The sequence below is a fragment of the Pipra filicauda genome, unplaced genomic scaffold (assembly GCF_003945595.2).
Source record: "Pipra filicauda isolate LSUMZ 115617 unplaced genomic scaffold, ASM394559v2 scaffold705_size141694_pilon, whole genome shotgun sequence".
NCBI classification, from domain to species: domain Eukaryota; kingdom Metazoa; phylum Chordata; class Aves; order Passeriformes; family Pipridae; genus Pipra; species Pipra filicauda.
In genome coordinates, this window is record NW_024104871.1 from 46,004 (window position 1) to 114,914 (window position 68,911).

The following is a 68,911-nucleotide window of genomic DNA, read 5'->3' on the forward strand; positions in this document are numbered from 1 at the left end:
GTTTCTCACTGAGGCTGGGACTGATGTTACCTTTGTGTGAAGGGAAAGGTCATTACCCTTCGAGCCTGCGCAGTGGATTTTTTAGGTGAGACACAGTGTGCGCTGAACTGAGCCCACCCTTTAATCCTGAGGTTCATCTGCCGAGACCGAGCGAAGCTTGGACGGTGGCAGCGAGGTCCCCAGGACGCAGGTTTGTTTAGAGTGACCTTCTCTTAGATGGATGGCCTTACAGGGCTGACGAGCTCCATCTGTCCGGAGGGGTTCCCTGACCGGGAATCGAACCCGGGCCATGGCTGTGAGAGCGCCGCATCCTAACCACTAGACCACCAGGGGGCCCCCTTTGTGTGAAGGATGTGTGTTTGATTGATGTGTTGAGTAATCAGATGAAGGAGCTGTGGAAAGAGATTAACAGACTACACTGTGAGGCAGGAGGAACAGAAGAGGAACAGGAATAATGTAGAAATGGCCATCTGAACTACTCATGCTGGACGGCCTTTACAATTACTGGGGGGAAGAAGCACAACTGCTGTGCAATTCAACGTCCCAAAAAATCTAATCAGACTAAACATCTGAAACAATTCAATAAACTATTGCTCTAATTCAATTGCTCTAAAATTGCCTATTGCTCTCCACTGACTGTTTAAGAAGTCTAGGACGATTGTTTCAGTTGTCTAAATCTTGCATTTCTAAAGCTAGTTACATGACTCTTTTTCTCCTGAAATCCCATATTTTAATAATAATTGGAGTACTGATACTAGGAAGCAAGTCCATGAATACCCTTCTATCTCTTTACCTTACCGTAGGGTCTAAAAAAGTCTAAAAAAAGCACCAAAAAACCAAGTGTAAGGTCCACTGATATATGGAAACTGTGAGTTCCATTGATTTTCTTTAACAATTAAACCCCTAGAAGTCTAAGAGGTCTACAGTTTCAAACATATTTCTTCATAGGAGTAACATACATGATACATGTGATGACAAATCATGTCATTGTCCGGTGGAGGGCTTCAAAGACGATGAAGGGACCGGAGCATCTCTCTACGGCTGAGGGAGTTGGGTCTGGTCAACCTCAAGAAGACTGAGAGGGGATCTCATCAATGTATATAAGTATCTTCAGGGAGGGTGTCAGAGGATGGACCAGGCTCTGCTCAGTGGTACCCTGCAATAGGACAAGGAGTAACAGGCAGAAACTGATGCATTGAATCCACCTGAACGTGAATATTCCACCTGAAAATGAGGAAGAACTTCCTAGGATGCATATTAATAGAAATGTCCCTTCAGGCTATCAAGTCAAGCCTGGAGAAGGAGATCTCAAGCTTTATGGGTGTGGTTTGTCTTTATCTCATGATGTTTTGGGCACATAAACACTAATCATTTGGAATGTAATCTGACTTCAGATACAGACGTCTATTTGCAGGTGTGTACAAGCCCGCTGGATGTCTGAATTCCCAACAGAGTCAAAATGAATCAATCCATGAGTGGAACCTGGTGACCAAATCTACTGCAAAAGTGTATCTGTCATCTATAGTCCATAGTGACAGCTTAGACACCAACTTGAAGTGTAGATATTTGGATATTCTAATGACTAAATAAAAATGTTCAGTGTAATTTTACATGTCCAGATATTGCATTTGCTCTACAAATGCCATTCCAAAACAATATGAGCCTTTTATAATGATTGTAACTCCCAGAAATGTCATATCTAATCTATTAGGAATCCATGCTTATAATCACTTGATAGATATTGAACCATCATTCATAGACTATAAGTCCAAGATTAAATCAATTGTTCCTGAAGAACAGAATTTCTAAATTTATTTTAAAATCTCTATCTATCCAACCTTTAATGACTACCACTAAATCACTCCTATTTACCTTTGGTATAGTGAAAGTAAAGATACAATTAAAACAACAGTCCACCCTCTCCATTATAAAAAAAAATTAGACACTGAGAAATCTGTCTATAATTGCAAATATCACGCCCTTGGATGAACTGGAGAGCTAAAGCAGAATCTTTTTTAAGTGACCCAAGAGTATGGATGAAGAACTGCAAGTATCTCAAGGGGAACTTCAGCAGCTTCAAATACTTCATCACTTTTAAGATACTTCTATTTTTTTTTAAATTTTGCCTTTCATAAGCAATCTTCACAAAACATTCACAGAACAAAGGCTGAGGAGCACCAGATACACATCTCGAAAAAGGGTCACAAAATCATTTAAAGCCTGGATAGTAGAAGTGTATCCTTTAAAAGAAAGAAATCGCTGGTGAAGCAAGCTGGTGGATTTCTTAGTCTGTAGTAAGTTTTGCTTTCCATTCATCTCAGGACTTTTGGCAACACAGTAATGGAATATGTGGGGAAAAAAGAATCTGGTGCCTGCAAATGACCTCCAGCAGCTATGGGAGCAACTATGAGAGCTGTTTGGTGTTTTGGTGAGGCAACTAACTTGCCTTCTCTTCAAATATATGGAAGACAGCTTCCTTTCTTCTTGTTGTTATGAATTGTGTTCATTTGGCTTCTCTAATTTGTGGATTTTTGTATTCAGTGTGGAATTCATTTACCTTCACTAGGCATATTTGAACAGGACTCCAGGTTCAGTTTATGATAAGAATCCACTGCTTATAAAAAACACTGCCTGGGTACATTTTACATAGTTTAGAATTTCCTTGCTATCTTCTGATCATCACTGCAGAATGGTTTGGGTCTCCTATAGATCCTGAGTCATGTCTGAAAAATGCCTTTGATTACTTAAGGTATATGAGAAGAAATGGAAAGCTCATCCTTAAGCCAGTGAATCTCACCTCTATAGTCTCCAAATTCATAGTTGCAGAAGATCATTCATCTTCTGAAAGAGATACTTATGAAATGTAGAAATATTTCTTTCTGGAGGAAGTTATTTGCCTCCATTTCCAATGAAATATTAGATTTATTCTCCCAGACTTCAATGAGTGACCTTTATATCCTTAAATTAGGTCATGCAAATCCTACCTTTTCAGTCATGGAGTGCAAAGCTTTCTAGTTAATATATAATATATAATAATATGTCCTAATAACATATCATAATAGTCTATAATAGAAATATTACAGGCAAAAACCATATATGAAATAACGGGTTTTGATACAAATTCTATACAAAATAGTCTGCTCTTCATATATAAAAAGATTTAGCCAAGACTTGGTATAAAATATTTATAACAATGACTCTAAAATTAAAGAAAGGTCTTTGAGGCAGATATGCAATTTTGCACACCTTTTTTTTTCCGATAACAGTCTCAGAACTCATAACCAGTGCTCAGTAATTTCCTGGGCCCTGTATTATAACTTGAATTATATCTTCTTTTCCCAAAGAAATTTACTAAACATTTTTAGGAAATAAATGTAAATTGATGAAAATTTATTGTTCTTAGCTCTTTCAGTAAAATCAGGATCCTGAACATTACTCTTTTGTTCAAAAAGTCAGAAACAGGTAAAACACAATTTTCTGCAGATAGCAAGGAAAAGAAAAAGAAAAAAAGTTTATTTATTTAAGAATTTCTTTAGTATGTGGAAGAAGTTTCCTTTCAAAATCCTAACATAGCATCTAACACTCTTTCTTACAGTTCAGCATCTCCACTCTTTCTTTCCTCCCCAAAAGCTGAAGTGTTCTTGGGAATTATCTGGAAATTCCTTTTACTGAACAAGAATTTACAGTGAAAAATACCACTACAACCATCTGAAACAATGCAAATATTCTGTTGCATTTCCACACTAAATTAATATTTCTCCATTTTTTTCTCAGGGCTCTTTTCACCTCCTCATTCCTCAAACTATAAATAGTAGGATTCAATAAAGGAGTCACCACAGAATAAGAAAGCGAGAGGAATTTATCAACAGATGCAGAATAGGTGTATTTTGGCCGCAAATACATGGAGCTTGCTGTACCATAAAAAAGAATCACAACTAAAAGATGTGAGGAGCAAGTGGAAAATGCTTTCTGCTGGCTTTCAGCTGATGACATCAGAAGAATTGTGGAAATTATGCGACTATATGAATAAATGATCAACAAGAAGGGACACAAAATAGCAAAGACAGCCACTACAATGACTTGAATTTCACTTGGGAAAGTGTTACCACAAAGCAGGTCCAAGAGGGGTTGAATCTCACAGAAAAAGTGATTGATGGCAAAACCACAGAAGGGTAAGTTGAATGTTATGATGGTGTGTACCAAGCCTACAGCAGTTCCACAAACGTAAGTTCCAGCAACCAGACTTTTGCAGACTCTACTGTTCATGACAATAGTGTAATGCAAGGGGCAACATATTGCCACGTAACGGTCCAGTGACATGGCAGCCAAGAGAAAACATTCAGCAACTCCAAAGAAAAGGAAGAAAAACATTTGCGTTGCACATCTTGCCTTGGAGATACCTATTGTTCCCACCATCAGATTCTCAAGAATATTTGGTATTATGACTGACAAATAGCAGATATCCAAACAGGACAGCTGAGTGAGGAAGAAATACATGGGGGAATGAAGGGTGTTATCACCATTCATTGTCAAAGCTACCACTGTGTTAGCCATCAAGGTGAGAATATAAAGAGATAATAAAACTACAAAGAGCAAAGGATGCAAATGAGAGATTTCAGAAAAACCCAGGAGTCTGAATTCACTCACTTCACTGAAGTTCCCAAGAATCATCCCTCTTTGGTACCTAGTAGAACTATTCTCTCTTCGTTTTTGCACTCAGTAGTTGATGACGTAGTAAACAGACAGACAAATTGGCAATCCAAATACCACTGCCTGATTGAATAGGCAAAAGGATGAGTAGAATTTAGAAATTATCAAGATTTTGAAAAGGTCTTCTGAAGAGATTAAGTGGTCTTATGCAAATGTTTTTGTCTCTATTTTTGACTGAGGCTTCTTTTCATAGCACTGCCTTCAAAGTTTGCGTATTTACTAGTGTCTTCAATGCTCAGCTACAGTTTTTACCCTGCAGAACAAGGGGGAAAAAAAAAGCAAATATTTTTTATGGACTAATCGGTTCAAGTTCCAACAGCATCAGTAGCAACATTTGAATATAACAAAGATAATTTCTCTGTTATTTAAGTGATCTACTCTGGGGATGCATGTAAGGTCAATTGGTCCAAAGCATCTTGTGACCGTACTCATGGCTAGGCTATACAGCATGAAAAAAAGGGTTAAAGGTCCCTTACAAGAGACAGGTTTTGCATGCACAAGGATTTACTTGTGGCATACACAGCTTACGGCAGTCATGTATTCTGAAGTTACCTTGTGGGGAGCGTGGTGGAAAAGAGGAAGAAAAAAGTCCTAAATCATGAGGTCTCCAGAAAAACATTCTACTCTGAGCATTCTGCAGTGAATAAGGAGAGGTGTTTTTCCCCAGCACTATATCCTATATATATATATTTATAAAGTCCACTGAGACTTGCTAATGCTGATTACAGCAATAAAGCATAGTTGTTACTCACAGGTTGGTTACTAACTATGGTGTACGTATATTAGTTGATTCACAGACACTCTTTTTGGTCTCTCCAGTTTTAGATAATTTGGAATACACTTCTATATAAACCTAGATGTTCTCATGCAACATCAAGAGCTGTCTTTGACTTTGAAGCAATTACTATTACTCCATAATTATCACCAAATTAGTGAGACAGTAGTCACGTAAGCTTGTCATACTTATGCTTTCTCAACAAAATTTGAAGGTGAAACAGAGGTACAGTCCACATTCATATGGGACTGTAAATCCTGCTGAGATAGGAATGGAAGGCTGCAAGTTACAAGTGATCACAAATCACTTCAATAAAACTGTCAACTTTGTAAAGGTCTTGGCCAGAGTCAGTCATCTAGAGTACCTTTATAGCCTCTGGGGAGAGAGATCCTCTTAATCTTTACAGTATATCAGAATCAGGCGAAACAAACCATAGAAGTGCCTGTTTTTCTCCATTGACTATAAAAGATATTCAGACCCTCAAACCAAGAATGCAGACACAGAATTATCATCAACTTTGTCATCTAAACCTAGAGGACCTGCACCTTATGACAACTTTGTAGGTATCTGCAGGGAGATGATAAATTGCAAAGCAACATATGAAGGCCATGAGTGTACAAAAAGGCCTTAACGACCCTGCCCTATGGTCTCCAGCCATACTCTCTGTCCACAGACCCATGATCTTCATTTAAAATCACTTCAGCTTATATTGGCCCTGAGCAGGAGACCATTGTGTGTTTAGGAGTAGTGATGCATGTAGCAGTTCACCTGAAAAGGCCTAAGCTTTGCTGTGCTGAACATCCAGGATGACACTCAGGTCTGGGCTGTGCTCATCTCTTGGCCACAGGTTAAACTCAACAGCTCATGGTAAGCAGGCAGCTTCCACTCTTACTGGTGACACCACTACCTGCGTGACCTGGCCTGTGTCCAGAAGTGAAACAAGTTCTCATGAGAACAGCCTTTAAGAATAAAGTTGTTTCATTATGATGGAATTATATAATAGATTGAATGATCAAATGGGAGAGCTACCTCTATGGACAGGATCTATGCAGCACACCGTGGGAAAATTCATTCCCTTCTGCGTGAGAGCAGGGTTTCCAGGACTGTAAGGGACAAGATTTGTTCATTACTCATTTTGATTTTTATTATATCTTATTAAAAATTTTTTTTATTTAGCCATTTGTTGTGGTCTTATGATGTGGTTTCTTATTTAGATCCATTAGCAACCCTGCCTTGGCTATCTCAGCACAATGTCCCTTTAAATGCCAAAGAGACAATGTCCATCTTCCATAGTCAGAGGTAAAGCAGTGTGTACTTAGCCTGTTAACTGGCAGGATGTCATTTCAATCAGCCATTATCATTGAAACAGGCTCCAGTTAAACTTGGATCAGAGTAAATCTGCATCGAGATTTGACTGTCCCCAGGTCTGACTCTGACTCTGCTGTAGCTTTTCAGATAAATCGCATGATGGAGAACAGCTCCCCCTGTTCCTCCTGGCCCCTTCCCAGCCCCCTGATCAGAACAGGGCCCAGGTGATGAACTTAGATTTTTTTTAATAGATGTTGTGTATTTGAATGAGTACAGAAAAGTTCCACTCGTAATGTTCAGAAATTTTTGACCAAAGTTCAGCCAGTTAGAGAAATCTGGGGTTTATATTTGATTAAAAGTGGAATTACTGACGGATATCCACACTGACAGCGTCGACATCTCATTCAAACTGATCCTATTTCACCTGGCCTTAGAACTGTCTTTGTCCACTCTTGTCTTTAGTCATTGATTGTAGAGTGACCTCTGCATTACAATCATCTTCTGTAAGCAACAAAGTGATTTTTCAGGGAAGAACCACCTAATGTGATGTAGGTGTCTTCTGGACATAGTAAGTGACAACTACAAAGTGCTATATCTTTGTTTAATTAAACAGAAGCATAGCACGATTCACCTAAATAAAGACAGAAATATCCATAGAGGACAGAAATATCCAGAGAGGAAAATTTCTGAGAAATCTGAAGGATCTGTCTGAGTTGGCATGATGTGTTCTCTCAGGGGACACCTTTCCCATACCATTAATTAAAGAGTATAAAGCCAGAGTTAGACATGAGCAATGCATAAGTTCTTTCCTCCTGCAAAACCTTTAAAGCTTTTTTCCTGTGCTTAGTCTATGTGGTTTGTTTCCATACCAATTTTTTATCCCTTAATTTAGGTAGGATCAGGCCTAATGCCATGAATGGTAAAAAAAATAACAGATTAAAATAGATATGCAAGTGTTCCATAGGTTTTTCTTTAGTTTGTTCCAGGACCTAACAGGAAAAGCAGAGAGAGGGCTCTGTCACACCTAAACAATGAGAAAAAAATAACTGACTCCTACAATTGCTAACAGTCAATATCCAAAAGATTATTTTTCAGTGGGGACATAGACAGATAGAAATACTTAAGGTTTTGTGCTGGTTTAAGAGTTAACCAGCAGGGGAAATGAACTCAACTCAAAGGAGAGATTATAAGTCAGAATAACAATTTACTAAAATAATACAGTAAGTACAATCATACAAACAAACAATTGGTCTTAACCCACAAAACCCAAATGTATAACCCAGTACCCTGGGGCATGAACAACGTGGTGTTCCTTGGGCCCCGCTTGAGTCCAAAGTAAAGGGAGAGGGGAAGAACCTGCTGGTGGGAGAGCTGTTGCAGTCTGGTCAAAAGTGGTGATTGGAGTCCAGTATAGGGTGGTGGTCCAAGTCTGTTTGAGAGCGATGAGCCGCAGTCCTTCTCTGGATCCCACAGAGTGGTTCAAAATGTTCCAAGACTCCAAGATTATATATCCTGCAGTTCAGGCAGGAATGCTCAGCACTTCCCTCAGGGCGGGGAGTTCCACAAAGGGTGTGAGGACAGGAGCATCCTCCTATCTCACAGGCCTCTTAACACCTAGTTTATAGCCTGAGGAGTCAGGCTCTATGGGCAGAGGGTGTAAATGGTTCATTGATAACAGTTTCTGGGAAATGGCATGGAAGGCTATAGAATACACAGTTTTGGGTTACACCCATACCCTGATGAACTGGTCTCAGTTGTCCTAACTAGGACATTATCCACCCCTTATTCTATGCCATCCATGTCATGCCCAAATTAACCCCCTTTAAAAAAAAACTATATCCCTTTAAAACTATATACATCTATATATATATATATATATATACAATGAAACATTACAGACCATTCTCACTCAGAATTAGTTTCCCTTGTGGTACACAACGTGTCTCCCCATCTTTTTGCATTACCCACCAGGTGGAACCAGGTCCCTGAGCAAAAACAATCCCTCGGATGGGTTTACCTTTGCTTGAGGTGGGACTAATCCAAACAGTCTTCCCTAACATTCCTCTCATATGTACCACGGGGACCTTATCTCCATCTACAGTATGCAAAAGTTCTGATTGGGCAGGGCCAGCTCGATTGATGGAGCCTCGGGTGTTGACCAACCAGGTGGCCTTTGCTAAATGCATCTCCCAGTGTTTGAGAGTCTCTCCACACAGTGCCTTCAGGGTGGTTTTCAGCAGTCCGTTGCACCGCTCAACTTTTCCAGCAGCTAGTGCATGGTAGGGGATATGATACACCCACTCAATGCCGTGCTCTTTGGCCCAGGTGTCTACGAGGCCATTCTTGAAATGGGTCCCATTATCAGACTCAATTCTCTCTGGGGTGCCGTGTCGCCACAGGACTTGTTTTTCAAGGCCCAGGATGGTATTCCGGGCAGTGGCATGAGGCACGGGGTATGTCTCCAACCATCCAGTACTTCCTTCTACCATGGTCAGTACGTAGTGCTTGCCTTGGCGGGTTTTGGGGAGCATGATGTAGTCAACTTGCCAGGCTTCCCCATACCTGTACTTTGACCACCGTCCACCATACCATAGAGGCTTCACCCGCTTGGCCTGCTTGATGGCAGCACACGTCTCGCAGTCATGGATGACCTGTGAGACAATGTCCTTGGTTAAGTCCACCCCTCAGTCACGAGCCCATCTGTATGTTGCATCTCTCCCCTGGTGACCGGAGGCGTCATGGGCCCATCGAGCCAGAAATAATTCTCCTTTGTGCTGCCAATCCAGATCTACCTGAGAGACTTTAATCCTGGCGGCTCGGTCCGCCTGCTCGTTGTTACGATGCTCCTCATTAGCCCGTTTCTTGCCTACGTGAGCGTCTACGTGACAGACCTTCACACTCAGCTTCTCTACCCGGCCAGCGATGTCCTGCCACATCTCCGTCGCCCAGATGGGTTTCCCTTGGCGCTGCCAGTTGGCCTTTTTCCATCGCTCCAGCCATCCCCACAGAGCATTGGCCACCATCCATGAGTCAGTGTAGAGATAGAGTCTTGGCCACTTCTCTCGTTCAGCTATATCCAAAGCCAACTGAACGGCTTTAAGCTCTGCAAACTGACTCGACCCACCTTGTCCTTCAGTTGCTTCTGCAACTTGCCGTGTGGGACTCCATACAGCTGCCTTCCATTTTCGGTTTGTCCCTACAATGCGGCAGGAGCCATCCGTGAAGAGCACATATCGCCTTTCATCTGCTGGTAGCTTGTCATATGGTGGGGCCTCCTCAGCCCGTGTCACCTTCTCCTCCTCTTCTTCAGAGGATAGTCCGAAACTCTCACCTTTGGGCCAATTGGTGATAATTTCCAGAATCCCAGGGCGATTAGGGTTCCCTATCCGGGTTCGCTGCGTAATCAGAGCGATCCATTTACTCCACGTGGCATCGGTGGCGTGATGTGTGGAAGGAACTCTTCCCTTGAACATCCAGCCCAGCACTGGTAGTCGGGGTGCCAGGAGGAGCTGCGCTTCGGTGCCGATTACTTCTGAGGCAGCTCGAACTCCTTCATAGGCAGCCAGGATCTCTTTCTCAGTTGGTGTATAGCTGGCTTCAGATCCTTTGTATCCCCGACTCCAGAATCCCAGCGGTCGTCCTCGGGTCTCCCCAGGCACTTTCTGCCAGAGGCTCCAAGAAGGGCCATTCTCCCCGGCTGCGGTGTAGAGCACGTTCTTCACGTCCTGTCCTGTCCTTACTGGCCCAAGGGCTACCGCATGGGCAATCTCCTGTTTAATTTGTTCAAAGGCTTGTTGTTGTTCGGGGCCCCACTGGAAATCATTTTTCTTCCGTGTCACAAGGTAGAGAGGGCTTACAATCTGACTATACTCGGGGATATGCATCCTCCAAAAGCCCACAGCGCCTAAGAAAGCCTGTGTTTCCTTCTTGCTGGTTGGTGGGGACATGGCTGCTATTTTGTTAATCACCTCCATGGGAATTAGGCGGCGTCCATCTTGCCACTTCACTCCTAGGAACTGAATTTCCTGAGCAGGTCCCTTGACCTTACTCCGTTTAATGGCAAAACCGGCTCTTAGGAGAATCTGGATTATCTTCTCTCCTTTCTCGAAGACTTCGCCCGCCGTGTTTCCCCATACAATGATGTCGTCAATGTACTGTAGGTGCTCTGGAGCCTCACCCTTTTCCAGTGCAGTCTGGATCAGTCCATGGCAAATGCTGGGACTGTGTTTCCACCCCTGAGGCAGTCGATTCCAGGTGTACTGCACACCTCTCCAAGTGAAAGCAAATTGTGGCCTGCACTCAGCTGCCAAAGGAATGGAGAAAAAGGCATTGGCAATGTCAATGGTGGCATACCACTTGGCTTCCTTGGACTCCAGCTCGTACTGGAGCTCCAGCATGTCCGGCACAGCAGCACTCAGGGGTGGTGTGACTTCATTGAGTCCACGGTAATCCACCGTCAGCCTCCACTCTCCGCTGGACTTACGCACTGGCCATATAGGGCTATTAAAGGGTGAGCGAGTCTTGCTGACCACCCCCTGGGTCTCCAGTTCACGGATCATCTTATGTATAGGGGTCACAGAGTCTCGGTCGGTGCGGTATTGCCGACGGTGCACTGTTGCTGTGGCTATCGGTACCAATTGTTCTTCAACCTTCAGCAGTCCCACAGCAGAGGGGTCCTCTGAGAGACCAGGCAAGGTGTTCAACTGTCTAATTTCCTCCGTCTCCACAGCAGCTATGCCAAAAGCCCAACGAAGTCCTTTTGGGTCTTTGAAATACCCACTCCTCAGGTAATCTATGCCAAGGATGCACGGGGCCTCTGGGCCAGTCACGATGGGGTGTCTGTGCCATTCCTTCCCAGTCAGGTTCACTTCAGCTTCCAGTACAGTCAGCTGTTGGGATCCCCCTGTCACCCCAGAAATGGAGATGGATTCTGCCCCTACGTATCTTGATGGCATTAAAGTACATTGTGCGCCGGTGTCCACTAAGGCCTTATACCTTTGTGGCTCTGATGTACCAGGCCACCGAATCCGCACTGTCCAATAGACTCGATTGTCCCTTCCTCTACCTGGCTAGAGGCAGGGCACCCCTAGTCCTGGTCATGGTACTCATTGTGCTCTTCTTGTGGGTATGACCTGGAGGTCCCTTCAAGAGGATCAGACGTATCATCATTCCTGTACCGTCTGGAGTCTTGCCCACGAGAGACTGGAGCAGCGTTTACCCTTGAAGAGTTCCTTGTGGTACTTGTTCCTCTTTTCAGTTCACGTACCCGGGCTGCTAAGGAAGGGGTGGGTTTCCCATCCCACTTCCTCATATCTTCTCCGTGCTCACGGAGGTAAAACCATAGATCGCCACGTGGAGTGTACCTTCTCTCCTTAGCTGGGGGACGCTGGCTCCTAATAGCAGAGACTCTTGTTTGTCCTGGTGAGATATGGAAGATCCCTTCCTTAATTTCCTCTCTTAGCTTCTGGTGTCCCTCTTCAATTTTCTCTTCCAGGCTTCGGACGTGTTCAGCCAGTTTGGTTTCCACAGATGAGACGTGGGCTCGTAATGGGGCGGTGACAGTGTCTTCATACATCCTGAGTTTACTAACCAATGCTCCCACCTTGTCCTCTCCCTCCCTCCATTGCAGCGTTGCTAAGTAGCGGGAATACATTTCTGGCCCGAGTCGTGCAAACTTTAACCACATCTGGGAGGTGCACTGTACGCCATCTGGACTTTTAGGGAATCTTTCATTGTCTGAAAAGATTATCTCCAGTACAGCTAACTCCCTTAAGCACCGGATACCTTGTTCCATTGTGTTCCACTGTCCTTGCTGTACGTGGAGGTCCTCCTTGCAAAGGTATCTCTCCCTCACACTGCACAACAGTCGCCGCCAGAGGCTGAGAGTTTCCTGCCTCCTTCCAATCCCCTGATCAATGACTACATCTCGAGACAGGGACCCCAGCTGTCTGGCTTCACTCCCATCTAGGATTGTATCGTTAGCTGCGGCATCCCAGATTCGGAGCAGCCAGGTCAGAATGGACTCGTTCGCCTGTCGTGTGAACTCTCTCCGGAGCTCGCGTAGCTCACCCAGGGATAGGGACCGAGTGATTATTTCTGGCTCTGTCTCCTCCAGTGGATGTGAAGGTCCTGCCTCTTCGTCATCATTTGCTATACGGACTGATTTAGTCTTTGATTTCCTTTTCTGGACAGGGGCGACTGCTATTGGTTTTGGTTGTTCTTCTGGCTCCTCGATGGTTTGTGTGGACACGGTGCCGGTTGGTTTATTTCTTTCTCCCTCTGACTCAGCTGTAGTTTGGGTGGACGTGGTGCCTGCGGATTTGGTCCTTCTCTCCTCCCCCTGACAGTGCTGTACCATGTCAAGTAGTGTCCGATAGGCAGTGGCCAGGGCCCAGCAGGTTGCTGTGAGCTGGCCATCTCTGGAGCTGCCAGAGCATTTTTCCTTCACCAGTCTTATCATGCTAACAGGATCCTGCAGTTGTTCAGGGGTGAATTTCCAGATCATTGGAGGAGAAAACTTCTCCAAATACTGGCTGATGTCCTCCCACTTCCCGTGCCACTCAGCATTATCTGCTCCCAGGGCAGGTGTCCAGACAACCTCCCTAGAAGGCCCTGTTCTGACCCTAAACATGGTGTACACAGTACAGAGCAGACAGAGTAACACTAACAATAACATTATACTGTCCTTAACATCAAAAGGGAACTCAATATTTTCAAAAACTGTTGTAGCAGGTCTGAAGGGGAAGAAGAAGGTGAGAGGCTGGAAACAACCATCCCCCCCTGTTCCCCCAAAGGGCTGGGTACGATTTTTAATGAAGCCCCAGAGGTAGCAACCCAAACCAGGACAGGCAAACAGGACTGAATACACATTTACAATGAAACTCATTGCTTCTGATGTTAGAATGACATAAACATAATATACTAATAAAGCAATTTGGATCCCTCTCCCTGGTCTTAAAGAGAGCATCAAAACAGGCAAATAATACCCCATCTGTGGAAATATGAACAGGCTCAAATACAACATCCATGTGACTGCATCAAACAACATGGTGATCAGGGAGTTTCTATATCCAAATAGACAAATGTTTAAAGTGAAATTGTGATTCTGGCTTCTCTCTCTCTGCCCCACGTTGGGCGGCCAAAAATGTGCTGGTTTAAGAGTTAACCAGCAGGGGAAATGAACTCAACTCAAAGGAGAGATTATAAGTCAGAATAACAATTTACTAAAATAATACAGTAAGTACAATCATACAAACAAACAATTGGTCTTAACCCACAAAACCCAAATGTATAACCCAGTACCCTGGGGCATGAACAACGTGGTGTTCCTTGGGCCCCGCTTGAGTCCAAAGTAAAGGGAGAGGGGAAGAACCTGCTGGTGGGAGAGCTGTTGCAGTCTGGTCAAAAGTGGTGATTGGAGTCCAGTATAGGGTGGTGATCCAAGTCTGTTTGAGAGCGATGAGCCGCAGTCCTTCTCTGGATCCCACAGAGTGGTTCAAAATGTTCCAAGACTCCAAGATTATATATCCTGCAGTTCAGGCAGGAATGCTCAGCACTTCCCTCAGGGCGGGGAGTTCCACAAAGGGTGTGAGGACAGGAGCATCCTCCTATCTCACAGGCCTCTTAACACCTAGTTTATAGCCTGAGGAGTCAGGCTCTATGGGCAGAGGGTGTAAATGGTTCATTGATAACAGTTTCTGGGAAATGGCATGGAAGGCTATAGAATACACAGTTTTGGGTTACACCCATACCCTGATGAACTGGTCTCAGTTGTCCTAACTAGGACAGGTTTGTAGTGTGGCTTTTCCAAAAATATTAACCACAGCCTTCTCCTATTGGCAGGTGAGCTACTTTATTTTATTCATTCTTCTGTCTCTTCTTCCCCATCTTATTGTTCTCTGCCACTTACACAGGACTTGTCTTTAAGGGAGACTTATCTGCCTATGAAGTGAATGGTTTATTGGAATAGAAGATCAATTACAAGAAATGTTTAATTCTTGAAAAAAGCTGTTCCTCCTGAAGAATGTCTGGAACAAATGCAATTTTCTGGGGTGCAATCCACATTATTTAGTAGTTTTGTGTGGTACTGTGCAGAGTATACAGGATTATCTGTGTTCAGTAGGCAATTCTTTCCTGGAATGAACCCCACTCACAGAATGATAGCAAGAGGGACTCATTGCCAAGCACCCATTCTGTCAACAAATCAATAATTTCTGGGTTTTAATGACCAACCTTCTTTGCTTGGCAAAGGGTTTATAGTTGCAGATCTCTACTGGATAATGGGACAAAAGTCCACTTCAAAAAGTGGGGCAGTACAGTATAATCCTCATCCCAAAAGGCAGGAAGAGTGAAGTATTCTACTATCATAACAAAGAGGTATCTTCCTTTTTATTGACTAGAAGTGAAGGACATGCGGTTGGGAAAGCTGTTCTTATTTATTAAAAGCTGTGTGAAGGAAACCACCTTGCTTTTCTCCACTAAACAGTCCTTAGCACTAAAAATACCTAAACACAACACTTCCTTTTCTGGGATCTTGTCCTATTAGAAAGTAACATATATAAAGATTCAATTTACTATTTTGTATTTCTTTAGATTAACTAGAAAATGGACATGTAATGACTTCTGCAGTTAAAAGACACCTGAGGGACATGGACAGCAGTAATCACATTTTGGTGACCTATCTCCAATTGTTACCCTTCTCCAGCATTCCAGAGATTCAAGGCTCTCTCTTTTGCCTGTTACTGTTCATGTACCTCAGTACTTTGGTGGGAAACATCCTCATCATCACAATCACTATGGTAGATGCTACCCTTCACTCTCCCACGTATTTTTTTCCTTAAGAACTTTTCCTTCCTGGAGGTTAGCTATACCACATCCACCATCCCCAAGACGCTAGTGAACTTTCTCACAAAGAGGAAGAACATATCTTTTGGGGCTGTGCCACACAGATGTATGCTTTCTCCCTCCTTGGGATGACAGAATGCTGTTTGCTGGCTGCCATGGCCTACGACCGCTATGTGGCCATATGCCAGCCTCTGCACTACACGACCACGATGAGATGGAACACGTGCTTCTTGCTTTCAGCTGTGCCTTGGCTTACTGGGGTCTTGGTGGCCTTAGTGCAGACAACTTTCATCTTTACCCTTCCATACTGTGGTCCCAATGGGATCAATCACTTTTTCTGTGACCTGCTGCCTCTGCTTAAGTTGGCTTGCGTGACCACCTGCAAAAATGAAATCACCACCTACATAATAGCTGTCCTTTTCATCATAGTCCTCTTCTTATTCATAGTTGTGTCATATATCCAGATTCTCCACACCATCTTCAAGATACCATCAGTGAAGGGCAAGGGAAAAGCATTCTCTACCTGCTTTTCTCACCTAGTTGTGGTCACTCTGTTTTACGGACCTGGCATTGTGACCTACTTGAGACTCAAAGCTTCTTATTCAAGTAGCAGTAGCAAATTGTTTTCTCTTTCTTACACACTGTTGTCTCCAATGATGAACCCCTTGATTTACAGCTTGAGGAACAAAGAGGTGAAACAAGCCTTTTAAAAGAGCTGTAGTCAAAAATAGAAATATGTAATATGTTTATGAATTATATTAAGTGTAGTAGTAGCTTTGATATTGTGTGTACTGCTGGAAGGACAATATGATTTGCCAGCACTTACCCAAAAACTAATCTCTACCTTCCAGCTTTGAGTCAATCCTCCAGGTAATTCAGCCTTTAAAAAAAAAGGTTGTTTCTCTTCAGATTCTTTCTTATATCATTTTAAGATAGGTTTGGCATCCAGCTCACGTGAATCACCTGCTACTGTATCCTCTATGTCCTGTCCATCAATACAGAAATAGTTCTTTGCTTTGCAGATGTATTTACCTGTGATAAGATGAAATGCGCTATATTCTCTGAATATCGTGAAAACATTTCTGTGTAGCTTTTCTAAAAACACACTATGACGAGTGCAAGAAATTATCAGAGAAGGGGACAATGGACCTAATGAGAAGTACTACGCAAATATTTAAGACATTAATCTTCTGGTGAGTTCTGATGAAGAGATTTCCCAGATGAGCTCTTCAACTCTATTTTGTGAAGGAAGTTTATTTGAAAGTTTGAAGGGGTAAGGTTTCTCTTTGCTTCAAATACACAGTTTATCTGTTCTAAACCAGATTTCTGCCATAGAAAGAGGCGACCTATCACTTAGACATCTTCATTGCTGTATGTTTGTTTTTGAAGTCAAAACAATGAATTTATACCAACATATATATATCTTAGGCTTCTGAATTGAAAACAGAAAACAATGTCTCTTTTTGTGTAAAAAAAAAAGGTTGACTGTGGAATGACAGAAACTACTTGAGTGTCAAGGAAATGGATGGTCATAGGGAAGCTGATTTGAGACGTGAAATTTTTAAAAGTGAGGTTAAAACTTTAATTATTTTTCATTTTTTTTTTCTTCTGGTTTTACTATGTACTCACTTGGAGGATTCATGGGATCCTAGTTTACCTCTTCACTCTTCATTTTTCTTTGCTAAACTAAGACAGTGGATGTGGAATTAGTCATTCAAATGGGAGAAGCATGCAAGGGTGTTTTGCACCAGGAATTGCTAGTTCATTTTGATCCCAATAAGACAGACACAAAGGTTGTGTCAAGGATACAGATTTGTGTCAAGGATCATTTCAAGTAATTTAGTAGAGTTTACACCATAAAGAAGAGGATAATAAAGATAAAATTGCATCACTTCAGATTCTGGGAACCTGTACACTGGGACACTAGGAGGTATGGAAAAACACCTGAAGGACAATGCAGTCATCAGTCACAGCCAGCATGGAGTCATGCTTGTCAAATCTTCTGACCTTTTAGGACAGGGTAACCCACCTAGCTGACCAAGGGAAGCCAGCTGATGTAATCTTTTTGGATTTCACTAAAGCTTTTGATACTGTTTCTCACAGGATCTTTCCGGGCAAAATGTCCAGCCGACAGCTGGATAAACACATCATATGATAAGTAAGCAATTGGCTCATGGGTGAAGCACAGAGGGTAATAGTGAACGGGCTGACATCAGACTGGTGACCTACCCATAGTGGAGTTCCACAGGGCTCCATTTTAGGCCCAGTGCTGTTCAACACTGTCCTCGTTAGAACAGCTAGGACCAGTTCATCACTGTGTGGGTGTAACATCCACTGTGTATTCTACACCCTCCATGTAATTTCCCAGAAACTGTTAACAATAGACCATTTGCAGCAGCTGCCCAGAGCACACCTGACTCCTCAGGCTATAGTTATGGGTGATGTTAACTCCCCTCCAGGGAGTCATTAGCACCTCCACACCCAGCCGGAGGGGTCATGTCTGCTAACAGGCCACCAAGGATTCCAAAAATATCTCACCCATTGTGGAACTCCCCACCCCGGGGGAAGTACTGGGCATTCCTGCCTGAACTTGAGTGCATATAGTACTGGGGTCTTGGGACTTCTGGTACCATTCGTTGGATCCAAAGGAGGACCAGAACCTCGACCAGACTGCAACCACCACTCTCGACCGGACTGTGATCACCACTATCAGCCAGACTGCGGTCACCACCCTCGACCGGACTGTGACCAGCACTCTCACCAACAGGTTTTTCCCTCTCCTTTTACTTTGGACTCAGGGGGGCCCAACGAACACCGCTCCGTTCGTGCCCCAGGGTGCTGGGGGGTTTGTGGGTTAAAACCAATTGTTCATCTGTATAATTGTATTTATTGTATTATTTTTATTAAATTGTTATTCTGACATAATCTCTTTTGAGTTGAGTTCATTTCCCTTGCCAGTTTACCTTTAAACCAGCACAAACACCTTCATAAACTTGGATGCAGGACTGGAAGGGATACTAAGTAAGTTTGCAGATGATACAAAATTGGAAGGAGCTGTTGACTCCCTCGAAGGCAGAAAGGCCCTACAGAGAGATCTTGGCAAATTAGAGGGCTGGGACTTCACTTGAGGACTTCACAAACCGTATGATGTTTAACAGCAAGTGATCGATTCTGCAACAGGGATGGGGCAACCCAGGATGCACAGAGAGACCGGGGAATGAGAAAGCAGTGCTGCAGAAAGGGACCTGAGGGTCCTGGTTGATGGCAAGTTCAATACGAGCCAACAGTGCTCTGGCAGCCAGGAGGGCCAACCGTGTGTCCTGGGGGGCATCAGGCCAAGCATCACTGGCTGGTCCAGGGAGGGGATTGTCCCACTCTGCTCTGACCTGGGATGGCCTCACCTGCAGTATTGGGGCAGTTTTGGGCACCACAATAAAAAAAAGACATCAAGCCATTTGACAGCATCCAAAGGAGGGCAACGAGGATGGGGAAGGGCCTTGAGGGGAAGCCATGTGAGGAGCAGCTGAGGGCACTTGGTCTGTTCAGCTGGAGAAGAGGAGACTGAGGGGAGATGTCATTGCAGTTACAACTTCCTCGGAAGGGGAAGAGGAGGGCTAGACACTGATCTCTTCTCTGTGAGGACTAGTAACGGGAGCCTAGGGAATGGCCTGAAGCTGTGTCAGGGAAAGTTTAGATTGGATACCAGAAAGAGGTTCTTCACCCAGAGGGTGGTTGGATGCTGGAATAGGCTCCTCAGGGCAGTGGTCACAGCCCTAAGCCTGAGAGAGCTCAAGAAGCATTTAGATGATACTCTCAGACACATGGTCCAACTCTTCAGGATGGTCCTGTGCATGGCCAGGAGCTGGACTCAATCAATAATTCTTGTGGGTCCCTTCCAACTCAGCATATTCTGTGATTCTGTGATAAAATCTCCCTGACCCTTTTCCTTTCAAACCTGCAAAACACACCTTTCTCAGTCTTCCCTTGTGCATTTTGTGCACCAGCTCCTCACCATCTTTCTGGCCTTCCTCTGGACTCACTCAAGTATAGGAGTATCTTCTTTGTTCTAGGGAGCAGAAAAACAGGACACCATGCTTCAGATGAGATCTCAGAAGTATTGAATAAAAGGAAAGAATCCCTTCACTTGTCATGGTGGCATCACTGCTGCTAGCATGGTCCAGGATACAGCTGCCCTTTTCTGCAAAGGCATTTTGCTCATTCACTTTGTCCACTTGGATGCCCCCAGATGTTTTTCTGCAAAATTCTCTCCTAACCAGTGAGACCTTAGCCTGTTCCAGTGCTATTCTATTTGTGACTATCTTCATTACGCAACCTTAATGAGGAAAACACTCTTTTGGGTCTTGGTGGGGACAGCATGGGCTGTTGGATTCACAAATTCATCCAGGTTGTATTTGTTGTTCATCTTCCCTTCTGTGGCCCAAATGAACTCAACAATTTCTTTTGTGGTGTTACACAAGTGATTAAGTTAGAATGTACCAACACTTACATATTGGAGTTTATTATGTTTGTCAACAATGACCTAGTCATCTTTATATGTTTCATTTTTCTGCTGATTTGCTACAATGTCCTACTAATCTGTCTGAAAACACTCTCCAGAGGGGAGAGCAAAGCAGCAACTACCTGCGCTACCCACATCATTATTGTCTTTGTTATGCTTGTACTAGCTATATATACATTTACTGCTGGCCTTTCTACACGTTGCCTCTGGGCAAGGTAGTGGCTGTGTTCCACACCATGGTTTTTCCCCTTATCACCCCCATGATCTACACCCTGAGGAACAGGGAGATCTTCAGTGCCATGAAATGTTTGTTGGTGCACTACTTTCTGGAGAAAAGGAAACAGAAAGGAAATGCATTCATAAAGCACAGAATTACAGTATTCTTTTGTTTTGGAACAGTTTACAGGAGAGATTCATAGATTATCAATGGCCCAGAATAGTAGAGGTATTTCTTATAGATAAATATTGAATGTCATTGCCTTGCTTTGTCAGGTCTAAATATTACCAGTGCAGTGAGTATCATCAGATTTTTATAAATAAATAGACATAAATATCTGGGGTGTAAAATAAGTTACTGCAGTACAGTAGGTAGACAGCCTGTTTGTTCCTTTCTACTAGTGGATAACCAAATCAACATCAGAGCAAATAAGAACCAGGAAACATTTTTCTTCCAAGTACTGGGCATTAGTATAAAATGGGAAATCTAATTCTTGTCCCATGTAGTGAGAAAGTTAGGTTTGATTCTTCAGTAGAAATTTCCTTATAATAAACTTACTAACAATAAAGTAAGGACAGGCAGCAGATTTTAAAGATCTTTGAAAATCATATCTTGACTAATACCTGAATTGCATTCTTGGGACATGAGTGGAAAAGAGACAAGGAAAGGAAAATGGATCTACCTGAGGCCACAGTCCCATGGAGAGCTGTAGTGGTTTGAACCTTGTTCTCCCCAGAGGCTGAGAGAAGTGGTAGACCCCAAGGGGTGGAAACCCCTGGAAGTTTTGAAGTTCTGCCCAATGGGCGCTCCTGCAGAAATGTAAACATACCACAACCAGACCGGAAAAGAAGAGTTGTAGGTTTGGGTGGTAGGAGAGGTGGCCATGTTGTAGAGCCACGAGGAAGGGGCTCTGAGCCCCTTGGGGCCTCTGGCCCCCTCCCAGCCCTGGCTGGGGGGCTGCAGGGACCTGGAACAGCATAAAGCTGGGCTAGGCGCCTGTAGTATGCCGGGAGATGTTTTCTCCATGGGCACAGAGCAGCAGCCGACGCTGACCAGAGAAACAGTGGCAGAGAGCCAGAGATAAGACCTGAACTGAAGGAGCAGAGAAGCAACATGCAGCACCAGAGAAAAGACTCCTGGAAGGAGAGCCGAGGAAAGGAGAGCCAGCAACTGAGAGCTACAGAGTTCTTGGGGGTAAGACTGTACCACACTCCCCCAAAACTCCCTTGAGATCCCTCTTGGAGAAGAGGGACATGGACTCCTATTTTGGAGAGCAGTTTTAGACATGCAGCACCGGAGAGAGAGGAGCTGAGAAGCTCGGAGCGTCCCGCAGCTGGACCGGGACGGCCAGATGGAATGTGGGGGGGGCGACCTTGGCTTCCCCCCCTTGCACTGCTGCCACGGTGGCAGCCTGAGAGACAGGGCACAGAGGCCCTGCAAGGAGCTTGAATCTCCTGGAGATACCAGACCGTCACGAAGACCCCCCTGTGTCTTCGTGATATGACGTGGTGAAACGACCTTGTCTGGGGTTACGAAGACCACGGAAGACCCCTCGGTTGTGAGGCGATGGGGCCGAGAGTGGGGCTTGGATACCTCCCTCGTGGAGTGCTGGCAGAAAGCCAGCTATCAGCTGCTGCATGCATGAGAAGAAGAAACCTGCTGCCTCAGAAGATGCTGCTGTTTAAGGACTGAAAGGGATCTGTCCTTCTTTCCCTCCTGGACTTTTATTTGGAGGAGAGAAGAGATCTGATCCATTGTAAATACATATGTCATGGTAGAGATAGTTTGTGATCATGTGTATAATGTGATATGGTATTTATTTGTACAGTCATTGTAATATATTCCCTTTTCCCCACTTTGAGTCTAGTGTGTTTTGTCTGGAAAAACCCATCTCACATTAGGTTGAGATGTGGGAGGGGGAATGGAGCTAGGGAATTGGATGTTGGGGCTATCTCAAACCATGACAAGAGCTCAGCCCTGCACTTGGCCTCTAGAGCTGTTCCACAGCTCATGGGCACCCCCAGAGTGGCAGCAGAGCCTCTCTGCTCTCCATAGCAGGGCCTGCCCTGGACACAAAGGTGTAAGGCCAGGGATGGGGAGGCCCAGGATGAGGGACTATGGGGATCCTGTTTCTACAGTGAATGGGGCCTTCCATGAGGGCAGCACGCACCATAGCGGTGCCCGAGCTGAGCGCAGCACTGGGCTGCATCCGGACCTTCAGCCTGCCCAGGGAGTCCTGGAGCCCCATGATGGAATGTTGCCAGTAGAAGGCATAGCCCATTCTTGGGGAGCTTTGTCAGTGAACAATTATATTGAAGCAATTATATTAAAGCTAGCAAAACAATTATTAAGAGATTAGATCTTATTAGAGATCGATGTTACTCACTCCTACCAACAACCGTGGGCAAATCTATTTTGCTCAGCCTTGAGGAGTGACCTTGAGGGGCTTCCCCACTCAAAGGAAGGATCTACCTTAGGGAGGTATGCTAGAAGTCCTTGGTATGCAAAAGGGGGACTGGACTTTTATTGTATAAAGTGATTGACTATCAGTCATATACATCTTTAGATTATGTCTTTTCAGGCTTATTCAGTAATTTTACTTAACTTTCCTAATTAATTTTTTTAAGTACTCTTATTTTCCACCCTGTGATACCCCACTATAGCCAGCATTTAGTAAGGTTTTATCATAAGCTTCTATAGTGGGAATGCAGCTTGGGAAAATTACTGAAACTTTGAGTTTTGTTAAAAAAACTATAATCAACCTTGATATGCTTCAATGATCTCAGACCTGGGGAAGAGAGATATTGCTGAAATGGGACACAAGGAATGCAGAATTTATGTACCAAAAGGACATAAATTTTGCAGAACCCTGAGACAAAGAAGGAACTAACAAAGACAATTTGGCAATTGTACTGAAACCCTGTCTATCTGGGAGAAATAATGAAAGCACCTAAAACATGGACTAATAGCATGAGAAGCAAGAAATCAATAACTAAGATAGAATACTAATTAATGAACTGAATTATGCAATTTATAGCCCATGAACATTAATTTCTTTGTTTGATAAAATGTGTAAATTGTGAAAAGTTTTGAAGTTGCACACGCATCTTTAGAGGAGTGATCCCCCATGAAATAAAGTATTACCTGCTTCCTAGTACTAAAAATAGTATTTGAGAGTTTGATTTATCCTGCCTGACATTTTGGGCTCCAGTAGTGGGTCTGATAGTTTGGCCAAGCTGGTCTCAGCATTCTTCAACACTAAATCAGCAGACCCTCCTTGCTCACTCCTATCAGTGATCAGCAGACCATCCTTGCTCAAACCATCACTGACAAGTCATAAACAAGACACAGTTGGAGCTGCTATATCCCTGCTTAGGCAGAGCATCCAGCTCCAGCTGGCACAGCTCCCTGAGCAACACTTGACTGGCACCCTGTCACTTTACACTAGAAAAACCCTGTTCCCAGATTTTAATGGGAGGGACTTCTAACAGCTCCGTCTTGGACAGTGTGTGGGGATTCCTCCCTTGAGTGGGGACAGCCATCAAGGTTACTCCTTGAGCCTGAGAGAAAGCGATTTGCCCATGGCCCATGGCAGGGGTACCGTCAATCTCTACTTAATATTTGTTTTCTTAGCTTTAATATAATTGCTTCAACACTGCTTCCAAATACTGCACTATGTTTCTAGCTATAATTGTCTACAACGTGGAATAAATAATTCTGAGTACAGTATTTTAGTATTTATTATTTTAATATTTTAATAATATTTATTACACTATTACTAGCTATTGCTGAATATATATAACATGTAATAATGTATTAAAAAATATTACTTCTATGTATATTTCTATATTATATTTCTATATATATTTCTATATTTCTATATTTCTATATATACTTCTCTATATATATATATTCTATATTTCCATATATATTTCTATATTTCTAATAATATTTCTATATTATTATAACTATCATCTACTTAGCTAAATCATTCACTTAGGTCTGAGAAGGCGTGTCGAAAACAAGGATGCCTTCGCTAATAAACGCAGTGCTAGTCTTCCGTTCTGCTTGAGCCAGGGCCATAATCCAACGCCATCATTGCCAGAGTGCCCTGAATGCTTGTCTGACGTGAATCTCTGGGGCATGGAAACCCTCCTCTTCTTCTCTGAAGGGCGGTAGTCTGTGTACTGCACAAACTGGCTGTGGCAATCATAGCCCCGCCCTGTTGATCTTCTCTGCTCTCTCTGCCTCTGTGGGGTTTGCTCCCGAGCAGCCCGGAGCATGAGAGCCTGCTTGGAGCTGGCTTTGGAGGGCCCTGGAACTGCAGTATTCACTAAGACTTGGTCACAACGTGGAGGACTTGTTCTCTCCCTCTTTCTCTTCCGCAGTGAGCGGTCATAGTCTGTGTACTGCACAAACCGGCTGCGAAGGTTGTAAGTTCCCCGCACAGATCTGCTTGGCTCCCTCTGCCTCAGCAAGGTTTGCTCCTGAGCAGCCCTGGGAGCGGGAGCCCACCGGCAGATCCTCTTGGAAGGCCTGGCAGCTGTGCTATCCCTAGGACCACGGTCACGACTTGGAGGACCAGTTCTTCTCTCTGAAGAGTCATCATAGTCTGCGGTGTCCACAGACCAGCTGCGGAGATCCCTGCCCCACAGAGGGGATCTGCTCCGGGACCGCTCCCTGCCAGTGTACTTCATGCCCTGCAAAGAGAGCTGTGGAGAGTTCCTGCCCTTTTCTCCTGAAAGGATCAGAGCAGTGGGGAACCCCTACAAGTTCTGGGACAGGACAGTTTGGGGCCTCCAAAAGGCTCTTTTGGAGGGCTACTAAAACCAAAAGGCCAGAGGCGCACCAAAGGGATGGATCCAGGTGGGATGCTTTGAGAGGGAGCAGCGTTGTGGCTGTGAAGAAAGGTGCGGTGTGTGAGGGACAAAAGAGAAATGCTGAGATCCCAGAAAGAAATCCACTATTCCTCTGATGCCCTGACCCACGACCCCAAAGTTACCTTAGTCCTACCAGTCAGACCCTGTGGTCCAACAGAGCCCGCCTGCTTGCTGCTGGCCACACACTGGCTGAGGAAGGAAGGGGCATGTGATGGTGCCAGTGAGGAAGAAGGCCTTTCTCCAATTCTCAGATCAGAGCATCTGGAGAAAAACAAAAGAGTGATCTCAGTTTAGAGCTGTTGTTGCAACCTCCTCTGGGGTTCAGTCATTTTCTCAGAGAGGTTTCTATGACAGAGAGAAGACTTAACCAAGGACACTAATGGGAAACTCAGCTAGGGTCTTCCCACCAAGTTTGCCTCTGTCCCAATAAAAACCTCATCTCTATACCTCCCACAGCCTCCATTTCATAAATTCACAGATTTGTTTGGGTTGCAAGGGACCTTTAACTTTATCTTGTTCCACCCCGCTGTGGTGGGCAGGAACACCCTCCACTATTCCAAGGTTTCTCCAAGCCCTGTCCAACCTGGCCTTGAACACTTCCAGGGATGGGGCACCCACAGATGCTGTGGTAACCTGTGCCAGTGTCTCAGCACCCTTACAGCAAAGAATTCCTTCCCAATATCTAGTGTAAACCTGCCCTCTGTTAGCTGAAAACTGATAGCCTTCATCCTGTCGCTACATTCCCTGACAAATGGTGCCTCCCCATCTTTCCTGGAGGTCCTCTTTAAGTCCTCTTATCTACAAGAGTCAACATCAGAGACCAGGCAAGTAGCAGATTACATCCGGGCCGCAGCCTGAAGCCCAGTAAAGGACAGACACGGAGTAGTTCAGATTTGACAGCACTGAATGATGCAGGTAGTAATTTCATTTGATGAGAAAAACACTCAGGAAGGTGAGAAGCACAACTGCAAATGAGGAAAAGGAAATGTATTCTGAAGATATTTGAATCCTGGTTATTACCTGGCATAGAACAGCAGGTAGGCTTGCTGCCTGAGAACTGTGTCAATGGAACACAGCTCCACAGATTCATCGTCCATCCGGTACCACAATCCATTGCTGGCCTGTAAAAAAAAGGCAAGGATCTCTCCATGGTTTCTCTCCAAAAACACAGGTAGGAAACTGCCAAACCGAGAGCATGTCAAAACAAATGCAGTCCAGCCACTAAGGAGGCCTTCTGCCCCAAAACTTTGGCTGTCAGTAACACTGACAGGAAAGTTTATCTTCCCCAGCACACATTTTTCCCCATCGGGAAGGAAGTTGCTCTTTTACCTTTGTGTAGCAGAAATAGTGTCCTCCATGACAGCTGGCACCACTGTGCACCAGGACAGCATATAAGGAGTAGAGGAGTGGTTCTCCATCTGCCTGAGACATGTATGGGCGAAGATCCAAGTACTCCGGATACTCTACAACCTATGGAGAGACCAAGAGGGCTCAGAAATGACCCTGGTCTGTGACATGAAATAGCCTACCAAGTGCAGGGGCCAGTCCAGGTGTATCGATACATCTCTGGGGCTCATGAGCACTTGGTTTTCCATAAAGCAGCATATAATCGTTTGGGTGGCAGGAAACCGTTCTCAGTCAAAGCAGCCCTATCAGAGCACAGTGCTTGCCTGTCTTCCCACAGGAACTTTCCACTCCCCAGAAGGGACCACAAAAAACCCAACGCAAGCAGCTTGTGACAAGCATACTGCTTTAGGAAATCTGCTTCTTGAAGAGAAAGCTGCACACCAATAGTGTACACACCTTGCTGATCTTCCCACCAGTGAAGCAGTCAAATCTCTTCAGACACACAGTGAGAACCTTGGGTGCACAGTGGACAGTGAACCTCTTAGTGGCGGCAACATTCTTCTCACACCTTGAAACCAAGCACAGAGCACAGCGCTGAAATGCACCCTATCTTCCACCAAGGCAGTCAGACAACCTTTCTTGTCTCGTGCATCCTTATGCTATTTTAAGGCAATTCGCTGCCATATTTAAAACAAACAAACAAACAAACCAACCAACAAACAAACAACCCCAACCCCCCCCCCCAAAAAAAACACAGACAAAAACCCCTGTGTCTCATCAGTGTGCAGTAAACTTCCACGAGAAGATGACTTCTGCTCAATGACTTGTAGCCCCCTCACACAGAGTCTAGTGTTAATATGTTGTTAGTAATCATCTTACTTGCTACATTTAAAGCAGTTTTCACCATCCAGGTGCTCAGGTGTTACAAAGTCCTCCAGAGCTGCAGTGAGGGATGAGGCTGCCTGGAGAATTGAGAAATCGGTGCACTGAGCTACAGGAAATGCCCTCGCCCAAACATTTTCCAGGAGCTGACAAGAAAACCCCTGTAGCTGATGCTGAGGAGACCCGCCATGAATCTGCAAGCTGTATCCAGAAGGAGCCAGAAAGAGAGTGTGGTGCTGAACATTTCCCCTGTCCCAGAGGTTCTCAGGGGCAATCAAGAGCTCCCTCTCTGTACCACCTCCCATTGAGCTACTGACGTTATGTAGGGTCATCAGTAGTGAAAACAATCCAACCCATCAGCCTGGAAGCCAGACAGGTGTTGAAGGAGGGCAAAGGGAAGAAGGATGAGGATATGTCAAGGGTGCAGAGCGCATAATGGGTGCTTGTCCAGCTTCAAGCCAGCACCTACAGAGAGACCAGTGCCATGGCCTCCGCAGGAGGACAACATCCGTTCCCCTTCCCATCCACGACCAAGACCTCTGGTGTTCACAGTCTATGCTTTCAGGACAAATGTGTTGACTCTGAAAAGCCTTGCGATGTCTTGAAGCACAACTGCAAAACCTCTTACTTTGATATCCAAAGGGACATCCAGGAAAGCCTCATAGGAATCAGAAATGGCTTTGCAGCTGAAGCAGATGACTGGAAGGAAAAATCAAAATGCCGAGCAATGGTGAGTTGGACGATGGTACTGCTTTGTGCTCATTGTACCTGTCCTGCTAGTCCCAGGACCAGCTGTTGGGCACAGGCAGACAGAAGGGCACAGGCAGTGCCAAGGAGAGCAGTAGTTGTAGAAACATACCTCTGGATCTCAGAAAGCCTCCAAATATTTGATGGACAATGGTAGTAGATTGAGATGATATGTCCAAGCTGGAAACAAGTAGTAAGACAGAGCATTACTTCCTCCAAGCCCCGGCTGTAGGTTTTCCTTGATGAGGCCACATCAAGGAGTCCAAAGGGCTCAGAACTTTGTAAAGGTAACTTGCTTGTGCTTACTCGTTGCTTGCACCCAGACAAGCTCTCTGCATGGCATTGACAGTACAGCATAAGAAGTCATGGGCATCTTCCTCCCTGCCAAGCTGAAAATGTTCTCCTATGACTAAGAAACAGGAAGTTAGTAGTTGTCCCATGCAGGAAGGGAGAGAGGCAGCACCTGAAAGGCACTCCTTGCTGACCTATGAGCTGGTGCCGTGGGCTCTACAACTGCTGCCTGCAGTCAGCTTGGAAGCTCTGGCAGTTTTAACAGGAGGTTTGTCTGCAAACAAGATGGAGAGACATTACGATGATGGATGCGGGTATATTCCTGACCTAGGCTCTCCAGAGGGAGATTTGCTGTCTCCTCATGGGCCATAGAGGCTTTTAATACGGGATGAACTTCACTTTGTCTCCCCAAGCTCATGTCCAGCCTGTTCCATGGCCTCTGACTGCGATCTGCTGTCCACCTAGCTTCATCCCCCCTCACAACCCTGGGGACTCCTTGGAGATGAATGGCTGCCGTGCCAGCACCTGCTGCTCCAGGAAGGGAGTGCAAGGTGAAGATGCTACACTCGCAGGTGCAAAGAAGGTTCATTTTGCCATGGGATCCCGGGAGGTCACCATGCACATCGTCAATGGGGTCTGAAAAAAGAAAACTTACAGATGTTGAGGCAGCTGAGCTCATCAAGCACATGTAGAAAAGCTCCTGATTTCAGTATGGCTGGCTCTTTTGAAATGCCCCAGGAAGGAAGATTTGGTCTCAGGCATCATCAGCCTCATTGGCCAGTCTAGAGAGAACTGCCTGGACTTGAATCAGAAGTCTGTGGATAAGAGATTTAGCTTCATTTAGCTAGAAATGGGATATCTCTCTCCAGTGAGCCAGCTGCTTGCCATTCCGTTAGTCCCTGACCACAAGCAGCACTGAATCTGTGATCTCTCCCCCTCCAGTTTCTCAGAGTCCCTGGGTAACCCTGAAAGCACTGCTTCAGTATCAGGTTCTGCAAGAGGCCTTCAAAAAAGCAGCTAGGGGATTAGGTGAGGGGAAGAACCAGAAAATCGCACGCATTCCTCCCTGGATTCGTGAAAGACAATAAGAAAGGAATACAAGACCCCCAAAAGCAAGTCCACTTGATGGGAGCGGCAGGTGAGCATCTCTGGTTCAGTAGTGATACGATGCACTCAACTGCAGCTTGCAGACAAGAATCCTGAACCATTCCAGTAGCCAAGATTGCCACCTGATCCCAAGGTCCCCTGTCCTCTGCCCCATGCATTTCCACGGGACCAAAGCCCCTATGCACAGCAAAAGGAAAGTATGTGAATGTACGCACACGGTAACTTGCTCCTGGCCTTTTCAGCCTATGGAGGAAGACAACTTCCCTCATTAGAAAATGAAGCAGGTCTGACCTGGACTTTCTCAAAACACTCTAAAGCCAGAGGCAGGTTTCTCCCACAAGCGACAGCAAAGCCCTCCTCCTGCCCATGTTGTTTGGGAAATGGCACAAGAACCAGGAGAATCACAGAGAGATTCACACCTTCAGAGACACCAGTGAGTGCAGCCCCTCCTGACATCATCCGGGCAGAAGCCTCCAGCCCTTGGGATGACTTTGCCTCCTAACAGAGGTGCCAGAGCATCTGATCTGGATTTACCAGGCCTGCCTTAGTACCATGCCACAATAATTGTTGCAGCATCCCAGCCTTTCCTTGCTCGAGCCAGTCTGTTTATAGGTTGTTTGGATCTCCACCTCCACATTGCAGGGGGATTGAACACCACTGATCACATCCACTTCTACCTCTGACCTGAAGGGAGAGGAAGATTTCCCCGTTTGCTGTTGTGGCAAGTGGCGCCTCTCTGCAAGAGATTTCATCTCCTGCTCGGGGCCCCTCTGCACTGGCCAGGCTCACTCCATGCTGCTGGACCTCTCCCAGCCCCTCTAAGCAGGGCTCCGGTCAAGTCTTTGTAACAACTCCCCATTCCTCAAAATAGCTTGGCACTCCTGTAGCAGTTTGGGTGGGGAATGCCAAACTCACACCAACTAATGGCTCTGTCCAATCACCTGAGGAGTAGCAGGTACCACCCAGTGCGGAGGTCAGCGCTTGAATAAAGACCTCCACAACTTTTCTGGGTGCAGCTGGTAAGGCGATTTTATTATAAAGGTAGCGGGGCAACTGAACTGCTTAAAGGGAGGAACAAAAGGGCACAAAAAGCACTGCGCAAAATGGCTCCAGCCTTAAATAACACGGGTAAGGAAGGCGCTGGAACAGAAGATGGGGTTTGGGCGGAGCATGCAAATTACAACCAATCATAGGAGATGGGGGCTGAACATAACCGTATAGGGTACTGCGTCAAATATCAACCAACGAAAGGACAGAACATACAGACGGTACAATACAATACAACAACTTATATGCAAAATCTACAATTTCCTTATAATTACACATTTTTAGACTGCCACAACCCAGCCTGCCCCATGCAGAGCCCTGCGGGTGGCTCCTGCTACGCCCAATGCCAAAAGAACACCACAGGAGACCCTGGGGAGGGAAGAAGGGAAGGAAAGAAGGAAATCTCAGTGCTTTGGATCTGGAGCAGCTGGGGGAACTCCAGTGCCTCCCAAGACGCCCTGTCAGACACGTGAGGAACTGCAGAGTCGAGAGCTCTCCCCACGCACCCCTACAGCCCGCTCCGAAATAAATACCATTGACTGCCCAAGGAAGGTCCCCTTCAGAGTAGCGACACGATCCCCGTAGCCCCTTGCTCTGGATTCCCCCGCCCATTCCCGGCCTCACCCCTCTGTGCCCAGAGCCCACTAGCTTTGAGCTACAGGGAGCAGAGGGGCTCTGTTGCCACCCTGTCAGGCGGCGTGAGCTGTAGAACAGCTCCAGTGGCCAAGTGCAGGGCTGAGCTCTCCATGGGACTGTGTCTGGCTTCAGGCAGTTTTCTGACTGGGAATGGGACTATTCTAGCCCAAAGGGAGCAATCAGGATCCAACATCTGTTTTGTTTAAGGCTATCAGGAGCCTTCTTGGTCGCTTATCCTTTGATTTTTCTCCAAATCTTGAAGTGGTTTTGATGAGGTACAAAAATGAGGTGCAGAAAGCATACCTTCCTCCCCCATAGACACAGTTTCCCCTCAGATCAGGGGGATCAGACCAAATCTCTGGTGGGAGCTGTTTTATTAAGCTTGTCAGACCTTGAGCATCAGGGGAGCTGTGTACAGCTCGTGGCAGCAGGTGCTGGGGCCTTGGCCAGTGTCACCTGGAAGGGGAAAGGAGGAAAGGGGACCAGCACGGATCCCTGCTGCCCTGCATATCCCCTGAGCCAAGGGACACTTATGGACAGTTGTTCTGCACCTCCCCCTGTCCCCTTTTGGTCAGGGCTATCACCTGACACTGCGGTGACAGACGGGTTCATCAGGATATCCTTGGCAGAATGATGATGGCACTGAGTCATAGTTGCAATTAAAGCTTCATTTTTTTTAACATCATGGTATGATCACTATAGCCCAGAATACCATGATTTGAGTAGCACAAGATTTCTATCAGCAGCACCAGCATAGCAAGATTTTGTAAGCCCTTTAGCACCGAATTGTACAGCACAGCTCAGCTTATGATGCCTGATCACCTGGACCTGATCACTCTGCAGGCCAGGGCACATCCTAATCCTTGGTTTGTCATGTCAATATAACAATCTTAATCTAGACTTGAAACACGTTAACAGAACATGAGTGGCCCTTTCAGGGGAGAAGAGTCTGTTTGGTATTAAGATGGGGCTCTGTGTGCTGCTGTGCTGCCCTGTGCTGCTGTGAGGCCATCACAGCCTGGCAGGCCTGTGAGGAGCAAAGGAGTCGGCCTGGTGCCTGGAAACGTGAAGGCTGATAGGGAGGGGGAGAAGGGGTCTTCCTGGCGCACTGGACCTTCAGGGACTGACGATGAGGGCAAAGGGGACTCATGTAGGACCAGCTTGGTCACAGAGCACAGCTGTTTACGTCCTAAAATGCCCCCATATGAGCAGGAGGCAGGAGCAGAGGCACTGTTCACGAGTGCCACTGTTGATTGTCTTCATCAGAGAGCTCCTGAAGTGCTGCTGGGAGGACGGTAATACAGGACCTAGACATCAGGTTAGGGCAGGGGCATAAAAAGTCACCTGAGAGGTGTAATGCAGGAGTAAATGCAGAGACTTTGTCTGGGTAAGGGATACAAGGAGCCTCCCCAAGGATGACAGGGATAAAACCAGCTGCTGCAAGACGTGATGAAAAAAGCCATCCAAGCAAAGTCATGCCCTAGCTGGATGCCCCAAGTATAAAAGAAGAAACACCTCGGAGTGGAGCAGGAGCCGTATGAACTGTGCTGAGCTGGGCAGGAGTAAAACCACCTGTCCTGAGAAGAACTGAGTAAAACTTGATGCCCCATTCCAGGCAGGGGCCAAACCAGCCAGTTCAAGTGTTGTTAAATAACAACCAGCTGCATCCTTGGAGCATGAGAAACACTATCTGCCTGCTGAGCAGAGGTTACACCAGGTGTCCAGAGGACTGCCTGTTGCTAAATACCTCTGAAACTGTCGGGATAAATAGGACCCTCTAGCAAATTGGCTTTTTAGTGTTAGAAAGCAAGTGATTACTTTTATTTGCAGCCCTGGGTGTGCATGTGGCTGGCAAAAATCCTGCCTCCATACTGACAGCAAGACATCGCTTTTCACCTATTTATACAGATTTGGCAAACAAAGAAATTAATGTTCATTGCTTCCAAATTACATCACTCGCTCCCTTTCATTAATTAGTGTTCTATGTGGTATTGGTTATTAATTTCTCACTTTCTACTGTAATAACTTCATATCTTTTTTGTATATTTTCCCTCCCCTAGGGATTTTCTGACACAAATGCTGAGCCTTTGTTAGTCTTCTTCTTTATCTGCTGGTTTCTGCAGAAGGTCCTTGTAGTCCATAAATCTTGTGTTCCAGATCTCCTCCTTCAACAGGACATCTTTCTCTGGCAGGCTTTCTCCACTGAAGCATAACAGGGTTAACTTCAACAAAACTTACAGGTTTAGTACTTTTCCCAGGCTGTGTTCTCACACAGGAGCTTATGACAATTTTTACTCCATGCTGGCTAAAGTTGATTTAAGGCTGAACGCACCGCCTACGATGTGTGTTAAAAACAACTAATCAAAAAGTTAATCAGGAACACTAAAAAAATTAGAAAAGTTTTATGGTTTCCAACAAGCCCAAAACAACATAGGCCAAGTGCAGCAGGGACAAAACTGTCTCTATCCATTGATGCCAGGAAAAGGCAACAGTAGTAAAACTCAATAGCCACAGGTGCTATTAAGCTGGTATTTCTTTATTTCGGCGCCGGACGTGCGGGGGACAGCTCCGCCTAACACGCGCGTGCCCTCGCCCATCGTAGCTTCCGTTTTATACAATTAGGTCATACAGATTCATTGCACATTTTTACATCTTCATGAACTACCCGAGAGTGGGCAGTGTTCTATGTAAATCTCGGGACACGCCTCCTGGAGCCTGCGCACTTCTCTCTGGTGGATGTCTCGGGTGGTCGTAAGGGATGAAGGCTCAAAGTCTTCCTCTCTCTGAACTTCTCACCTCACTCAGTCCCTCAGCATCTTCCCCTGGCAACGGCTCCTCATGGGCTGCCCGTCCACTCGGTGTCCCATTGGTTGCCTACGGGTTACCCTTTGCTCCACTGCACACTTTCCCACTGGCTGCCCCTTCGCACCATCACACAGCTTTCCCATTGGCTGCCTCTGGGCAACTCCCCACTGGCTGCTCACCAGCACATGGCCGCTATCTTAGCAACAGCGCACGAACCTTAAAATTTCACTTATTAGACTGTGCAGCTTAAAATTTTCCCTTATCAATAGCAGCGGAACAGTTTCTCAATAGCGACTTAACATTTTCCCTTATCACCATCCAGAGTGGGAGTCTGGCTAAAGTTGCGGCTGATCAAAACCTAACCAACCCTAGCGGCAGGAGTAAATGTGAAGCTGCTAAAAAGCCATCCAGGAACGTTTTCAGAGCTTGAGGACAAGACAGCAGCTGGGTGGGGGCCAGCAGCCAGCCAAGGTCCTCCCAGCGCAGCCTCTGAAGGGCTCCTTTGGCAGTCCCAGTTCAGGGTCAGCCCATGGCTGTACCCTGGGGGCAGATGAAATTAATTGGAAATGAACCCATAAGAGTCCAGGTGCTGATAGAAGTGGAAGTGAAACCCTCAGCGTCTTGGGGGTCAGAAAAGCTGTGACCTGGCTCAGTTACAGCCCTGAACAGGCTTTTACTCATCAGGCCGTGTGGCTCAGGGAAGGTGTGGGAGCTCTGTCAGAGGACGACTAGCCCTTTGCCACCAGCATGGGGGGAGGTCCAGTGGCTTCCACCTGGCGGACGTGCCATGTGGGTTCCTGTGCCCAAGAACCATGTGGTTCCATGTGGTTCCCTGTGGTTCCATGTGACCCCATGTCACAAAGGGGCAGAGAAGTGGCACCCATCCGGTATCCTGAGGAGCGCGCCAACGAAAATCAGTTGGACAGAGTTGGCCTTCGGGATAACTCAGCTCCTTCCTTTGCTACTTGTGTGCCTGCCTTTTTTGGATGGTTTATTGTTTACTGACCATTTCTCCTCAACTTTCATCCTCTTTCAAAGGTAATGCTTTGACTTTTGGCACAGATCACAGAGCAGGGTATATGGGATAAAAGTATAGGCTGATTTATACCTTCCCAGCTGTAGGCTGAGCTGTTACAACTTTTATAGGCTGGCCAGGTATGACCTAGGCTAGAATTCCAGTTTGCTGGTTCTTGGATTTTTTCCATAGCCTAGGATAGGTAAGCGGGGAGGTGACTGTAGTCTGAGGGGATGGGCTCAGCCCACCTTGATTGCTGTGGGAGGGAGGGAGACAGAAAAAGGAGAGCAGCAAAGGCAGCAGTTAAAGTAGTGGCTGAAAGATGGTCACTCCTAGGAGGTGGGAAAGCCAGAGGGCTCTGTTGCTGAAGCAGTGTCAGGAGAGCAGCAGGGCCTCTTCAGAGAAGGTAACATACATTGGAGCATTTCAAAAGGGCCTTTGAACCTGCTGTGAGTTGGTGCCCCGCGACTGATCATAAGGGCGTGAGCTGCAGCTCAGCAGCAGTTACAAGCACCACTGAAAGGCTTGGTGGTGGATGCCGTTCTGCGTTTATTTAGAGTTTTGATACTTTCGGTGAGCTACAGTAATTTCTTTGCAATTAGGTGACGGGATTGGTGCTGTTCTCTTTCTGGAGAGAAAGACATCCTTGGTCATCTAAAGCATTGCACTCTCCTCCTGAGAGAGGCAATGGCCACAGCAGGGAACGACTCCTGTGAGTAACAGCTTCACCAGCAGGTTTGGACTTTGTGAACTGCCACAGACAACTGACATGGCTGGTGGTCACATCCCAGAATGATGTGCTCACAACCTAGAGTGATCTCTGGGGTGTTTCCTGAGAGCAGTCAAACTGACCCCCGTGTTTACAATTAGACCCAGGAAAACACCTTTTGTCACTCCTCTGACACTAGGTACAAGACTTTGAAAGCTGCCATTGCTCGTAGAGAGGTCTGCCATCCTTTGGGTTACCTTCCGTGCTCAGTATTTACTTGTTTTCAACAAGTTACAATCAGGAAAAGGGATGGCTTCACTGATAATCCAGTCTAGAACTCTACTGAGAAAGGAAGGTAGCCTGCCGCCCAGAAATCAGATTGTGGGTTTGTTGGACTCTCAGCAACGTAAACGGGGGAATGGATTTTTCCAAAACAGTAAATTTAAATGGCACTGTTTAAGCTTCCCCTGATGTTGTTGGGTTGGCAGTTAAAGCAGATGGTCCTGAGTGCTCCTGTAGAGACCTCACTGTTTAAATATGCCTTTGTGCCTCATTTCATCTCTTTTCAAATGGAATTTCCCTGCAGCCATTGCCGAGGGAATGACTCCGCCACAGAGGATCCTCTTTCCCCCCGAGAAGATTTGCATGGTCTGGCAGCAAAGACAGAGTGCTGGAGCAGGACTCCGCAATGTGGGCAACACATGCTACCTTAATGCTGTCCTGCAATGCCTGACATACACCCCGCCGCTGGCCAACTATCTGCTCTCCCGCGAGCACAGCCAGGCCTGTGAGTACTCTTAGGGACATCTCCTTGTAAAGCTGTTAATCGAATCCCAAGGATTCCCAGAACCTGAAATTTGATTTAGGAGAAAAGCAGCCCTTTGTCAGCCCCAGAACTTGTGTTCTTTGTACACTCAGGAGCCACCTGTCCTATCCAGCTGTCTTATTCTTCATGAAGGCACATCTTTCTAGCTCTGGGTCACTATTCCTGCAAGTTAAAACCTCAGTTTAGCATTCCTCTGAAGAACATTTTCTATGCACTGAAACGTCCCGTGCCTGTTGAAACACTGGGAGGAGTGGCATATTGCACTGGAGTGGGAGTGGAAGAAGAGGAGTATTCCACCACTAGGGATATTTTGCTAACCAGAGGACCTTCTCTCCCTCCCTCCTCAGGTCGCCAACAAGGCTTCTGCATGATGTGCATCATGGAAGCGCATGTTAACAAGGTCCTGCGTTCCTCAGTCAGTGCCATCCTGCCTTTGGCTGTTCTCAGGGGTTTCAGATGTATGTGATTTCAGGTTCTTTGACAGGTTTTCTTCCCTTCCTGTAGGAGACAACTACTAACTTCCTGTTTCTTAGTCATAGGAGAACATTTTCAGCTTGGCAGGGAGGAAGATGCCCATGACTTCCTTTGCTGTACTGTCAATGCCATGCAGAGAGCTTGTCTGGGTGCAAGCAACGAGTAAGCACAAGCAAGTTACCTTTACAAAGTTCTGAGCCCTTTGGACTCCTTGATGTGGCCTCATCAAGGAAAACCTACAGCCGGGGCTTGGAGGAAGTAATGCTCTGTCTTACTACTTGTTTCCAGCTTGGACATATCATCTCAATCTACTACCATTGTCCATCAAATATTTGGAGGCTTTCTGAGATCCAGAGGTATGTTTCTACAACTACTGCTCTCCTTGGCACTGCCTGTGCCCTTCTGTCTGCCTGTGCCCAACAGCTGGTCCTGGGACTAGCAGGACAGGTACAATGAGCACAAAGCAGTACCATCGTCCAACTCACCATTGCTCGGCATTTTGATTTTTCCTTCCAGTCACCTGCTTCAGCTGCAAAGCCATTTCTGATTCCTATGAGGCCTTCCTGGATGTCCCTTTGGATATCAAAGTAAGAGGTTTTGCAGTTGTGCTTCAAGACATCGCAAGGCTTTTCAGAGTCAACACATTTGTCCTGAAAGCATAGACTGTGAACACCAGAGGTCTTGGTCGTGGATGGGAAGGGGAACGGATGTTGTCCTCCTGCGGAGGCCATGGCACTGGTCTCTCTGTAGGTGCTGGCTTGAAGCTGGACAAGCACCCATTATGCGCTCTGCACCCTTGACATATCCTCATCCTTCTTCCCTTTGCCCTCCTTCAACACCTGTCTGGCTTCCAGGCTGATGGGTTGGATTGTTTTCACTACTGATGACCCTACATAACGTCAGTAGCTCAATGGGAGGTGGTACAGAGAGGGAGCTCTTGATTGCCCCTGAGAACCTCTGGGACAGGGGAAATGTTCAGCACCACACTCTCTTTCTGGCTCCTTCTGGATACAGCTTGCAGATTCATGGCGGGTCTCCTCAGCATCAGCTACAGGGGTTTTCTTGTCAGCTCCTGGAAAATGTTTGGGCGAGGGCATTTCCTGTAGCTCAGTGCACCGATTTCTCAATTCTCCAGGCAGCCTCATCCCTCACTGCAGCTCTGGAGGACTTTGTAACACCTGAGCACCTGGATGGTGAAAACTGCTTTAAATGTAGCAAGTAAGATGATTACTAACAACATATTAACACTAGACTCTGTGTGAGGGGGCTACAAGTCATTGAGCAGAAGTCATCTTCTCGTGGAAGTTTACTGCACACTGATGAGACACAGGGGTTTTTGTCTGTGTTTTTTTTTTGGGGGGGGGGGTTGGGGTTGTTTGTTTGTTGGTTGGTTTGTTTGTTTGTTTGTTTTAAATATGGCAGCGAATTGCCTTAAAATAGCATAAGGATGCACGAGACAAGAAAGGTTGTCTGACTGCCTTGGTGGAAGATAGGGTGCATTTCAGCGCTGTGCTCTGTGCTTGGTTTCAAGGTGTGAGAAGAATGTTGCCGCCACTAAGAGGTTCACTGTCCACTGTGCACCCAAGGTTCTCACTGTGTGTCTGAAGAGGTTTGACTGCTTCACTGGTGGGAAGATCAGCAAGGTGTGTACACTATTGGTGTGCAGCTTTCTCTTCAAGAAGCAGATTTCCTAAAGCAGTATGCTTGTCACAAGCTGCTTGCGTTGGGTTTTTTGTGGTCCCTTCTGGGGAGTGGAAAGTTCCTGTGGGAAGACAGGCAAGCACTGTGCTCTGATAGGGCTGCTTTGACTGAGAACGGTTTCCTGCCACCCAAACGATTATATGCTGCTTTATGGAAAACCAAGTGCTCATGAGCCCCAGAGATGTATCGATACACCTGGACTGGCCCCTGCACTTGGTAGGCTATTTCATGTCACAGACCAGGGTCATTTCTGAGCCCTCTTGGTCTCTCCATAGGTTGTAGAGTATCCGGAGTACTTGGATCTTCGCCCATACATGTCTCAGGCAGATGGAGAACCACTCCTCTACTCCTTATATGCTGTCCTGGTGCACAGTGGTGCCAGCTGTCATGGAGGACACTATTTCTGCTACACAAAGGTAAAAGAGCAACTTCCTTCCCGATGGGGAAAAATGTGTGCTGGGGAAGATAAACTTTCCTGTCAGTGTTACTGACAGCCAAAGTTTTGGGGCAGAAGGCCTCCTTAGTGGCTGGACTGCATTTGTTTTGACATGCTCTCGGTTTGGCAGTTTCCTACCTGTGTTTTTGGAGAGAAACCATGGAGAGATCCTTGCCTTTTTTTTACAGGCCAGCAATGGATTGTGGTACCGGATGGACGATGAATCTGTGGAGCTGTGTTCCATTGACACAGTTCTCAGGCAGCAAGCCTACCTGCTGTTCTATGCCAGGTAATAACCAGGATTCAAATATCTTCAGAATACATTTCCTTTTCCTCATTTGCAGTTGTGCTTCTCACCTTCCTGAGTGTTTTTCTCATCAAATGAAATTACTACCTGCATCATTCAGTGCTGTCAAATCTGAACTACTCCGTGTCTGTCCTTTACTGGGCTTCAGGCTGCGGCCCGGATGTAATCTGCTACTTGCCTGGTCTCTGATGTTGACTCTTGTAGATAAGAGGACTTAAAGAGGACCTCCAGGAAAGATGGGGAGGCACCATTTGTCAGGGAATGTAGCGACAGGATGAAGGCTATCAGTTTTCAGCTAACAGAGGGCAGGTTTACACTAGATATTGGGAAGGAATTCTTTGCTGTAAGGGTGCTGAGACACTGGCACAGGTTACCACAGCATCTGTGGGTGCCCCATCCCTGGAAGTGTTCAAGGCCAGGTTGGACAGGGCTTGGAGAAACCTTGGAATAGTGGAGGGTGTTCCTGCCCACCACAGCGGGGTGGAACAAGATAAAGTTAAAGGTCCCTTGCAACCCAAACAAATCTGTGAATTTATGAAATGGAGGCTGTGGGAGGTATAGAGATGAGGTTTTTATTGGGACAGAGGCAAACTTGGTGGGAAGACCCTAGCTGAGTTTCCCATTAGTGTCCTTGGTTAAGTCTTCTCTCTGTCATAGAAACCTCTCTGAGAAAATGACTGAACCCCAGAGGAGGTTGCAACAACAGCTCTAAACTGAGATCACTCTTTTGTTTTTCTCCAGATGCTCTGATCTGAGAATTGGAGAAAGGCCTTCTTCCTCACTGGCACCATCACATGCCCCTTCCTTCCTCAGCCAGTGTGTGGCCAGCAGCAAGCAGGCGGGCTCTGTTGGACCACAGGGTCTGACTGGTAGGACTAAGGTAACTTTGGGGTCGTGGGTCAGGGCATCAGAGGAATAGTGGATTTCTTTCTGGGATCTCAGCATTTCTCTTTTGTCCCTCACACACCGCACCTTTCTTCACAGCCACAACGCTGCTCCCTCTCAAAGCATCCCACCTGGATCCATCCCTTTGGTGCGCCTCTGGCCTTTTGGTTTTAGTAGCCCTCCAAAAGAGCCTTTTGGAGGCCCCAAACTGTCCTGTCCCAGAACTTGTAGGGGTTCCCCACTGCTCTGATCCTTTCAGGAGAAAAGGGCAGGAACTCTCCACAGCTCTCTTTGCAGGGCATGAAGTACACTGGCAGGGAGCGGTCCCGGAGCAGATCCCCTCTGTGGGGCAGGGATCTCCGCAGCTGGTCTGTGGACACCGCAGACTATGATGACTCTTCAGAGAGAAGAACTGGTCCTCCAAGTCGTGACCGTGGTCCTAGGGATAGCACAGCTGCCAGGCCTTCCAAGAGGATCTGCCGGTGGGCTCCCGCTCCCAGGGCTGCTCAGGAGCAAACCTTGCTGAGGCAGAGGGAGCCAAGCAGATCTGTGCAGGGAACTTACAACCTTTGCATGAAGTACACTGGCAGGGAGCGGTCCCGGAGCAGATCCCCTCTGTGGGGCAGGGATCTCCGCAGCTGGTCTGTGGACACCGCAGACTATGATGACTCTTCAGAGAGAAGAACTGGTCCTCCAAGTCGTGACCGTGGTCCTAGGGATAGCACAGCTGCCAGGCCTTCCAAGAGGATCTGCCGGTGGGCTCCCGCTCCCAGGGCTGCTCAGGAGCAAACCTTGCTGAGGCAGAGGGAGCCAAGCAGATCTGTGCGGGGAACTTACAACCTTCGCAGCCGGTTTGTGCAGTACACAGACTATGACCGCTCACTGCGGAAGAGAAAGAGGGAGAGAACAAGTCCTCCACGTTGTGACCAAGTCTTAGTGAATACTGCAGTTCCAGGGCCCTCCAAAGCCAGCTCCAAGCAGGCTCTCATGCTCCGGGCTGCTCGGGAGCAAACCCCACAGAGGCAGAGAGAGCAGAGAAGATCAACAGGGCGGGGCTATGATTGCCACAGCCAGTTTGTGCAGTACACAGACTACCGCCCTTCAGAGAAGAAGAGGAGGGTTTCCATGCCCCAGAGATTCACGTCAGACAAGCATTCAGGGCACTCTGGCAATGATGGCGTTGGATTATGGCCCTGGCTCAAGCAGAACGGAAGACTAGCACTGCGTTTATTAGCGAAGGCATCCTTGTTTTCGACACGCCTTCTCAGACCTAAGTGAATGATTTAGCTAAGTAGATGATAGTTATAATAATATAGAAATATTATTAGAAATATAGAAATATATATGGAAATTTAGAATATATATAGAGAGAGAAGTATATATAGAAATATAGAAATATATATAGAAATATAGAATATAGAGAGAGAGAAGTATATATAGAAATATAGAAATATATATAGAAATATAATATAGAAATATACATAGAAGTAATATTTTATAATACATTATTACATGTTATATATATTCAGCAATAGATAGTAATGTTATAATAAATATTATTAAAATAATAAATACTAAAATACTGTACTCAGAATTATTTATTCCACGTTGTAGACAATTATAGCCACAAACATCTCAGCCTCGGCCATATCAATCAACATAACTGGTCTACTCTGGCCTCAAATCGGGAGGCCTGGAGACACACCATCTATAACGCTGCTGTTTCCTTTGAGAACGCACGCAGAATCCCTCTCGAGGAGAAAAGACAAGGGAGAAAGAATCATGTCTTGCAGAATATACCACCTAGGGAGTCTTTCTGCTGTGCCTTTTGCAATCGGATATGTCTATCTCGCATTGGCCTCCTAAGCCACCAGCGTGCTTGTAACAAATGTGGATAGAGCCTTGTTAAATCTTCGTTCGCGAAGCCTAGCCACGATGATGTGTTTAAGACGGGCGTTCCATAATTTAGTGTTCTCACTGAAACCATGCAAATCGTGCGCCACTCGCTCACTTCCCACTCCTCCTTCCCTTCCCACTCCCCCTCCATCCTGAGGCAGGCTGGACGGGAGAATTGGAGGCACAAAAGGTAAAGATCGCAGGCTGAGACAAGAACAATTTACTGGAAACGGCAATGAAATAAGAAAACAGTACAGCAACACAACAGTAACAGAAACAATACTAATAACCGAGTGTACAAGGGAGGCAAATGACTCACGCATGATTGCTCACCAGTTGGTGCCCAACTTTGCCACCACGCACACAACCTGGAAGAGACCCCTTCCCCCATCCTTGACAAAATGAGGAATAACCTCTATGTCCTGGCTGTGCCCCCTCCTGGATACTGCCAGAATTAACACTGTCCTGACCAGAAGCAGGACAATCACCTTCAGGATCTGCAGCACAGCTTTCGGCTCTGCACCGGAGGCACTGGATCCCTCCAGGCCAGGGAGGGGAGACATCAGAGATGAGCAGACTTTGGAAATCCCTCACCTCTCACTCCGGCCCATTTTTTCTCATTTTATGGGATGGAAGAATACATACCCAACTCCTCCCAGTGTCCTTCTCACTGGAAATCCCCTGAGCTTTGATTCCTTTGCTGACATGCTGCTTCCTCTGGGAAAAGCAGTCAGAAAACCCAAGGCCATTGCTTTGAGTGAAGGTCTTTCTTAGAACACTTTTCCTGAAGTGCACCCAGGAAGGCTGGGCTGCAGCAGCACATGGCCCCCATGGCTTTGCTACATCTCCTCCAGAACACCTGGAAGCCCTTCTCTCACCATCCAGCCGCTCCCCTGCCCTGTCTTCCCCACCCCACAGGGATGCTGCAGAGGAGTTAACAAACTTCACAGTTCAATCCTGATATCCCACTGCTGACTGGGATGGGGTGAGACCAGGGGCAGTTTTGGCCCCCATCAGCACCAGCTCTTGGGACAGCCAGGCTCTCTCCTGACATGTGGGCTCATCTCTGCAGCTTTGCTGTCCTCCACAGGGCGTTTGCTGAAAAAAATCATCTTCCAGAAAAGACATATGACACGAGCCCAGGGGTCAGCAGCACCACACGAGAGCTTGGCAAGATGCCCTGAGGACAGCCAGGCCAGGCAGAGAGAGGTGGAAGGACCACAGGGGCTCTCTGAAGCAGCCCCATTGTACAACGTAGACAATGAGGCTAAATAAACACTGGGATGAAAGATGATAGTGCTCTTACAAGGGAAATTTACAGCTGCTGTACAGGCCTGGGGCTCTTGCTGGAAAGCTTCAGTCTCTGGGCTCCCGGTGCCCAAAGGCATTGCAGATAACTCCTTCTCAAGCAACGGCAGGGAGCAGGGTGGAGAAGTCAAGGATGAGGCAGATCAGAAAGACTGGGGCAGCACAAAGAGATCTACAAGGGAGAGAGGCAGCACCTGAAAGGCACTCCTTGCTGACCTATGAGCTGGTGCCGTGGGCTCTACAACTGCTGCCTGCAGTCAGCTTGGAAGCTCTGGCGGTTTTAACAGGAGGTTTGTCTGCAAACAAGATGGAGAGACATTACGATGATGGATGCGGGTATATTCCTGACCTAGGCTCTCCAGAGGGAGATTTGCTGTCTCCTCATGGGCCATAGAGGCTTTTAATACGGGATGAACTTCACTTTGTCTCCCCAAGCTCATGTCCAGCCTGTTCCATGGCCTCTGACTGCGATCTGCTGTCCACCTAGCTTCATCCCCCCTCACAACCCTGGGGACTCCTTGGAGATGAATGGCTGCCGTGCCAGCACCTGCTGCTCCAGGAAGGGAGTGCAAGGTGAAGATGCTACACTCGCAGGTGCAAAGAAGGTTCATTTTGCCATGGGATCCCGGGAGGTCACCATGCACATCGTCAATGGGGTCTGAAAAAAGAAAACTTACAGATGTTGAGGCAGCTGAGCTCATCAAGCACATGTAGAAAAGCTCCTGATTTCAGTATGGCTGGCTCTTTTGAAATGCCCCAGGAAGGAAGATTTGGTCTCAGGCATCATCAGCCTCATTGGCCAGTCTAGAGAGAACTGCCTGGACTTGAATCAGAAGTCTGTGGATAAGAGATTTAGCTTCATTTAGCTAGAAATGGGATATCTCTCTCCAGTGAGCCAGCTGCTTGCCATTCCGTTAGTCCCTGACCACAAGCAGCACTGAATCTGTGATCTCTCCCCCTCCAGTTTCTCAGAGTCCCTGGGTAACCCTGAAAGCACTGCTTCAGTATCAGGTTCTGCAAGAGGCCTTCAAAAAAGCAGCTAGGGGATTAGGTGAGGGGAAGAACCAGAAAATCGCACGCATTCCTCCCTGGATTCGTGAAAGACAATAAGAAAGGAATACAAGACCCCCAAAAGCAAGTCCACTTGATGGGAGCGGCAGGTGAGCATCTCTGGTTCAGTAGTGATACGATGCACTCAACTGCAGCTTGCAGACAAGAATCCTGAACCATTCCAGTAGCCAAGATTGCCACCTGATCCCAAGGTCCCCTGTCCTCTGCCCCATGCATTTCCACGGGACCAAAGCCCCTATGCACAGCAAAAGGAAAGTATGTGAATGTACGCACACGGTAACTTGCTCCTGGCCTTTTCAGCCTATGGAGGAAGACAACTTCCCTCATTAGAAAATGAAGCAGGTCTGACCTGGACTTTCTCAAAACACTCTAAAGCCAGAGGCAGGTTTCTCCCATAAGCGACAGCAAAGCCCTCCTCCTGCCCATGTTGTTTGGGAAATGGCACAAGAACCAGGAGAATCACAGAGAGATTCACACCCTCAGAGACACCAGTGAGTGCAGCCCCTCCTGACATCATCTGGGCAGAAGCCTCCAGCCCTTGGGATGACTTTACCTCCTAACAGAGGTGCCAGAGCACCTGATCTGGATTTACCAGGCCTGCCTTAGTACCATGCCACAATAATTGTTGCAGCATCCCAGCCTTTCCTTGCTCGAGCCAGTCTGTTTATAGGTTGTTTGGATCTCCACCTCCACATTGCAGGGGGATTGAACACCACTGATCACATCCACTTCTACCTCTGACCTGAAGGGAGAGGAAGATTTCCCCGTTTGCTGTTGTGGCAAGTGGCGCCTCTCTGCAAGAGATTTCATCTCCTGCTCGGGGCCCCTCTGCACTGGCCAGGCTCACTCCATGCTGCTGGACCTCTCCCAGCCCCTCTAAGCAGGGCTCCGGTCAAGTCTTTGTAACAACTCCCCATTCCTCAAAATAGCTTGGCACTCCTGTAGCAGTTTGGGTGGGGAATGCCAAACTCACACCAACTAATGGCTCTGTCCAATCACCTGAGGAGTAGCAGGTACCACCCAGTGCGGAGGTCAGCGCTTGAATAAAGACCTCCACAACTTTTCTGGGTGCAGCTGGTAAGGCGATTTTATTATAAAGGTAGCGGGGCAACTGAACTGCTTAAAGGGAGGAACAAAAGGGCACAAAAAGCACTGCGCAAAATGGCTCCAGCCTTAAATAACACGGGTAAGGAAGGCGCTGGAACAGAAGATGGGGTTTGGGCGGAGCATGCAAATTACAACCAATCATAGGAGATGGGGGCTGAACATAACCGTATAGGGTACTGCGTCAAATATCAACCAATGAAAGGACAGAACATACAGACGGTACAATACAATACAACAACTTATATGCAAAATCTACAATTTCCTTATAATTACACATTTTTAGACTGCCACAACCCAGCCTGCCCCATGCAGAGCCCTGCGGGTGGCTCCTGCTACGCCCAATGCCAAAAGAACACCACAGGAGACCCTGGGGAGGGAAGAAGGGAAGGAAAGAAGGAAATCTCAGTGCTTTGGATCTGGAGCAGCTGGGGGAACTCCAGTGCCTCCCAAGACGCCCTGTCAGACACGTGAGGAACTGCAGAGTCGAGAGCTCTCCCCACGCACCCCTACAGCCCGCTCCGAAATAAATACCATTGACTGCCCAAGGAAGGTCCCCTTCAGAGTAGCGACACGATCCCCGTAGCCCCTTGCTCTGGATTCCCCCGCCCATTCCCGGCCTCACCCCTCTGTGCCCAGAGCCCACTAGCTTTGAGCTACAGGGAGCAGAGGGGCTCTGTTGCCACCCTGTCAGGCGGCGTGAGCTGTAGAACAGCTCCAGTGGCCAAGTGCAGGGCTGAGCTCTCCATGGGACTGTGTCTGGCTTCAGGCAGTTTTCTGACTGGGAATGGGACTATTCTAGCCCAAAGGGAGCAATCAGGATCCAACATCTGTTTTGTTTAAGGCTATCAGGAGCCTTCTTGGTCGCTTATCCTTTGATTTTTCTCCAAATCTTGAAGTGGTTTTGATGAGGTACAAAAATGAGGTGCAGAAAGCATACCTTCCTCCCCCATAGACACAGTTTCCCCTCAGATCAGGGGGATCAGACCAAATCTCTGGTGGGAGCTGTTTTATTAAGCTTGTCAGACCTTGAGCATCAGGGGAGCTGTGTACAGCTCGTGGCAGCAGGTGCTGGGGCCTTGGCCAGTGTCACCTGGAAGGGGAAAGGAGGAAAGGGGACCAGCACGGATCCCTGCTGCCCTGCATATCCCCTGAGCCAAGGGACACTTATGGACAGTTGTTCTGCACCTCCCCCTGTCCCCTTTTGGTCAGGGCTATCACCTGACACTGCGGTGACAGACGGGTTCATCAGGATATCCTTGGCAGAATGATGATGGCACTGAGTCATAGTTGCAATTAAAGCTTCATTTTTTTTAACATCATGGTATGATCACTATAGCCCAGAATACCATGATTTGAGTAGCACAAGATTTCTATCAGCAGCACCAGCATAGCAAGATTTTGTAAGCCCTTTAGCACCGAATTGTACAGCACAGCTCAGCTTATGATGCCTGATCACCTGGACCTGATCACTCTGCAGGCCAGGGCACATCCTAATCCTTGGTTTGTCATGTCAATATAACAATCTTAATCTAGACTTGAAACACGTTAACAGAACATGAGTGGCCCTTTCAGGGGAGAAGAGTCTGTTTGGTATTAAGATGGGGCTCTGTGTGCTGCTGTGCTGCCCTGTGCTGCTGTGAGGCCATCACAGCCTGGCAGGCCTGTGAGGAGCAAAGGAGTCGGCCTGGTGCCTGGAAACGTGAAGGCTGATAGGGAGGGGGAGAAGGGGTCTTCCTGGCGCACTGGACCTTCAGGGACTGACGATGAGGGCAAAGGGGACTCATGTAGGACCAGCTTGGTCACAGAGCACAGCTGTTTACGTCCTAAAATGCCCCCATATGAGCAGGAGGCAGGAGCAGAGGCACTGTTCACGAGTGCCACTGTTGATTGTCTTCATCAGAGAGCTCCTGAAGTGCTGCTGGGAGGACGGTAATACAGGACCTAGACATCAGGTTAGGGCAGGGGCATAAAAAGTCACCTGAGAGGTGTAATGCAGGAGTAAATGCAGAGACTTTGTCTGGGTAAGGGATACAAGGAGCCTCCCCAAGGATGACAGGGATAAAACCAGCTGCTGCAAGACGTGATGAAAAAAGCCATCCAAGCAAAGTCATGCCCTAGCTGGATGCCCCAAGTATAAAAGAAGAAACACCTCGGAGTGGAGCAGGAGCCGTATGAACTGTGCTGAGCTGGGCAGGAGTAAAACCACCTGTCCTGAGAAGAACTGAGTAAAACTTGATGCCCCATTCCAGGCAGGGGCCAAACCAGCCAGTTCAAGTGTTGTTAAATAACAACCAGCTGCATCCTTGGAGCATGAGAAACACTATCTGCCTGCTGAGCAGAGGTTACACCAGGTGTCCAGAGGACTGCCTGTTGCTAAATACCTCTGAAACTGTCGGGATAAATAGGACCCTCTAGCAAATTGGCTTTTTAGTGTTAGAAAGCAAGTGATTACTTTTATTTGCAGCCCTGGGTGTGCATGTGGCTGGCAAAAATCCTGCCTCCATACTGACAGCAAGACATCGCTTTTCACCTATTTATACAGATTTGGCAAACAAAGAAATTAATGTTCATTGCTTCCAAATTACATCACTCGCTCCCTTTCATTAATTAGTGTTCTATGTGGTATTGGTTATTAATTTCTCACTTTCTACTGTAATAACTTCATATCTTTTTTGTATATTTTCCCTCCCCTAGGGATTTTCTGACACAAATGCTGAGCCTTTGTTAGTCTTCTTCTTTATCTGCTGGTTTCTGCAGAAGGTCCTTGTAGTCCATAAATCTTGTGTTCCAGATCTCCTCCTTCAACAGGACATCTTTCTCTGGCAGGCTTTCTCCACTGAAGCATAACAGGGTTAACTTCAACAAAACTTACAGGTTTAGTACTTTTCCCAGGCTGTGTTCTCACACAGGAGCTTATGACAATTTTTACTCCATGCTGGCTAAAGTTGATTTAAGGCTGAACGCACCGCCTACGATGTGTGTTAAAAACAACTAATCAAAAAGTTAATCAGGAACACTAAAAAAATTAGAAAAGTTTTATGGTTTCCAACAAGCCCAAAACAACATAGGCCAAGTGCAGCAGGGACAAAACTGTCTCTATCCATTGATGCCAGGAAAAGGCAACAGTAGTAAAACTCAATAGCCACAGGTGCTATTAAGCTGGTATTTCTTTATTTCGGCGCCGGACGTGCGGGGGACAGCTCCGCCTAACACGCGCGTGCCCTCGCCCATCGTAGCTTCCGTTTTATACAATTAGGTCATACAGACTCATTGCACATTTTTACATCTTCATGAACTACCCGAGAGTGGGCAGTGTTCTATGTAAATCTCGGGACACGCCTCCTGGAGCCTGCGCACTTCTCTCTGGTGGATGTCTCGGGTGGTCGTAAGGGATGAAGGCTCAAAGTCTTCCTCTCTCTGAACTTCTCACCTCACTCAGTCCCTCAGCATCTTCCCCTGGCAACGGCTCCTCATGGGCTGCCCGTCCACTCGGTGTCCCATTGGTTGCCTACGGGTTACCCTTTGCTCCACTGCACACTTTCCCACTGGCTGCCCCTTCGCACCATCACACAGCTTTCCCATTGGCTGCCTCTGGGCAACTCCCCACTGGCTGCTCACCAGCACATGGCCGCTATCTTAGCAACAGCGCACGAACCTTAAAATTTCACTTATTAGACTGTGCAGCTTAAAATTTTCCCTTATCAATAGCAGCGGAACAGTTTCTCAATAGCGACTTAACATTTTCCCTTATCACCATCCAGAGTGGGAGTCTGGCTAAAGTTGCGGCTGATCAAAACCTAACCAACCCTAGCGGCAGGAGTAAATGTGAAGCTGCTAAAAAGCCATCCAGGAACGTTTTCAGAGCTTGAGGACAAGACAGCAGCTGGGTGGGGGCCAGCAGCCAGCCAAGGTCCTCCCAGCGCAGCCTCTGAAGGGCTCCTTTGGCAGTCCCAGTTCAGGGTCAGCCCATGGCTGTACCCTGGGGGCAGATGAAATTAATTGGAAATGAACCCATAAGAGTCCAGGTGCTGATAGAAGTGGAAGTGAAACCCTCAGCGTCTTGGGGGTCAGAAAAGCTGTGACCTGGCTCAGTTACAGCCCTGAACAGGCTTTTACTCATCAGGCCGTGTGGCTCAGGGAAGGTGTGGGAGCTCTGTCAGAGGACGACTAGCCCTTTGCCACCAGCATGGGGGGAGGTCCAGTGGCTTCCACCTGGCGGACGTGCCATGTGGGTTCCTGTGCCCAAGAACCATGTGGTTCCATGTGGTTCCCTGTGGTTCCATGTGACCCCATGTCACAAAGGGGCAGAGAAGTGGCACCCATCCGGTATCCTGAGGAGCGCGCCAACGAAAATCAGTTGGACAGAGTTGGCCTTCGGGATAACTCAGCTCCTTCCTTTGCTACTTGTGTGCCTGCCTTTTTTGGATGGTTTATTGTTTACTGACCATTTCTCCTCAACTTTCATCCTCTTTCAAAGGTAATGCTTTGACTTTTGGCACAGATCACAGAGCAGGGTATATGGGATAAAAGTATAGGCTGATTTATACCTTCCCAGCTGTAGGCTGAGCTGTTACAACTTTTATAGGCTGGCCAGGTATGACCTAGGCTAGAATTCCAGTTTGCTGGTTCTTGGATTTTTTCCATAGCCTAGGATAGGTAAGCGGGGAGGTGACTGTAGTCTGAGGGGATGGGCTCAGCCCACCTTGATTGCTGTGGGAGGGAGGGAGACAGAAAAAGGAGAGCAGCAAAGGCAGCAGTTAAAGTAGTGGCTGAAAGATGGTCACTCCTAGGAGGTGGGAAAGCCAGAGGGCTCTGTTGCTGAAGCAGTGTCAGGAGAGCAGCAGGGCCTCTTCAGAGAAGGTAACATACATTGGAGCATTTCAAAAGGGCCTTTGAACCTGCTGTGAGTTGGTGCCCCGCGACTGATCATAAGGGCGTGAGCTGCAGCTCAGCAGCAGTTACAAGCACCACTGAAAGGCTTGGTGGTGGATGCCGTTCTGCGTTTATTTAGAGTTTTGATACTTTCGGTGAGCTACAGTAATTTCTTTGCAATTAGGTGACGGGATTGGTGCTGTTCTCTTTCTGGAGAGAAAGACATCCTTGGTCATCTAAAGCATTGCACTCTCCTCCTGAGAGAGGCAATGGCCACAGCAGGGAACGACTCCTGTGAGTAACAGCTTCACCAGCAGGTTTGGACTTTGTGAACTGCCACAGACAACTGACATGGCTGGTGGTCACATCCCAGAATGATGTGCTCACAACCTAGAGTGATCTCTGGGGTGTTTCCTGAGAGCAGTCAAACTGACCCCCGTGTTTACAATTAGACCCAGGAAAACACCTTTTGTCACTCCTCTGACACTAGGTACAAGACTTTGAAAGCTGCCATTGCTCGTAGAGAGGTCTGCCATCCTTTGGGTTACCTTCCGTGCTCAGTATTTACTTGTTTTCAACAAGTTACAATCAGGAAAAGGGATGGCTTCACTGATAATCCAGTCTAGAACTCTACTGAGAAAGGAAGGTAGCCTGCCGCCCAGAAATCAGATTGTGGGTTTGTTGGACTCTCAGCAACGTAAACGGGGGAATGGATTTTTCCAAAACAGTAAATTTAAATGGCACTGTTTAAGCTTCCCCTGATGTTGTTGGGTTGGCAGTTAAAGCAGATGGTCCTGAGTGCTCCTGTAGAGACCTCACTGTTTAAATATGCCTTTGTGCCTCATTTCATCTCTTTTCAAATGGAATTTCCCTGCAGCCATTGCCGAGGGAATGACTCCGCCACAGAGGATCCTCTTTCCCCCCGAGAAGATTTGCATGGTCTGGCAGCAAAGACAGAGTGCTGGAGCAGGACTCCGCAATGTGGGCAACACATGCTACCTTAATGCTGTCCTGCAATGCCTGACATACACCCCGCCGCTGGCCAACTATCTGCTCTCCCGCGAGCACAGCCAGGCCTGTGAGTACTCTTAGGGACATCTCCTTGTAAAGCTGTTAATCGAATCCCAAGGATTCCCAGAACCTGAAATTTGATTTAGGAGAAAAGCAGCCCTTTGTCAGCCCCAGAACTTGTGTTCTTTGTACACTCAGGAGCCACCTGTCCTATCCAGCTGTCTTATTCTTCATGAAGGCACATCTTTCTAGCTCTGGGTCACTATTCCTGCAAGTTAAAACCTCAGTTTAGCATTCCTCTGAAGAACATTTTCTATGCACTGAAACGTCCCGTGCCTGTTGAAACACTGGGAGGAGTGGCATATTGCACTGGAGTGGGAGTGGAAGAAGAGGAGTATTCCACCACTAGGGATATTTTGCTAACCAGAGGACCTTCTCTCCCTCCCTCCTCAGGTCGCCAACAAGGCTTCTGCATGATGTGCATCATGGAAGCGCATGTTAACAAGGTCCTGCGTTCCTCAGTCAGTGCCATCCTGCCTTTGGCTGTTCTCAGGGGTTTCAGATGTATGTGATTTCAGGTTCTTTGACAGGTTTTCTTCCCTTCCTGTAGGAGACAACTACTAACTTCCTGTTTCTTAGTCATAGGAGAACATTTTCAGCTTGGCAGGGAGGAAGATGCCCATGACTTCCTTTGCTGTACTGTCAATGCCATGCAGAGAGCTTGTCTGGGTGCAAGCAACGAGTAAGCACAAGCAAGTTACCTTTACAAAGTTCTGAGCCCTTTGGACTCCTTGATGTGGCCTCATCAAGGAAAACCTACAGCCGGGGCTTGGAGGAAGTAATGCTCTGTCTTACTACTTGTTTCCAGCTTGGACATATCATCTCAATCTACTACCATTGTCCATCAAATATTTGGAGGCTTTCTGAGATCCAGAGGTATGTTTCTACAACTACTGCTCTCCTTGGCACTGCCTGTGCCCTTCTGTCTGCCTGTGCCCAACAGCTGGTCCTGGGACTAGCAGGACAGGTACAATGAGCACAAAGCAGTACCATCGTCCAACTCACCATTGCTCGGCATTTTGATTTTTCCTTCCAGTCACCTGCTTCAGCTGCAAAGCCATTTCTGATTCCTATGAGGCCTTCCTGGATGTCCCTTTGGATATCAAAGTAAGAGGTTTTGCAGTTGTGCTTCAAGACATCGCAAGGCTTTTCAGAGTCAACACATTTGTCCTGAAAGCATAGACTGTGAACACCAGAGGTCTTGGTCGTGGATGGGAAGGGGAACGGATGTTGTCCTCCTGCGGAGGCCATGGCACTGGTCTCTCTGTAGGTGCTGGCTTGAAGCTGGACAAGCACCCATTATGCGCTCTGCACCCTTGACATATCCTCATCCTTCTTCCCTTTGCCCTCCTTCAACACCTGTCTGGCTTCCAGGCTGATGGGTTGGATTGTTTTCACTACTGATGACCCTACATAACGTCAGTAGCTCAATGGGAGGTGGTACAGAGAGGGAGCTCTTGATTGCCCCTGAGAACCTCTGGGACAGGGGAAATGTTCAGCACCACACTCTCTTTCTGGCTCCTTCTGGATACAGCTTGCAGATTCATGGCGGGTCTCCTCAGCATCAGCTACAGGGGTTTTCTTGTCAGCTCCTGGAAAATGTTTGGGCGAGGGCATTTCCTGTAGCTCAGTGCACCGATTTCTCAATTCTCCAGGCAGCCTCATCCCTCACTGCAGCTCTGGAGGACTTTGTAACACCTGAGCACCTGGATGGTGAAAACTGCTTTAAATGTAGCAAGTAAGATGATTACTAACAACATATTAACACTAGACTCTGTGTGAGGGGGCTACAAGTCATTGAGCAGAAGTCATCTTCTCGTGGAAGTTTACTGCACACTGATGAGACACAGGGGTTTTTGTCTGTGTTTTTTTTTTGGGGGGGGGGGTTGGGGTTGTTTGTTTGTTGGTTGGTTTGTTTGTTTGTTTGTTTTAAATATGGCAGCGAATTGCCTTAAAATAGCATAAGGATGCACGAGACAAGAAAGGTTGTCTGACTGCCTTGGTGGAAGATAGGGTGCATTTCAGCTCTGTGCTCTGTGCTTGGTTTCAAGGTGTGAGAAGAATGTTGCCGCCACTAAGAGGTTCACTGTCCACTGTGCACCCAAGGTTCTCACTGTGTGTCTGAAGAGGTTTGACTGCTTCACTGGTGGGAAGATCAGCAAGGTGTGTACACTATTGGTGTGCAGCTTTCTCTTCAAGAAGCAGATTTCCTAAAGCAGTATGCTTGTCACAAGCTGCTTGCGTTGGGTTTTTTGTGGTCCCTTCTGGGGAGTGGAAAGTTCCTGTGGGAAGACAGGCAAGCACTGTGCTCTGATAGGGCTGCTTTGACTGAGAACGGTTTCCTGCCACCCAAACGATTATATGCTGCTTTATGGAAAACCAAGTGCTCATGAGCCCCAGAGATGTATCGATACACCTGGACTGGCCCCTGCACTTGGTAGGCTATTTCATGTCACAGACCAGGGTCATTTCTGAGCCCTCTTGGTCTCTCCATAGGTTGTAGAGTATCCGGAGTACTTGGATCTTCGCCCATACATGTCTCAGGCAGATGGAGAACCACTCCTCTACTCCTTATATGCTGTCCTGGTGCACAGTGGTGCCAGCTGTCATGGAGGACACTATTTCTGCTACACAAAGGTAAAAGAGCAACTTCCTTCCCGATGGGGAAAAATGTGTGCTGGGGAAGATAAACTTTCCTGTCAGTGTTACTGACAGCCAAAGTTTTGGGGCAGAAGGCCTCCTTAGTGGCTGGACTGCATTTGTTTTGACATGCTCTCGGTTTGGCAGTTTCCTACCTGTGTTTTTGGAGAGAAACCATGGAGAGATCCTTGCCTTTTTTTTACAGGCCAGCAATGGATTGTGGTACCGGATGGACGATGAATCTGTGGAGCTGTGTTCCATTGACACAGTTCTCAGGCAGCAAGCCTACCTGCTGTTCTATGCCAGGTAATAACCAGGATTCAAATATCTTCAGAATACATTTCCTTTTCCTCATTTGCAGTTGTGCTTCTCACCTTCCTGAGTGTTTTTCTCATCAAATGAAATTACTACCTGCATCATTCAGTGCTGTCAAATCTGAACTACTCCGTGTCTGTCCTTTACTGGGCTTCAGGCTGCGGCCCGGATGTAATCTGCTACTTGCCTGGTCTCTGATGTTGACTCTTGTAGATAAGAGGACTTAAAGAGGACCTCCAGGAAAGATGGGGAGGCACCATTTGTCAGGGAATGTAGCGACAGGATGAAGGCTATCAGTTTTCAGCTAACAGAGGGCAGGTTTACACTAGATATTGGGAAGGAATTCTTTGCTGTAAGGGTGCTGAGACACTGGCACAGGTTACCACAGCATCTGTGGGTGCCCCATCCCTGGAAGTGTTCAAGGCCAGGTTGGACAGGGCTTGGAGAAACCTTGGAATAGTGGAGGGTGTTCCTGCCCACCACAGCGGGGTGGAACAAGATAAAGTTAAAGGTCCCTTGCAACCCAAACAAATCTGTGAATTTATGAAATGGAGGCTGTGGGAGGTATAGAGATGAGGTTTTTATTGGGACAGAGGCAAACTTGGTGGGAAGACCCTAGCTGAGTTTCCCATTAGTGTCCTTGGTTAAGTCTTCTCTCTGTCATAGAAACCTCTCTGAGAAAATGACTGAACCCCAGAGGAGGTTGCAACAACAGCTCTAAACTGAGATCACTCTTTTGTTTTTCTCCAGATGCTCTGATCTGAGAATTGGAGAAAGGCCTTCTTCCTCACTGGCACCATCACATGCCCCTTCCTTCCTCAGCCAGTGTGTGGCCAGCAGCAAGCAGGCGGGCTCTGTTGGACCACAGGGTCTGACTGGTAGGACTAAGGTAACTTTGGGGTCGTGGGTCAGGGCATCAGAGGAATAGTGGATTTCTTTCTGGGATCTCAGCATTTCTCTTTTGTCCCTCACACACCGCACCTTTCTTCACAGCCACAACGCTGCTCCCTCTCAAAGCATCCCACCTGGATCCATCCCTTTGGTGCGCCTCTGGCCTTTTGGTTTTAGTAGCCCTCCAAAAGAGCCTTTTGGAGGCCCCAAACTGTCCTGTCCCAGAACTTGTAGGGGTTCCCCACTGCTCTGATCCTTTCAGGAGAAAAGGGCAGGAACTCTCCACAGCTCTCTTTGCAGGGCATGAAGTACACTGGCAGGGAGCGGTCCCGGAGCAGATCCCCTCTGTGGGGCAGGGATCTCCGCAGCTGGTCTGTGGACACCGCAGACTATGATGACTCTTCAGAGAGAAGAACTGGTCCTCCAAGTCGTGACCGTGGTCCTAGGGATAGCACAGCTGCCAGGCCTTCCAAGAGGATCTGCCGGTGGGCTCCCGCTCCCAGGGCTGCTCAGGAGCAAACCTTGCTGAGGCAGAGGGAGCCAAGCAGATCTGTGCAGGGAACTTACAACCTTTGCATGAAGTACACTGGCAGGGAGCGGTCCCGGAGCAGATCCCCTCTGTGGGGCAGGGATCTCCGCAGCTGGTCTGTGGACACCGCAGACTATGATGACTCTTCAGAGAGAAGAACTGGTCCTCCAAGTCGTGACCGTGGTCCTAGGGATAGCACAGCTGCCAGGCCTTCCAAGAGGATCTGCCGGTGGGCTCCCGCTCCCAGGGCTGCTCAGGAGCAAACCTTGCTGAGGCAGAGGGAGCCAAGCAGATCTGTGCAGGGAACTTACAACCTTTGCATGAAGTACACTGGCAGGGAGCGGTCCCGGAGCAGATCCCCTCTGTGGGGCAGGGATCTCCGCAGCTGGTCTGTGGACACCGCAGACTATGATGACTCTTCAGAGAGAAGAACTGGTCCTCCAAGTCGTGACCGTGGTCCTAGGGATAGCACAGCTGCCAGGCCTTCCAAGAGGATCTGCCGGTGGGCTCCCGCTCCCAGGGCTGCTCAGGAGCAAACCTTGCTGAGGCAGAGGGAGCCAAGCAGATCTGTGCGGGGAACTTACAACCTTCGCAGCCGGTTTGTGCAGTACACAGACTATGACCGCTCACTGCGGAAGAGAAAGAGGGAGAGAACAAGTCCTCCACGTTGTGACCAAGTCTTAGTGAATACTGCAGTTCCAGGGCCCTCCAAAGCCAGCTCCAAGCAGGCTCTCATGCTCCGGGCTGCTCGGGAGCAAACCCCACAGAGGCAGAGAGAGCAGAGAAGATCAACAGGGCGGGGCTATGATTGCCACAGCCAGTTTGTGCAGTACACAGACTACCGCCCTTCAGAGAAGAAGAGGAGGGTTTCCATGCCCCAGAGATTCACGTCAGACAAGCATTCAGGGCACTCTGGCAATGATGGCGTTGGATTATGGCCCTGGCTCAAGCAGAACGGAAGACTAGCACTGCGTTTATTAGCGAAGGCATCCTTGTTTTCGACACGCCTTCTCAGACCTAAGTGAATGATTTAGCTAAGTAGATGATAGTTATAATAATATAGAAATATTATTAGAAATATAGAAATATATATGGAAATTTAGAATATATATAGAGAGAGAAGTATATATAGAAATATAGAAATATATATAGAAATATAGAATATAGAGAGAGAGAAGTATATATAGAAATATAGAAATATATATAGAAATATAATATAGAAATATACATAGAAGTAATATTTTATAATACATTATTACATGTTATATATATTCAGCAATAGATAGTAATGTTATAATAAATATTATTAAAATAATAAATACTAAAATACTGTACTCAGAATTATTTATTCCACGTTGTAGACAATTATAGCCACAAACATCTCAGCCTCGGCCATATCAATCAACAGAACTGGTCTACTCTGGCCTCAAATCGGGAGGCCTGGAGACACACCATCTATAACGCTGCTGTTTCCTTTGAGAACGCACGCAGAATCCCTCTCGAGGAGAAAAGACAAGGGAGAAAGAATCATGTCTTGCAGAATATACCACCTAGGGAGTCTTTCTGCTGTGCCTTTTGCAATCGGATATGTCTATCTCGCATTGGCCTCCTAAGCCACCAGCGTGCTTGTAACAAATGTGGATAGAGCCTTGTTAAATCTTCGTTCGCGAAGCCTAGCCACGATGATGTGTTTAAGACGGGCGTTCCATAATTTAGTGTTCTCACTGAAACCATGCAAATCGTGCGCCACTCGCTCACTTCCCACTCCTCCTTCCCTTCCCACTCCCCCTCCATCCTGAGGCAGGCTGGACGGGAGAATTGGAGGCACAAAAGGTAAAGATCGCAGGCTGAGACAAGAACAATTTACTGGAAACGGCAATGAAATAAGAAAACAGTACAGCAACACAACAGTAACAGAAACAATACTAATAACCGAGTGTACAAGGGAGGCAAATGACTCACGCATGATTGCTCACCAGTTGGTGCCCAACTTTGCCACCACGCACACAACCTGGAAGAGACCCCTTCCCCCATCCTTGACAAAATGAGGAATAACCTCTATGTCCTGGCTGTGCCCCCTCCTGGATACTGCCAGAATTAACACTGTCCTGACCAGAAGCAGGACAATCACCTTCAGGATCTGCAGCACAGCTTTCGGCTCTGCACCGGAGGCACTGGATCCCTCCAGGCCAGGGAGGGGAGACATCAGAGATGAGCAGACTTTGGAAATCCCTCACCTCTCACTCCGGCCCATTTTTTCTCATTTTATGGGATGGAAGAATACATACCCAACTCCTCCCAGTGTCCTTCTCACTGGAAATCCCCTGAGCTTTGATTCCTTTGCTGACATGCTGCTTCCTCTGGGAAAAGCAGTCAGAAAACCCAAGGCCATTGCTTTGAGTGAAGGTCTTTCTTAGAACACTTTTCCTGAAGTGCACCCAGGAAGGCTGGGCTGCAGCAGCACATGGCCCCCATGGCTTTGCTACATCTCCTCCAGAACACCTGGAAGCCCTTCTCTCACCATCCAGCCGCTCCCCTGCCCTGTCTTCCCCACCCCACAGGGATGCTGCAGAGGAGTTAACAAACTTCACAGTTCAATCCTGATATCCCACTGCTGACTGGGATGGGGTGAGACCAGGGGCAGTTTTGGCCCCCATCAGCACCAGCTCTTGGGACAGCCAGGCTCTCTCCTGACATGTGGGCTCATCTCTGCAGCTTTGCTGTCCTCCACAGGGCGTTTGCTGAAAAAAATCATCTTCCAGAAAAGACATATGACACGAGCCCAGGGGTCAGCAGCACCACACGAGAGCTTGGCAAGATGCCCTGAGGACAGCCAGGCCAGGCAGAGAGAGGTGGAAGGACCACAGGGGCTCTCTGAAGCAGCCCCATTGTACAACGTAGACAATGAGGCTAAATAAACACTGGGATGAAAGATGATAGTGCTCTTACAAGGGAAATTTACAGCTGCTGTACAGGCCTGGGGCTCTTGCTGGAAAGCTTCAGTCTCTGGGCTCCCGGTGCCCAAAGGCATTGCAGATAACTCCTTCTCAAGCAACGGCAGGGAGCAGGGTGGAGAAGTCAAGGATGAGGCAGATCAGAAAGACTGGGGCAGCACAAAGAGATCTACAAGGGAGAGAGGCAGCACCTGAAAGGCACTCCTTGCTGACCTATGAGCTGGTGCCGTGGGCTCTACAACTGCTGCCTGCAGTCAGCTTGGAAGCTCTGGCGGTTTTAACAGGAGGTTTGTCTGCAAACAAGATGGAGAGACATTACGATGATGGATGCGGGTATATTCCTGACCTAGGCTCTCCAGAGGGAGATTTGCTGTCTCCTCATGGGCCATAGAGGCTTTTAATACGGGATGAACTTCACTTTGTCTCCCCAAGCTCATGTCCAGCCTGTTCCATGGCCTCTGACTGCGATCTGCTGTCCACCTAGCTTCATCCCCCCTCACAACCCTGGGGACTCCTTGGAGATGAATGGCTGCCGTGCCAGCACCTGCTGCTCCAGGAAGGGAGTGCAAGGTGAAGATGCTACACTCGCAGGTGCAAAGAAGGTTCATTTTGCCATGGGATCCCGGGAGGTCACCATGCACATCGTCAATGGGGTCTGAAAAAAGAAAACTTACAGATGTTGAGGCAGCTGAGCTCATCAAGCACATGTAGAAAAGCTCCTGATTTCAGTATGGCTGGCTCTTTTGAAATGCCCCAGGAAGGAAGATTTGGTCTCAGGCATCATCAGCCTCATTGGCCAGTCTAGAGAGAACTGCCTGGACTTGAATCAGAAGTCTGTGGATAAGAGATTTAGCTTCATTTAGCTAGAAATGGGATATCTCTCTCCAGTGAGCCAGCTGCTTGCCATTCCGTTAGTCCCTGACCACAAGCAGCACTGAATCTGTGATCTCTCCCCCTCCAGTTTCTCAGAGTCCCTGGGTAACCCTGAAAGCACTGCTTCAGTATCAGGTTCTGCAAGAGGCCTTCAAAAAAGCAGCTAGGGGATTAGGTGAGGGGAAGAACCAGAAAATCGCACGCATTCCTCCCTGGATTCGTGAAAGACAATAAGAAAGGAATACAAGACCCCCAAAAGCAAGTCCACTTGATGGGAGCGGCAGGTGAGCATCTCTGGTTCAGTAGTGATACGATGCACTCAACTGCAGCTTGCAGACAAGAATCCTGAACCATTCCAGTAGCCAAGATTGCCACCTGATCCCAAGGTCCCCTGTCCTCTGCCCCATGCATTTCCACGGGACCAAAGCCCCTATGCACAGCAAAAGGAAAGTATGTGAATGTACGCACACGGTAACTTGCTCCTGGCCTTTTCAGCCTATGGAGGAAGACAACTTCCCTCATTAGAAAATGAAGCAGGTCTGACCTGGACTTTCTCAAAACACTCTAAAGCCAGAGGCAGGTTTCTCCCATAAGCGACAGCAAAGCCCTCCTCCTGCCCATGTTGTTTGGGAAATGGCACAAGAACCAGGAGAATCACAGAGAGATTCACACCCTCAGAGACACCAGTGAGTGCAGCCCCTCCTGACATCATCTGGGCAGAAGCCTCCAGCCCTTGGGATGACTTTACCTCCTAACAGAGGTGCCAGAGCACCTGATCTGGATTTACCAGGCCTGCCTTAGTACCATGCCACAATAATTGTTGCAGCATCCCAGCCTTTCCTTGCTCGAGCCAGTCTGTTTATAGGTTGTTTGGATCTCCACCTCCACATTGCAGGGGGATTGAACACCACTGATCACATCCACTTCTACCTCTGACCTGAAGGGAGAGGAAGATTTCCCCGTTTGCTGTTGTGGCAAGTGGCGCCTCTCTGCAAGAGATTTCATCTCCTGCTCGGGGCCCCTCTGCACTGGCCAGGCTCACTCCATGCTGCTGGACCTCTCCCAGCCCCTCTAAGCAGGGCTCCGGTCAAGTCTTTGTAACAACTCCCCATTCCTCAAAATAGCTTGGCACTCCTGTAGCAGTTTGGGTGGGGAATGCCAAACTCACACCAACTAATGGCTCTGTCCAATCACCTGAGGAGTAGCAGGTACCACCCAGTGCGGAGGTCAGCGCTTGAATAAAGACCTCCACAACTTTTCTGGGTGCAGCTGGTAAGGCGATTTTATTATAAAGGTAGCGGGGCAACTGAACTGCTTAAAGGGAGGAACAAAAGGGCACAAAAAGCACTGCGCAAAATGGCTCCAGCCTTAAATAACACGGGTAAGGAAGGCGCTGGAACAGAAGATGGGGTTTGGGCGGAGCATGCAAATTACAACCAATCATAGGAGATGGGGGCTGAACATAACCGTATAGGGTACTGCGTCAAATATCAACCAATGAAAGGACAGAACATACAGACGGTACAATACAATACAACAACTTATATGCAAAATCTACAATTTCCTTATAATTACACATTTTTAGACTGCCACAACCCAGCCTGCCCCATGCAGAGCCCTGCGGGTGGCTCCTGCTACGCCCAATGCCAAAAGAACACCACAGGAGACCCTGGGGAGGGAAGAAGGGAAGGAAAGAAGGAAATCTCAGTGCTTTGGATCTGGAGCAGCTGGGGGAACTCCAGTGCCTCCCAAGACGCCCTGTCAGACACGTGAGGAACTGCAGAGTCGAGAGCTCTCCCCACGCACCCCTACAGCCCGCTCCGAAATAAATACCATTGACTGCCCAAGGAAGGTCCCCTTCAGAGTAGCGACACGATCCCCGTAGCCCCTTGCTCTGGATTCCCCCGCCCATTCCCGGCCTCACCCCTCTGTGCCCAGAGCCCACTAGCTTTGAGCTACAGGGAGCAGAGGGGCTCTGTTGCCACCCTGTCAGGCGGCGTGAGCTGTAGAACAGCTCCAGTGGCCAAGTGCAGGGCTGAGCTCTCCATGGGACTGTGTCTGGCTTCAGGCAGTTTTCTGACTGGGAATGGGACTATTCTAGCCCAAAGGGAGCAATCAGGATCCAACATCTGTTTTGTTTAAGGCTATCAGGAGCCTTCTTGGTCGCTTATCCTTTGATTTTTCTCCAAATCTTGAAGTGGTTTTGATGAGGTACAAAAATGAGGTGCAGAAAGCATACCTTCCTCCCCCATAGACACAGTTTCCCCTCAGATCAGGGGGATCAGACCAAATCTCTGGTGGGAGCTGTTTTATTAAGCTTGTCAGACCTTGAGCATCAGGGGAGCTGTGTACAGCTCGTGGCAGCAGGTGCTGGGGCCTTGGCCAGTGTCACCTGGAAGGGGAAAGGAGGAAAGGGGACCAGCACGGATCCCTGCTGCCCTGCATATCCCCTGAGCCAAGGGACACTTATGGACAGTTGTTCTGCACCTCCCCCTGTCCCCTTTTGGTCAGGGCTATCACCTGACACTGCGGTGACAGACGGGTTCATCAGGATATCCTTGGCAGAATGATGATGGCACTGAGTCATAGTTGCAATTAAAGCTTCATTTTTTTTAACATCATGGTATGATCACTATAGCCCAGAATACCATGATTTGAGTAGCACAAGATTTCTATCAGCAGCACCAGCATAGCAAGATTTTGTAAGCCCTTTAGCACCGAATTGTACAGCACAGCTCAGCTTATGATGCCTGATCACCTGGACCTGATCACTCTGCAGGCCAGGGCACATCCTAATCCTTGGTTTGTCATGTCAATATAACAATCTTAATCTAGACTTGAAACACGTTAACAGAACATGAGTGGCCCTTTCAGGGGAGAAGAGTCTGTTTGGTATTAAGATGGGGCTCTGTGTGCTGCTGTGCTGCCCTGTGCTGCTGTGAGGCCATCACAGCCTGGCAGGCCTGTGAGGAGCAAAGGAGTCGGCCTGGTGCCTGGAAACGTGAAGGCTGATAGGGAGGGGGAGAAGGGGTCTTCCTGGCGCACTGGACCTTCAGGGACTGACGATGAGGGCAAAGGGGACTCATGTAGGACCAGCTTGGTCACAGAGCACAGCTGTTTACGTCCTAAAATGCCCCCATATGAGCAGGAGGCAGGAGCAGAGGCACTGTTCACGAGTGCCACTGTTGATTGTCTTCATCAGAGAGCTCCTGAAGTGCTGCTGGGAGGACGGTAATACAGGACCTAGACATCAGGTTAGGGCAGGGGCATAAAAAGTCACCTGAGAGGTGTAATGCAGGAGTAAATGCAGAGACTTTGTCTGGGTAAGGGATACAAGGAGCCTCCCCAAGGATGACAGGGATAAAACCAGCTGCTGCAAGACGTGATGAAAAAAGCCATCCAAGCAAAGTCATGCCCTAGCTGGATGCCCCAAGTATAAAAGAAGAAACACCTCGGAGTGGAGCAGGAGCCGTATGAACTGTGCTGAGCTGGGCAGGAGTAAAACCACCTGTCCTGAGAAGAACTGAGTAAAACTTGATGCCCCATTCCAGGCAGGGGCCAAACCAGCCAGTTCAAGTGTTGTTAAATAACAACCAGCTGCATCCTTGGAGCATGAGAAACACTATCTGCCTGCTGAGCAGAGGTTACACCAGGTGTCCAGAGGACTGCCTGTTGCTAAATACCTCTGAAACTGTCGGGATAAATAGGACCCTCTAGCAAATTGGCTTTTTAGTGTTAGAAAGCAAGTGATTACTTTTATTTGCAGCCCTGGGTGTGCATGTGGCTGGCAAAAATCCTGCCTCCATACTGACAGCAAGACATCGCTTTTCACCTATTTATACAGATTTGGCAAACAAAGAAATTAATGTTCATTGCTTCCAAATTACATCACTCGCTCCCTTTCATTAATTAGTGTTCTATGTGGTATTGGTTATTAATTTCTCACTTTCTACTGTAATAACTTCATATCTTTTTTGTATATTTTCCCTCCCCTAGGGATTTTCTGACACAAATGCTGAGCCTTTGTTAGTCTTCTTCTTTATCTGCTGGTTTCTGCAGAAGGTCCTTGTAGTCCATAAATCTTGTGTTCCAGATCTCCTCCTTCAACAGGACATCTTTCTCTGGCAGGCTTTCTCCACTGAAGCATAACAGGGTTAACTTCAACAAAACTTACAGGTTTAGTACTTTTCCCAGGCTGTGTTCTCACACAGGAGCTTATGACAATTTTTACTCCATGCTGGCTAAAGTTGATTTAAGGCTGAACGCACCGCCTACGATGTGTGTTAAAAACAACTAATCAAAAAGTTAATCAGGAACACTAAAAAAATTAGAAAAGTTTTATGGTTTCCAACAAGCCCAAAACAACATAGGCCAAGTGCAGCAGGGACAAAACTGTCTCTATCCATTGATGCCAGGAAAAGGCAACAGTAGTAAAACTCAATAGCCACAGGTGCTATTAAGCTGGTATTTCTTTATTTCGGCGCCGGACGTGCGGGGGACAGCTCCGCCTAACACGCGCGTGCCCTCGCCCATCGTAGCTTCCGTTTTATACAATTAGGTCATACAGATTCATTGCACATTTTTACATCTTCATGAACTACCCGAGAGTGGGCAGTGTTCTATGTAAATCTCGGGACACGCCTCCTGGAGCCTGCGCACTTCTCTCTGGTGGATGTCTCGGGTGGTCGTAAGGGATGAAGGCTCAAAGTCTTCCTCTCTCTGAACTTCTCACCTCACTCAGTCCCTCAGCATCTTCCCCTGGCAACGGCTCCTCATGGGCTGCCCGTCCACTCGGTGTCCCATTGGTTGCCTACGGGTTACCCTTTGCTCCACTGCACACTTTCCCACTGGCTGCCCCTTCGCACCATCACACAGCTTTCCCATTGGCTGCCTCTGGGCAACTCCCCACTGGCTGCTCACCAGCACATGGCCGCTATCTTAGCAACAGCGCACGAACCTTAAAATTTCACTTATTAGACTGTGCAGCTTAAAATTTTCCCTTATCAATAGCAGCGGAACAGTTTCTCAATAGCGACTTAACATTTTCCCTTATCACCATCCAGAGTGGGAGTCTGGCTAAAGTTGCGGCTGATCAAAACCTAACCAACCCTAGCGGCAGGAGTAAATGTGAAGCTGCTAAAAAGCCATCCAGGAACGTTTTCAGAGCTTGAGGACAAGACAGCAGCTGGGTGGGGGCCAGCAGCCAGCCAAGGTCCTCCCAGCGCAGCCTCTGAAGGGCTCCTTTGGCAGTCCCAGTTCAGGGTCAGCCCATGGCTGTACCCTGGGGGCAGATGAAATTAATTGGAAATGAACCCATAAGAGTCCAGGTGCTGATAGAAGTGGAAGTGAAACCCTCAGCGTCTTGGGGGTCAGAAAAGCTGTGACCTGGCTCAGTTACAGCCCTGAACAGGCTTTTACTCATCAGGCCGTGTGGCTCAGGGAAGGTGTGGGAGCTCTGTCAGAGGACGACTAGCCCTTTGCCACCAGCATGGGGGGAGGTCCAGTGGCTTCCACCTGGCGGACGTGCCATGTGGGTTCCTGTGCCCAAGAACCATGTGGTTCCATGTGGTTCCCTGTGGTTCCATGTGACCCCATGTCACAAAGGGGCAGAGAAGTGGCACCCATCCGGTATCCTGAGGAGCGCGCCAACGAAAATCAGTTGGACAGAGTTGGCCTTCGGGATAACTCAGCTCCTTCCTTTGCTACTTGTGTGCCTGCCTTTTTTGGATGGTTTATTGTTTACTGACCATTTCTCCTCAACTTTCATCCTCTTTCAAAGGTAATGCTTTGACTTTTGGCACAGATCACAGAGCAGGGTATATGGGATAAAAGTATAGGCTGATTTATACCTTCCCAGCTGTAGGCTGAGCTGTTACAACTTTTATAGGCTGGCCAGGTATGACCTAGGCTAGAATTCCAGTTTGCTGGTTCTTGGATTTTTTCCATAGCCTAGGATAGGTAAGCGGGGAGGTGACTGTAGTCTGAGGGGATGGGCTCAGCCCACCTTGATTGCTGTGGGAGGGAGGGAGACAGAAAAAGGAGAGCAGCAAAGGCAGCAGTTAAAGTAGTGGCTGAAAGATGGTCACTCCTAGGAGGTGGGAAAGCCAGAGGGCTCTGTTGCTGAAGCAGTGTCAGGAGAGCAGCAGGGCCTCTTCAGAGAAGGTAACATACATTGGAGCATTTCAAAAGGGCCTTTGAACCTGCTGTGAGTTGGTGCCCCGCGACTGATCATAAGGGCGTGAGCTGCAGCTCAGCAGCAGTTACAAGCACCACTGAAAGGCTTGGTGGTGGATGCCGTTCTGCGTTTATTTAGAGTTTTGATACTTTCGGTGAGCTACAGTAATTTCTTTGCAATTAGGTGACGGGATTGGTGCTGTTCTCTTTCTGGAGAGAAAGACATCCTTGGTCATCTAAAGCATTGCACTCTCCTCCTGAGAGAGGCAATGGCCACAGCAGGGAACGACTCCTGTGAGTAACAGCTTCACCAGCAGGTTTGGACTTTGTGAACTGCCACAGACAACTGACATGGCTGGTGGTCACATCCCAGAATGATGTGCTCACAACCTAGAGTGATCTCTGGGGTGTTTCCTGAGAGCAGTCAAACTGACCCCCGTGTTTACAATTAGACCCAGGAAAACACCTTTTGTCACTCCTCTGACACTAGGTACAAGACTTTGAAAGCTGCCATTGCTCGTAGAGAGGTCTGCCATCCTTTGGGTTACCTTCCGTGCTCAGTATTTACTTGTTTTCAACAAGTTACAATCAGGAAAAGGGATGGCTTCACTGATAATCCAGTCTAGAACTCTACTGAGAAAGGAAGGTAGCCTGCCGCCCAGAAATCAGATTGTGGGTTTGTTGGACTCTCAGCAACGTAAACGGGGGAATGGATTTTTCCAAAACAGTAAATTTAAATGGCACTGTTTAAGCTTCCCCTGATGTTGTTGGGTTGGCAGTTAAAGCAGATGGTCCTGAGTGCTCCTGTAGAGACCTCACTGTTTAAATATGCCTTTGTGCCTCATTTCATCTCTTTTCAAATGGAATTTCCCTGCAGCCATTGCCGAGGGAATGACTCCGCCACAGAGGATCCTCTTTCCCCCCGAGAAGATTTGCATGGTCTGGCAGCAAAGACAGAGTGCTGGAGCAGGACTCCGCAATGTGGGCAACACATGCTACCTTAATGCTGTCCTGCAATGCCTGACATACACCCCGCCGCTGGCCAACTATCTGCTCTCCCGCGAGCACAGCCAGGCCTGTGAGTACTCTTAGGGACATCTCCTTGTAAAGCTGTTAATCGAATCCCAAGGATTCCCAGAACCTGAAATTTGATTTAGGAGAAAAGCAGCCCTTTGTCAGCCCCAGAACTTGTGTTCTTTGTACACTCAGGAGCCACCTGTCCTATCCAGCTGTCTTATTCTTCATGAAGGCACATCTTTCTAGCTCTGGGTCACTATTCCTGCAAGTTAAAACCTCAGTTTAGCATTCCTCTGAAGAACATTTTCTATGCACTGAAACGTCCCGTGCCTGTTGAAACACTGGGAGGAGTGGCATATTGCACTGGAGTGGGAGTGGAAGAAGAGGAGTATTCCACCACTAGGGATATTTTGCTAACCAGAGGACCTTCTCTCCCTCCCTCCTCAGGTCGCCAACAAGGCTTCTGCATGATGTGCATCATGGAAGCGCATGTTAACAAGGTCCTGCGTTCCTCAGTCAGTGCCATCCTGCCTTTGGCTGTTCTCAGGGGTTTCAGATGTATGTGATTTCAGGTTCTTTGACAGGTTTTCTTCCCTTCCTGTAGGAGACAACTACTAACTTCCTGTTTCTTAGTCATAGGAGAACATTTTCAGCTTGGCAGGGAGGAAGATGCCCATGACTTCCTTTGCTGTACTGTCAATGCCATGCAGAGAGCTTGTCTGGGTGCAAGCAACGAGTAAGCACAAGCAAGTTACCTTTACAAAGTTCTGAGCCCTTTGGACTCCTTGATGTGGCCTCATCAAGGAAAACCTACAGCCGGGGCTTGGAGGAAGTAATGCTCTGTCTTACTACTTGTTTCCAGCTTGGACATATCATCTCAATCTACTACCATTGTCCATCAAATATTTGGAGGCTTTCTGAGATCCAGAGGTATGTTTCTACAACTACTGCTCTCCTTGGCACTGCCTGTGCCCTTCTGTCTGCCTGTGCCCAACAGCTGGTCCTGGGACTAGCAGGACAGGTACAATGAGCACAAAGCAGTACCATCGTCCAACTCACCATTGCTCGGCATTTTGATTTTTCCTTCCAGTCACCTGCTTCAGCTGCAAAGCCATTTCTGATTCCTATGAGGCCTTCCTGGATGTCCCTTTGGATATCAAAGTAAGAGGTTTTGCAGTTGTGCTTCAAGACATCGCAAGGCTTTTCAGAGTCAACACATTTGTCCTGAAAGCATAGACTGTGAACACCAGAGGTCTTGGTCGTGGATGGGAAGGGGAACGGATGTTGTCCTCCTGCGGAGGCCATGGCACTGGTCTCTCTGTAGGTGCTGGCTTGAAGCTGGACAAGCACCCATTATGCGCTCTGCACCCTTGACATATCCTCATCCTTCTTCCCTTTGCCCTCCTTCAACACCTGTCTGGCTTCCAGGCTGATGGGTTGGATTGTTTTCACTACTGATGACCCTACATAACGTCAGTAGCTCAATGGGAGGTGGTACAGAGAGGGAGCTCTTGATTGCCCCTGAGAACCTCTGGGACAGGGGAAATGTTCAGCACCACACTCTCTTTCTGGCTCCTTCTGGATACAGCTTGCAGATTCATGGCGGGTCTCCTCAGCATCAGCTACAGGGGTTTTCTTGTCAGCTCCTGGAAAATGTTTGGGCGAGGGCATTTCCTGTAGCTCAGTGCACCGATTTCTCAATTCTCCAGGCAGCCTCATCCCTCA

General features: G+C 47.5%; 6 protein-coding genes and 2 long non-coding RNA genes across 9 annotated transcripts in view; 4 read left to right on the forward strand and 4 right to left on the reverse strand.

The window, feature by feature from the left end:
* Window positions 1-3,648: 3,648 nt before the first annotated feature.
* LOC114000444 (olfactory receptor 10C1-like) lies at window positions 3,649-4,671 on the reverse strand. The gene has a single exon (XM_027744753.2). The coding sequence runs from the start codon at window positions 4,669-4,671 to the stop codon at window positions 3,649-3,651; it is 1,023 nt and encodes a 340-aa protein (XP_027600554.1).
* Window positions 4,672-15,595: 10,924 nt separating this feature from the next.
* LOC114000445 (olfactory receptor 10A4-like) lies at window positions 15,596-16,347 on the forward strand. Its single transcript, XM_027744754.1, is given in 2 exon segments — window positions 15,596-15,719; window positions 15,722-16,347. Coding segments are annotated over 2 exon segments (750 nt in total).
* Window positions 16,348-24,299: 7,952 nt separating this feature from the next.
* On the reverse strand, window positions 24,300-27,082 carry LOC114000446 (ubiquitin carboxyl-terminal hydrolase 42-like). Its single transcript, XM_027744755.2, has 5 exons — window positions 27,057-27,082; window positions 26,583-26,723; window positions 26,274-26,374; window positions 25,376-25,514; window positions 24,300-25,073 (listed from the first exon to the last, which is right to left on the reverse strand). The coding sequence occupies exons 2-5, from the start codon at window positions 26,682-26,684 to the stop codon at window positions 24,366-24,368; spliced, it is 1,050 nt and encodes a 349-aa protein (XP_027600556.1). The 5' UTR covers window positions 26,685-26,723; window positions 27,057-27,082; the 3' UTR covers window positions 24,300-24,365.
* An 8-nt stretch (window positions 27,083-27,090) lies between these two features.
* On the reverse strand, window positions 27,091-28,132 carry LOC114000447. The gene is made up of 3 exons (XR_003545218.2): window positions 28,111-28,132; window positions 27,480-27,562; window positions 27,091-27,168 (listed from the first exon to the last, which is right to left on the reverse strand). It is a non-coding gene; the product is annotated as an uncharacterized LOC114000447 (long non-coding RNA).
* Window positions 28,133-28,137: 5 nt separating this feature from the next.
* LOC120324791 lies at window positions 28,138-28,659 on the reverse strand. Its single transcript, XR_005566374.1, has 3 exons — window positions 28,536-28,659; window positions 28,342-28,409; window positions 28,138-28,181 (listed from the first exon to the last, which is right to left on the reverse strand). It is a non-coding gene; the product is annotated as an uncharacterized LOC120324791 (long non-coding RNA).
* Window positions 28,660-35,015: 6,356 nt separating this feature from the next.
* LOC114000449 (ubiquitin carboxyl-terminal hydrolase 42-like) lies at window positions 35,016-41,838 on the forward strand. Of its 2 annotated transcripts, XM_027744758.2 has the most exons (14): window positions 35,016-35,153; window positions 35,733-35,842; window positions 36,426-36,626; window positions 37,013-37,123; window positions 37,199-37,301; window positions 37,428-37,495; window positions 37,656-37,726; window positions 38,275-38,357; window positions 38,671-38,782; window positions 39,116-39,256; window positions 39,465-39,565; window positions 40,325-40,463; window positions 40,766-41,013; window positions 41,287-41,838. In XM_027744758.2, exons 2-14 carry the CDS (start codon window positions 35,818-35,820, stop codon window positions 41,744-41,746), a joined length of 1,863 nt encoding a protein of 620 aa, XP_027600559.1. In that variant the 5' UTR covers window positions 35,016-35,153; window positions 35,733-35,817; the 3' UTR covers window positions 41,747-41,838. The 2 variants fall into 2 exon arrangements, with proteins under 2 accessions (XP_027600559.1, XP_027600558.1); XM_027744757.2 differs by having other exon boundaries at window positions 35,018-35,153; window positions 40,766-41,838.
* Window positions 41,839-50,192: 8,354 nt separating this feature from the next.
* On the forward strand, window positions 50,193-57,285 carry LOC113997907 (ubiquitin carboxyl-terminal hydrolase 42-like). The gene is made up of 13 exons (XM_027740113.2): window positions 50,193-50,327; window positions 50,907-51,016; window positions 51,600-51,800; window positions 52,187-52,297; window positions 52,373-52,475; window positions 52,602-52,669; window positions 52,830-52,900; window positions 53,449-53,531; window positions 53,845-53,956; window positions 54,290-54,430; window positions 54,639-54,739; window positions 55,499-55,637; window positions 55,940-57,285. Exons 2-13 carry the CDS (start codon window positions 50,992-50,994, stop codon window positions 57,191-57,193), a joined length of 2,409 nt encoding a protein of 802 aa, XP_027595914.2. The 5' UTR covers window positions 50,193-50,327; window positions 50,907-50,991; the 3' UTR covers window positions 57,194-57,285.
* An 8,351-nt stretch (window positions 57,286-65,636) lies between these two features.
* Window positions 65,637-68,911, forward strand: part of LOC114000450 (ubiquitin carboxyl-terminal hydrolase 42-like) — a 6,551-nt gene continuing 3,276 nt past the window's right edge. Inside the window, exons 1-8 of the mRNA XM_027744759.2 lie at window positions 65,637-65,774; window positions 66,354-66,463; window positions 67,047-67,247; window positions 67,634-67,744; window positions 67,820-67,922; window positions 68,049-68,116; window positions 68,277-68,347; window positions 68,896-68,911. The exon at window positions 68,896-68,911 is cut by the window's right edge and continues 67 nt beyond it. Of these exons, the coding sequence (XP_027600560.1) occupies window positions 66,439-66,463; window positions 67,047-67,247; window positions 67,634-67,744; window positions 67,820-67,922; window positions 68,049-68,116; window positions 68,277-68,347; window positions 68,896-68,911 (595 nt within the window). The 5' untranslated portion in view covers window positions 65,637-65,774; window positions 66,354-66,438. The remainder of the gene's footprint in view (window positions 65,775-66,353; window positions 66,464-67,046; window positions 67,248-67,633; window positions 67,745-67,819; window positions 67,923-68,048; window positions 68,117-68,276; window positions 68,348-68,895) is intronic.

Coding starts and splice junctions, on each gene's coding strand:
- LOC114000446 (XM_027744755.2), bottom strand. CDS start 26,684: ATGTCTCAGGCAGATGGAGAACCACTCCTCTACTCCTTATATGCTGTC. Junction 25,515..26,273: donor TACCTGCTGTTCTATGCCAG/GTAATAACCAGG, acceptor GTTTTTCTCCAG/ATGCTCTGATCTGAGAATTG. Junction 25,074..25,375: donor GTCTGACTGGTAGGACTAAG/GTAACTTTGGGG, acceptor CTCTCTTTGCAG/GGCATGAAGTACACTGGCAG.
- LOC114000449 (XM_027744757.2), top strand. CDS start 35,818: ATGGCCACAGCAGGGAACGACTCCT. Junction 36,627..37,012: donor CCGCGAGCACAGCCAGGCCT/GTGAGTACTCTT, acceptor CTCCCTCCTCAG/GTCGCCAACAAGGCTTCTGC. Junction 37,727..38,274: donor ATGTCCCTTTGGATATCAAA/GTAAGAGGTTTT, acceptor TCAATTCTCCAG/GCAGCCTCATCCCTCACTGC.
- LOC113997907 (XM_027740113.2), top strand. CDS start 50,992: ATGGCCACAGCAGGGAACGACTCCT. Junction 52,476..52,601: donor TGTCTGGGTGCAAGCAACGA/GTAAGCACAAGC, acceptor ACTTGTTTCCAG/CTTGGACATATCATCTCAAT. Junction 53,957..54,289: donor CTGGTGGGAAGATCAGCAAG/GTGTGTACACTA, acceptor GTCTCTCCATAG/GTTGTAGAGTATCCGGAGTA.
- LOC114000444 (XM_027744753.2), bottom strand. CDS start 4,671: ATGATTCTTGGGAACTTCAGTGAAGTGAGTGAATTCAGACTCCTGGGT.